Source organism: Arvicola amphibius, chromosome 3, assembly GCF_903992535.2.
Source record: "Arvicola amphibius chromosome 3, mArvAmp1.2, whole genome shotgun sequence".
In the NCBI taxonomy this organism is placed as follows: Eukaryota; Metazoa; Chordata; class Mammalia; order Rodentia; family Cricetidae; genus Arvicola; species Arvicola amphibius.
This window is the reverse complement of record NC_052049.1, coordinates 179294609-179355556: the sequence shown is the minus strand read 5'-3', so window position 1 is coordinate 179355556 and position 60948 is coordinate 179294609. Positions and strand designations below refer to the sequence as shown.

Sequence of the window (60948 nt, the reverse complement as noted above, 5' to 3'; positions counted from 1 at the left end):
TTCATAGTCCACACACACACACACACACACCACACACACACACGATTTTGTAAGATCAGGACACTATTACACACATACCATTTTGTGACTTGCCATTTTCTTAACGACCTCCACATTTGTATGACAAGACAGGTTCATCTTATCACACATTCCATATCTTCATTAATACTCCAACTGTCCCAAAAGACATTTTATAGCCTGTTCGTTCAGAATAGGATCCAGTTCAGGCTGTAATGTCCCTTAGATTTCTTTTCATACAACCATTGGGTTTTCCAGGATGATAACCTATTGAAGCTTATACAACAGTTATCCTCTGAACTATCATGGACTTTGTTAACTTCACCTGGTATATTTCTTATAAAGTGTGTGTTTTGGAGCTGGAGAGATGATCCAGCTCTTACGAGCACCAGCTGCTCTTCCAGAGGACCCAGGACCCAGGTTCAATTCCCAGGTCCAACATACAGCTCATCATTTCTGCAGCTCCGGTTCCAGGAGATCTGATGCCATCTACTGACCTCAGGGGCACGAGACACTAACATGCTACGCAGACATATATATGCGGACAGAACACTCATACACATGAAAAAACCCCAAAAAATAAAAAAAAATTGTGCATTTGATGAGAAGGCTTGATAGATTCAAGTCAGTTTTTCCTGGACTGTTTCATAGATGACATCGTACATTCACATCTGCTCCGTGTCTCAGCAGGTAATGGCACTTGCTGCCAATTGTGATGACCTGAGTTTCATCCCTGAGAGCCACGTGGTAGAATTGACTCCGGAAGTTGTCTTCTGACTTCTGCATGCTCCAAATAAATAAAACACGTAAAAATATACAACATTAAAAATATCAGACTTGTCCTCCTGGAGGCCTTTAAGAAACATTTTATGTGTGTGTGAGAGGCTGGGGGAGGGAGAGGGAGGGAGGGAGGGAGGGAGGGAGGGAGGGAGGGAGGGAGAGAGAGAGAGAGAGAGAGAGAGAGAGAGAGAGCGAGCGAGAGAGAGAGAGAGCCTATGCGCACTCTCGAGCTATTTCCTGAGGAGGCCGGAAGAGGGCGACCTTGAGTTACAGGCTATTGCTAGCTGCTAGAAGTGGGGGCTGGAACCCGACTCTGGTCCTCTTCCTGGCAGAGCAGCAAGCACCACTTTTTAAATGCTAAGCTATTCCTCCAGTTACTGAGGGGAAGTCTTTTTAAAATGTAAAAACAAACTGCTTATGCTGTGCCCACATCGCGGTCCACCAAAACCACCACGTAGTCTGTACTCATGCAAAAGCAAAGAGCCTTTATTCAAGCTTGAGCTTGGACCCTTCATCTATCCGACATAGCAGTGAGGTTGGAGAGCCACGGGCCCAGTTGGTTTTTTGTTTTTTTATCATAGCAGAGGCTGGGGTGAGGGATTTCTAAGGGTCAGAACCCCGGATTGGCTGACATTTGTCTAGGGGTGTCTTGAGGAAAGGGGATGGGTGTGTGCTGGGCTAAGGGACGTCAGGTGATTCTATCTATAATGGTTGGAATGTTAGATATTTCCCCTTGGATGGTCTGTTCCTGGGTGGTCTCTATTGAGCCTGTCATGGCTGGGCCCGACACTTATGTGCCACTGATCATACAAAACGAATTGTATACGTTGACAAGTTCTGTAACGTTTGTGGCTTCACTCTTCAACTTCGCTTCATTCTATTCTCTGCTTGCCTTTTAAGTTCTGGATATGGGCAGGCGCGCTTTACTCCTCACTTTAATGCCAAGATAGCTTCTCAAACTGCGGGTATCCTTTTAAGTTCATCTTCTGTGAGAATGTTTCTTATCTATGGTAACCGGTGTCCTTACCTGGCTGAGTGCCCGAAGGCAGGTACTTTGCTACTTTGGATCGAGGCCCTGCACACACAGTGAACCTTCAGCACTAGTTGAATGAACCATCATACATCACAATACTCCCAGGGCCTGAAGGTCTAACAAAAGAGTATTGCATCAGGGGGCATAATAGTTCTAGATCTATAAAATTAAATTTAGGTAGTTAAAAATACAATTGATTAAAATATTTAAATAGAAAAATGAAACAGAATTCAAAGAGAAATTAAAAAAATCTTTTGATCCGGGCATGGTGGCCCAAGCCTTTAAATTGGAGGCAGAGGCAGGCAGATCTCCGAGTTCGAGGCCAGCCTGGTCTACAGCGCGTGTTCCAGGACAGTCAGGGATACACAGAGAAACCCTGTCCCGTAAACAAAAAATAAAACAAACAAACAAACAAACAAAAAAACTTTCCAAAAGTTTAACCATTGGAGTAGGGGTACGACCAAATGTATCGCGCAGGCGCCGCAGAGGCGAGACCAGGCAAGGGACGCCGGGGTGACACCATCACGTGGTCGCACGGCGCGCCCCTTCAACTGCGCCTGCGCAGGGGCTCCCGGAAGTGGCCGACCTGAAGCTCTGGCGGCTCAGTCCGTCGGCCCGTCGGTCCGCTCGTCCGCTGCCGGTGCCGAGCGCGCCTAGGCCGTAGTCGCTGTCCCTCCGTGTCTCCGGCCCGAAGCGGCGGCCGGGCGCTCACCATGTCGTCGTTCATCTGGGTGCAGCTGAAGAAGACGTCGGAGGTGGACCTGGCCAAGCCGCTGGTGAAGTTCATCCAGCAGACGTACCCGAGCGGCGGCGACGAGCAGGCCCAGTACTGCCGTGCGGCCGAGGAGCTCAGCAAGCTGCGGCGCACGGCGCTCGGCCGCCCGCTCGACAAGCACGAAGGCTCGCTGGAGACGCTGCTGAGGTGGGCGCGGGCCGTGGGCTTCCGGCGCTCCGGCTTCCCACCTTCCCTCTTCCTTCCCTCCTTCCCCCCCGCCCCAGCCGCGCGCCTTCCCCCCTCCCCAGCGCTGGCCTCCCCACCCTGACTCAGGCCAGCGGCGTAGGTGTGGTCAGCATTCTTTCCTGGTGAGAGGACTTGTAACCTGGCTCTCCCTTCCTGGTGGCCTCTGTCACCTAGGAGCCTTGCCTGGGAGGAAGTCCGCCACGTAATGGTCTCTCTGGTCTCAGCTGTTTGACTGGTTTTCACTTTCCTGGGTCTTAACAACTGAAGACTCCCTTTTTACAACCGCCGCTTGTGATTTTATTGGGCCGCATCTAAGTTTCCTAATAATAGTTGCAGAAAGGAAGGGAGAGAATTGAGTCACTGGGCCGAATGTCGGTTACTCATCACTTTGTTCACTTGGAATAAGTCACCTGAAGTTCAAACATAATCGAATGACAGATTGACAGTTGTAGAAGTTAGGAGCTACAGTCCTCTGAAAGAAAACCTGAGTGACATAGGCCGCTCAGAGTGGCTTCCTTAAAATCTGTTGACAGGGGGGTACGCACATGTGGAATACATGGGAACTCTGGTACTTGAAGATGACAACATTTCTGTGGTTCCTTATGATCCAACTTCCTGTAATATGATCTCGTTTCATGCAAGAGACACTGGTGTTTTAGGGTGCAAGTTTCAGAAACCCTGATTTAAGTAGTTTAAGCTAAGATGCTCTGGGGACGGAGTTGTCTAGAGACATCCCTTTTTAAACTTTGACATCAGTAGAGATCATCTTGCCATCATGGTAAGTCCTTCATAGGTGAGCTCGTGTGGTGAGAGCTGGCCACTGGCGGCAGCTCTTACCATAATTATAATGGCTCACAGCTTTGTTTGTTGAAAGTCTGTGGAGGCCACTCTGCTTGGTTGGACACATCCGTTAATGATTGGGGAAGTGGGCTAAGTTAATCACCTCTGTCTGGGTTACCCAGTTGGTTTAGCTTCTCTGCTCTCATTTGGGAAGGGGAAAGGTTGGTTCTCCTAAGGAGGGGATATTGGATAGTTTGCTCAGAGATTATGCTCCTTTGGTGTCAGTTTTAGAGCTAAGACTGTTGGGTTACAAGGATCATTAGTCTGATAGAATAAGCACTTTTTAAGGTAATGAAGAAATACTTGACGATTCTTTAGAATCAATGTAAAAAGTTCAACTTTATGCAGACACCAGCAACATTCAGTGAGGTGTGCTCCCCACCCCTTTGAGACAGGGTTTTGTGTATCACTGGCTGGCCTCAAGCTCCCCTTGTAGCTGAAGATGACTTTGAACTTATAGTCCTCCTGTTTCCACCATGATCTGTTTTAAGGGTGATGGGGTTTTACCCCAGGGCTTCGTGCATGCTAGGCTAACTCTGCCTACTGAGCTATATTCCCATCCCTCAAAGTTGTTGTCGCATTGGGTATTGATTAATGGACTCAGGCATGCTAGCCACCACTGAGGTACACTCCCAGATTAGTAAAATATTTAAAAAGTTGACTTATTTATATATTGTGTGTGTTACATTTGTACTCATGTATATGCAAGTATGTGCACTAAGAGGCCAGAGGTTGACATGGAGGCCTTCTTCCATTGCCCTTTACCGGGAATGTATTATGTAGTCCAGATTGTTCGTGAATTCTCAGTTAGCCCACCTATCTGCCTCTTGAAAGCTGGGATTAGAAGCATGAGCCACCACACCAAGGCTAGTAAGGTATTAATAGTATTAATAAAGCGTACGTGGAGTGTAATGAACCCCATGATAAATAGAGTATGCTTGTTTCCAACACTGAAGCACTTGGACATATGGTTTTAGGATGTTGGATAAAGTGGCAGACGGTTCAGATGGAGGGCTGTGGGGACGCTCGCTACACTGCTCGTTCTCTACTCTATTCCTTTGCTGGGAATAAGTGCGGGAACTTTCCTCCTTAGAGAAGTGGAGAGGAGCTGTTGTGAGCCACCACTGTCATCCTCTTGTAGCAAATAAGTGGTTGTTCGTTTGTTTGTTTTGAGGAGCTGGGTAAAGGACTAAACTTTCTACACCCTGTTTTACAGTGCAAGTGTGTACCAGAATTATTTGGGCTGCGTATGATAAAATTGAATAGTTGGGAATCAAATATTTGTGAACTATTCAAATAAAGCATAATAGCTTTAATAATCATGCTTGATAACTTTGAAAACAACTTTGGCTTATCTTTTCCTTATTTATTATTGGGGGGGGGTAGGTGTCTCACTGTGTATCCCTGGCTGTCCTGGAACTCATTATGTAGACCAGGCTGACCCTACAGAGATTTGCCTTCCTCTGACTCTTGAGTGTTGGGATTAAAACTGTGCACTGACACTAAACGTGGCTTATGATTTTTTTTAAACTTGAACTTTTAAGTTAATAAGCTTTGGAGAAAAAGAGTTTAGACTAATTCCTCAAGAGTAGAAGCTACCTTAGTAAGTCCTGGTGCACAGTTGCACATGTAGTCTTGCCTGTTTATGTGTTTATACCAATTATCTATCTGATTCTGAGTGTGAGTTCTGGGTTTATACAGCCATAACACTTGTGTGTTGAGACCAGCGAATGCCCTTGGGTGTGGTCCTTGCCTTCTACCTTGTTTGAGACAGAATTGCTTGTTCTTGTTGCATCTGCTCCGCTCTCTGGCCTTAGAGCTTTTGAAGTTTCCTGTCTCTGCTTCCCATCTTGCCCCTAGGAGCACTGGAATTACAGATATGTGCTACTTTGACTTTTACATGGATTCTGGGCGTTTGAACTTGGGTTCTCATGCTTGTATAGCAAGCGCTTTACCACTGAGCCCTCTCTCCAGCCCATGACATACCTTTTTGTTTCTGACTTGTAAATGCTCTTTTACAGTTTTCTAGGTTAAACATGTAAGTGGTATAACAGTAATGAGAATGATTATTTAAAATTTCATTTATATGGTACCCCCTACCTTTTAAGTTGTATCTTAGGGTTTTTATTGCTGTGATAAGCACCAAGACCAAGAAAGCAAGTTGGGGAGGAAAGGGTTTATTTGGCGTATGCTTCCACTGTTCATCATCAAAGGAAGTCAGGACAGGAGCTCAAACAGAACAGGCACCTGGAGGCAGGAGCTGATGCAGAGGCCAAGGTTTACTGACTTGCTCCCCATGGCTTGCTCAGTCTGCTTTCTTATGGAACCCAGGACCATCAGCTCAGGGATGGCTCCACCCAATGAGCTGGGCCCATCCCCATCAATCACTAATAAGAAAATGCTCTGCAGGCTTGCCTACAGCTTGATCTTATGGAGGCATTTTTTTAATTGATATTTATTAAGCTTTACATTTTTCTCTGCTCCCCTCCCGGCCTCTCCCCTCCCACTTCAATCCTCCCCCAGGGTCCCCATGCTCCCAATTTACTCAGGAGATCTTGTCTTTTTCTACTTTCTACTTCCCATGTAGATTAGATCTATGTAAGTCTCTCTTAGTGTCTGCATTGTTGTCTAGGTTCTCTGGGATTGTGGTTTGTAGGCTGGCTTTCTTTGCTTTATGTTTAAATACCACCTATGAGTGAGTACATGTGATAATTGCCTTTTTGGGTCTGGGTTACCTTACTCAAAATAATGTTTTCTAGCTCCATCCATTTTCCTGCAAAATTCAAGATGTCATTTTTTTTTCTGCTGTGTAGTACTCCATTGTGTAAATGTACCACATTTTTCTTATCCATTCTTCGGTCAAGGGGCATTTAGGTTGTTTCCAGGTTCTGGCTATGACAAACAAAGCTGTTATAAACATAGTTGAGCACATGTGCTTGTGGCACGATTGAGCATCCTTTGGATATATACCCAAAAGAGGTATTACTGGGTCTTGAGGAAGGTTGTTTCCTAATTTTCTGAGAAATCACCACACTGACATCCAAAGGGGCTGTACCAGCTTGCATTCCCACCAGCAATGCAGAAGTGTTCCCTTTTCCCCACAACCTCTCCAGCATAAGTTGTCATCAGTGCTTTTGATCTTGGCCATTCTTACAGGTATAAGATGGAATCTCAGAGTTGTTTTGATTTGCATTTCTCTGATGACTAAGGATGTTGAACATTTCCTTAAGTGTTTTTCAGCCATTTTAGATTCCTCTGTTGAGAGTTCTCTGTTGAGGTCTGTACTCCATTTTTAAAAAATTGGATTATGTGATCTTTGGTGTCCAATTTCTTGAGTTCTTTGTATATTTTGGAGATCAGACCTCTGTCTGATGTGGGGTTAGTGAAGATCTCATCCTATTCTGTAGGCTGTCGTTTTGTCTTGTTGACCATGTCCTTTGTTTTACAGAAGCTTTTCAGTTTTAGGAGGTCCCATTTATTAATTGTTTCTCTCATGTCTGTGCTGCTGAGGTTGTATTTAGGAAGTGGTTCCCTGTGCGTTCAAGTGTACTTCCCACTTTCTCTTGTATAAGGTTCAGTGTGGTTGGCTTTATGTTGAGGTCTTTGATCCATTTGGACTTGAGTTTTGTGCATGGTGATAGATATGGGTCTATTTTCATTCTTCTACATGTTATGCCACCACCATTTGTATATTTACAAATAAAGCATATTTAACTTTCTTTTTTCCATTTGATATTTTTTGCTTCTTTATCAAATATCAGGTGTTCGAAGCTGTGTGGATTGATACCTGATATTCAGGATATCTGATATGTGGCCCCTGTGATAGAGGTCACAACCCACAAGTTGAGAACCACTGTTCTAGAGAGTAGGATAGCGGAAAGGAGAAAGGTTACATCTTTAAATATGCTTAGAATTTAAAATTTTAAAGAAATGATTAAAAATGCACTGGTTTCTAGGAATGATCTCTCCCCCCCCCGTGTGTTTGTGTGTGTGTGTGTGTGTGTGTGTGTTTTGGCTCTTATGTCTTGGTATGGGTATGGTGGTCAGAGGACACTCTATAGGAGTTGGCTGTCTGGTCAGGCTTGGTGGCAAGTATCTTGCCCTACTGAGCTTTCTGGCCAGCCCTGAAGAGATGTTTATTTCTAAACTAAAATCTTTAGGGATTTTTGTCCTTCACTGTATTGTTTTCTACGTTGGATGTGCTTTGAGGGCCATCTTTTAGACATTGCATATTGGCTTTCTCTCAGGCTGTATTAAACTTGCTCAGGTCTCTTTACATTGTAAGGTACATGTTAGAGTTAAGTTAGAGTCTTGATATAGCCAAGTCCCTGTGAATGATAGAGAGAGAGGGGTGTGGTGCACTATACCATTTTGATAGATTTCCTTCCTGGAGAACTTTAGTACCTGAGACAGATGAGAACCAGAGGGTTGCTAGTTAGTGGTAGTTAGTGGTGTCTGTTCCCTCTGTGGAAGTGTTTGGCTCTCCGGGAATACCTTTTTGTCTGTGGTAACTAGTTAGCCTTGTGGGCTCCCTCTTGTAAAGACATAGCTGGTCTTGTTGGAGTTTGCTCCATGTTGGTCAGACATTTCTGATTTCCATTGACTGTCCTCCCATAAACTTCCCTGTCACCTCCCATAACATATTCTAAGGCAGCCATTTCATAGTTTGTGATTATGTAAATGTGGAATATAGATAGCCTCTTCTCCCAATTCAACTCAAGGTTTTGCTATTTGACCTCAGGTTGTGGAGGTTGAGGCTCAGTATAAAGGTTTCAGTATATTCTATGCAGTCATTCTTTTTCTACCTTTGAAACAAGGAATTTCATGTCGTATTGCCTTCCTTGCTTACTTTCCAGCAGAGATCAGGATTAGAACTAATGGGCTGCCTATTTTGTATGGCTTGGGGACACCTCTTGGGTGAATTAGCACTGTGAGCCTTGGTAGCCTAATGGTATTCTGTGCTTCATTCTGCTCCTTGCCTTCCTTACTATGCTGCTGTAACATGAGGAATGGCTTGTCAGGGTTTCTGTCTTTTTTCAGCGGGGCTGGTCACATCTTGCTTCTTCCCTGATCTGGGGAGGACTGGGAGGAATGGGCTTTCTCCTTCCTAGAATTCTCCTGTTCTTATCACCCCACCTCTACTTCCTGTCTAGTTGACTCACCTATACTTCCTGCCTGGCCAATCCGCGTTTATTTAAAACATGATTGACAGAATACAGACAATTATCCCACATGCTGCCACCCACACATTGGTGACTGTGCTCAGCCATGCTTGACTTCCAGTAGTAAGCCTCTAGTCTGGAAGTTTACAGTGAATTATTTTGTTCTCCAAAGGAGAGGAGAGTACATTGAAATTTTGGTGTGGTTTAGTGCTATGACAAAATACCCGAGAAAAACAAAGTGCTGCGTTTGTTAACTGTGTAAAGATATGTTGAATTTACATTAATTAAATAAAATTAACTTGGGCTTACAGAGGCAAGGTTAACAACTGGTTGGCAGGAAGTAGCTTAGAGGAACTTAGTGTTTTTTGTTCTTTTTTTTTTTTGCTTTTGTTTTTAGTTGGGTGGTTTGGAAGGAGTTTTCGTCAGCTGCTGCCGCTAGACAGGGCCTCTAGTAGTTTAAAGCGTGGCCACTGAGGAAGGTGAACCAGCGCCCTCCCCTAAAGGTATCAGCAAAGCTGCAAACTTTTAAGTGCATTTACTGCTGGGTTCCTAGGTCCTAGAAATACCCTTGGACATGTTAAACTCTTAATATGGGCTTACTGAATGAGTATAAATGAGTGGATGAAGGAAGGGGTAAGGGGGAAAGGTTTTTAGGTATAGAGGAGAAAAAACAAGACTGAGGGTCCTGAGCCAGAGAGAATGTAATTTATTGACCTGAATGTCTAGTGAATATCTTGATTTTGGGCCTGAGAGTTGAGTGGTGGCCAGATATTATACAACATCATTAAAAAATTTGAAAGTAATAATGTGTGTTACTGCTCTGTAACATGAGGAGCAGGCTGCTTGTCGTTCTGGCTGCCCGACTATCTTACACCTGAAAGAATCACACAGAAACTGTATTCATTTAAACTGTATTCTGCCTGGCCCATTAGCTCTAACTTTTTATTGGCTAATTCTTACATCTTAATTTAACCCATTTCTATTAATCTGTGTATTGCCACGTGACTGTGGTTTACTGGCAAGATTCTAACCAGCGTCCATCTCAGGCAGGAGATCCATGGTGTCTCTCTGTCTCTCCTTCTTCCCAGCATTCAGTTCGGTCTTCTCCATGCCTACCTAAGTTCTGCCCTATCAAAAGGCCAAGGCAGTTTCTTTATTCAACCAATGAAAGCAGCACATAAACAGAAGATTCCCTCTTTTGGTGTGCATGGAGACAGCACTCATAAAATACATGAATAAATAAATCTTTAAAAAAATGCTAGGCCAGTGGATTGCATCCTGCCTATGACCTTGGAACACACAGTTACTTTGCAGAATGTCCTTTTATAAGGTGTTCTCTCTCTCTCTCTCTCTCTCTCTCTCTCTCTCTCTCTCTCTCTCTCTCTCCCTCTCTCCCCTCTCCCCCTCCCCCTCTCCCTCTCCCTCCTCCTCCCTCTCTCTCCTCTTTCTCTCAAGACAAGGTCTTTCTATGTAGCCCTGGCTGTCCTGGAACTCACTGTATAGGCCAGGCTTGTTTTGAACTCACAGAGATCCTGAGTGCTGTGGTTAAAGGAGTGTGTCACCATTTCTGGCCCCCCTCGTTAAGGTTTTCTTCAGATTGCCTTGTGGCCTGGTCGTTTATGCCCAGGTAGACTAGTGCTGCTTTTAGGGCATATTAGCCATGTGACAGCTTGGGTTTCTGTTACTTGGTTAAGACACTGTTTACCAGGTTCACTGACTTTACAGTTACTGAGTATGTTGCACTTTAAGTGCTTGTAGAGATAGCACATCAAACTTTATTGATATTGTTTTATTATGGCCTCAGACTCTGATCCTTCCATCTCCCTATTGCTGAGATTATAGCTGTGCACCACTGTCTTTAGCTTATATAATGCCAGGAATTGAACCCAGAGATTTGTATATCTTCTGATTGCTGGCTAGCGGCTCACCCTGAGCAATGTCTTGGGCATGGGTCAGTTTGCTTTGTTATGTAAAATGTTGGCTACTGTGTAGAACACATACTGCAATGTACAAGAAAGAAGGTTGTTAGATTGACATGCTTGATTTGGTTATGCTTTGTGAGTTTTGGGAACTATGCGTGTTAGTGATGGACATACCTAAAATGTCCAGAAGTTGGTAGATCTGTTGTTCATCAGTTGACCAGCTATGTGAATGTGTCCAATGGATATAGACTTAGTCAACCCTTTTTAAATTTTGAGACAGGCTCTTTCTGTGTAACCATGGTTGTTCTAGAATTTGCTGTGTAGACAAGGCTGGCCTCTGCCTCTGCCTCCCCAGTACTGGGATTAAAGCTGTGAGCTGTCACACCAGACCAAACATTGTGGTCTTAACAAAATATTTTAAGAAATACAAAATTGTTGGGTGGTGGTGGCGCACACCTTTAATCCCAGCACTCGGGAGGCAGAGGCAGGCAGATCTCTGTGAGTTTGAAGCCAGCCTGCTCTACAGAGTGAGTTCCAGGTCAGCCAAGGCTACACAGAGAAACAGTGTCTTGAAAAACTGGAAAAAAAATTACAAAGTTTTCAATAGGTGTTTATTTACTTTTACTCTATAATACTAGATGAATATCTGTGGTGATAAATATCTGGTGTAGGAGATCCTTCTGTCTGTGTGTTGCTTTCATTGGTTAATAAAGAAACTGCCTTGGCCTGTTGATAGGGCAGAACTTATGTAGATGGGGAAACTGGACTGAATGTTGGGAGAAAGAAGGGCGGAATCAGGGGATGCCATAGATCCCCCTCCAGAGATAGACATGCTAGAGCTTGGCACAGATTAATGGATATGGGTTAAATTAAGATGTAAGAGTTAGCCAATAAGAAGTTAGAGCTAATAGGCCAAGAAGTGATTTAATTAATACAGTTTCTGTGTGGTTATTTTGGTTCTGGGCAGCTGGGACAAACAAGCTGCCTCCCTCCTACAAGTATCCCTTTTCATGTTTTGGTGTAGTTCTTTATTGTGCAGTTTAGTGTGTGGCTTAATTGTTAAAGGACTGTGTTTAGTAACCTTAAAACAAATGATTAAATTGGATTTGTGGGCCACTGTAGTTGGGGGATAAATAGTGTCTTGGTATTGTATTGCTGTGAAGAGACACTGTGACCATTGCAGCTCTTATTACAGAAAACATTTAACTGAGGATTGCTTAGTTTCAGAGGTTTAGTCCATTATCATCATGGCGGGAAGTGTGGCAGCAAGCAGACAACATGGTGCTGGAGAGGCAGCTGACTGAGAGTTCTCCATCCAGATCCACAGGCAGCAGGAAGAGAGAGAGTGACACTGACTTGAGCTTTTAAAACTCCAGTGACATATTTCCTCCAACAAGGCCACTCCTATTCCAACAAGGCCCCACCTCCTGATTCCTCTCAAGTAGTGCCACTCCTCAATGACAAGACATTCAAATCTGTGAGCCTATGGGGCCATTTCATTCAAACCGCCACAAGTAGTTTTGGTGTATTCTTTAAAAAAATTATTATTTTAGTTTTATGTTTTGCCTGCATGTATGTGCACCATATGCATTCCTGGTTTTCACAGAGGCCAGAAGAGGATGCCAGAGTCCAGAAATCTAGAAATAGAGTTACAGATGGTTGGGAGCCACCATGTGTGTTCTGGGTTGAACCCAGTCCTCTGAAGAGCAGCCAGTACTCTTACTTAACTTCTCCATACATATGTGTGTATGTGTGTGTGTATACATACATATGTACATACAAATATATAAAGCAATTGGACTTATATAAGTTCATATCATTTTACCTTGCTAATAATTAATCTTTCTGGTTTTTTTTTAGATATTATGATCAGATTTGTTCCATTGAACCCAAGTTCCCATTTTCTGAAAATCAGGTAAACTATTAATTTTATTATAAAGTTGTGTGGTGATTACAGGTTACCCATTTCCTCCAACCTAGGATACTGTTTCATTGAAGTCAATGATGTGTCTTTACTATGTTTAGGCTTTTGTGGAGTTTTATATAAATTAGAATTTCTGAGGTCTGTCTAATGTGAATCTTTGTCTTGAAGATTCTCCTGAATTCTCTTCATGTTTTCCTTAGTCCAGAGTGTTAATTTGTATCTTATATCAATGGGATCTGCTTATAGATGGAAATAATGTGCTATTTTCCCCTGGACTTTTTGTTCTTAGTTTTTTGAGGGGGTGGAGGGTTGAGACAGGGTCTCTTTACATATCCCTGACTGTGCAGGAACTCACTTTGTAGGCCAGGCTGACCTTGAACTCACAGAGATCTATTTGCCTCTGCTTGCCTCCTGAGTGCTGGGATTAAAGGCTTTTGCTGTCATGCACAGTTCTCCTTGGGTTTTACAAAATTGACTTTGGTTTTACAAAATTGAGAAGGAAATTATTAATTTAAGAAGTACTCTGTTTTGTGCTTTCAAAATTATTGGAACAAAATATGCTTATATTTTTAAGATATAAGAATGTCGGCCTTACTCTGTCTTAAAGGATAGCTGTTGAAGATGTCGGTATTTCTTAATAGACTCATGTGAGAGATGTGATGAAAGTCTTTAAGGTGTGTAGTGCTTCTGTATCTTAAAATGGTAGAAGAAAAGTTCTTTGTAGGCCTGATGAAATGACTGAGCCATTAAGAGAGTGTTCCACTCTTGCATAGGTTCCCAACCATTTCTAGCTCCACATTTGGGGGTCCAGTACGCTTTCCTGGACTCTATGGTCCCCTCCTACTCTTTTTCTTCTCTCCCCCCCAGAAATAAATTAAAATTATTTTTAGAAAGTACTTTATACATTTTTTTTTTTTTGAGACAGAGTTTCTCTGTGTAACCCTGACTGTCCTGGAACTTGCTCTGTAGACCAGGCTGGCCTCAAACTCAGAGATTTGCATGCCTCTGCCTCCCAAGTGCTGGAATTAAAGGCATGTGCTACCAAGAGGATCTCTTAAGATTAAAGCCAGGCTGGTCTATAGAATGAGTTTCATTGCAGCCAGGGCTATATATACAGGGAAACCTAGTCTATAAAAATAAAACAACAGAAAGAACTAGGGAGAGATGTAGTTTCCTCCTCGCCTTTTTTGGTGCTAGAAATTGAATCTGCAGCTCCTAAGCATTGTACCACCAAGTTATACTCCCAGCCCTCTACCTGCCTCACTAAGTTGTTGAGGCTAGTCTTCAACTTACTCTGTAGCCCAAGCAGGCCTTGAACTTGTGATCTTACTTCCTCAGCCTCCTGAGAAGCTGGAGTTAAAGGTCTGTATATAAATTCATTAAATTACATAGTCTTTGAGTCTGGTTAATTTTTGATGTGTGATATTTTTATTCTAAAGTTTGTTTTTAAAGTAATAAAGCAAAAAAAAAAAAGGTCATATGTGGTGTCACACGCCTTTCATTCAAGCATCCAGGTGACAGAGACAGACAGACAGATTTCTGTGGGTTGAAGAGTATCCTTTTCCAGGGCTAAATAATGAAACCTTGTCTCGGGGGAAAAAAAGAGGCTGTATTTATTATATGTGTGTATATGATGTGTATAAGTGTGTGTGTCATGGTCTGCACGTGGAGGTTCCAGGGACTGAACTCAGCTTGTAATGATTGTGGGACAAGCTCTCTACCTGCTGAGCCATCTCACCAGCCCATTTTTCCTACTTTTGTAACAGTGCTTTTCAGTTTGGTCCACCAGAAAAACTTGCAGCGCTTTTTCTCCTTTGCTTGTCTTTGTTTATAAAGACCACATAGAATGATGTTTTGAAATAGCTTAATGCTAGTGTTTTACATGGAAAATAAATGTCTTTAAGAAGGAAAGGGTTCGTTGTTTAGAGGTGACAGCTGCACAAGGAGCTCTATCCTTCTCCTTCTTGGATTTTCTTCAGTATTTAACAAGGTCCAAGGTGGTAATAGAAGTTTTTGTTTCCTCTCATTCATTCTAGATCTGCTTGACATTTACGTGGAAGGATGCTTTTGATAAAGGTTCCCTGTTTGGAGGATCTGTAAAATTGGGTATGTAATTTTTAATAAAAATTATAGACTTGACTTGAGCATTTTTACTTTTAGATTTTTTAAAGTTGCTCTCCTAATTCCTTGTGATTACTAAAGTTCTGTTTTTTTTTTTTAAAAGAAAATTTCATTTTATTTTTAACTTCAACTTCTAATCCAATGTAATTTCAAACTATTTGCAGAGCCCATGCCTTGCCAGGCACTGTCCTAGTTACAAAGATACATGGGGCAGTTGTATTCAGTTTGGTTGTGAAGACAGTTATCTCACTGAAATGTACTATGTGTACGTGTGTGTAGGTTGCACCATGGGATAATGTTTTGATCCATGAGAGACTACATGTATGATCGTGGCCACATACGATTGTTGTCTGGTGATACTGTACCTGTCTTACTTTGTGTAACTACACGCACAACAACAAAGTGCTTAGCGGCTCATCTCTCAGAACATATTGAAGTCATTGAGGCATGGCTGTACAATCTCATGGGAGCATAAATGAGGAAGAAGTTAGTTCTACCCGCAGAAAGCAAGCAACAAGTTAGGCCTTGAAGGATGAGTTTGTATAAACAAGTGAAGGCATTTTGATCAGTCAGCACAAGCTTTAATTTTCTCATCTGAAAAGTGGAAATAGTATTTACTTCATGGAGTTACTGTGTAGGATAAAAGAGTGAAAACATTTAAAGTCTTTAAACAGTGTTCATTAAGTATTAACTGCAATGAAAAATAATCATGCTGTTACTATTTATAAACTATAGTATATTTGTATACACATTATATGATGCCCATATTTTTATAAAAATATCATATGATGTGTATATTTCTTATATAGTAGATATACCTTATGTAAGATCTAACAGCGGGGGGGGGGGTGACGGACACCTTTAATCTCAGCACTTGGGAGGCAGAGACATATGAATCTCTGAGTTTGAGGCCAGCTTGGTTTACATAGCGAGTTCCAGGACAGCCAGGGCTACGCAGAGTAACCTTGTCTCAAATAAAAAGCAAACAAACAAAAAGATACAGCATACACTATATATCTTAAGATAAGTGTGTATATATAGTATGTACATAGATATACTTAAGTAAATATATGTGTTTACTTTATGTATAGGTGAGAAAATAGGAATATTGTAAAATATTATATATGTTCTATATAAGATGTGATCAATGTAATAATTATTGTTATGGCTTGAAACCATAGATTGAATTGGATTTAGGAAAGCAATTGTAATGGAGCGTAGACTGTAAAGAGGTATGAATGTGCTCTTGAGTTTTGCTTTCCCACTTACATATGAAGAGCCAACCATTACTGTTACTTACTTACCCAGGGTTTCCTGTCTAATATGTTATTGAATTCTCCAGGAATGTGATAAGGAAAGATACTTGCATTGCTAGTTGAGTATACTGGCTTGGAAAGGTTAAGTGACTTGTGTAGGGTGTGCAGCTTGGGCTTAAAGGGGCTGAGATGGGAATGCAGAGAGCCTGCTTCTAGGACTAGATCATTTGAGAGATCTGCGAGAGATGATGAGTCTGGATTAGGTAGTGGGTATGGTCAGAGAAAGTTGGGCTTGGAAGGAATTCTAGGAGGTGAAATTGACTGGCTTTATCTCACTGTCAGAGAGATGAGGAGGAGCTAAGAGTCTGAGATTTGACCTGCTGGATATTTAGTTTTTGATAGATTGAGCTTGGCTTTTTAGTTACCTCTGTAAGATTTCTCTGACATTTGGAAATAGTAGATTTGAAACTCAGATGAGAGCGAGTGAGCAAGGAGATCTAGATTTGCTAACAGTTACTCATAAATAAAAATCCATTCACCTTTGACAGATTATAGGCAAAATCATATAAAATCTAGAGCTAGGGTGAAGTTGAGAAAAAGCGTTTGGACCATGGAGGACTTCCATGGAAGTGAACGTTGAAGTGTTTTCAAGGTGATGCTGTCCAGTGGTCCCGACACTTGGTTTCATACTAGTACAGTTGGGGGGCTTGTTAAAATTACCATTCTGTAGCCCCAGGACTTGGGACGGGGAGGCAGGTTTATCAATTTTATCTTGGCCTTGGCTACATAGAGTTCTTGGCCAGTCTTGGTACCCTAAAATGATAACAGCAATAACTGTGTATACAGTTTTATGCGTGTACAGCCTTAAGGTTTCTTTAAGGATGTTAACTCGGATCTTTGACTTGTTGTAATTGTCCACATTTATTCTGGGCTCAGTTTTTAGTTACCTTTGTTTTTTGAGATAGTGTCTTATGTAGTCTAGGCTGACTTGATCTCCTTATGTAGCTAAGGAGGACTCGGAAGCCCTGATTCTCCTGCCTTCATTTCCCAGAATGCTGGGAGTACAGGTGCACACCACCATTGTACCTTGATCATCTGTTTCTCTCAGGACCTCTGCATACTATTTGCCTTTTTCATGTTACTTTGTTTTCTTGTAGTTATTTAGAATGCAGATTGGAGCAATTGGTGTGTCTGCTGAGTGAGTGAGTGAGGAGATCATGATGGGTTTGGGAACAAGTAGAGAACTGGATGTGTCAGCTACTTCCTGGCCCTACTGTGTGGAGTAAACAGCTGTCTTTTGCTCTGGTTCTTCGAGATGGAATGTGCACTGTTCAGTGTAGAGAGCCTTCTGAGTGTTTGGCTTGGTGATCAGTGTCTCTTCTGACAGCTTCTGGCAGACATGTTAATCCTCTTGTTTTTGAATCTCACTGTCCTAAGTACTGCATGTAAGTAGACTTACATGTCTTCTTTTTAAGAAGTTGTAAGAAGCACAATGCATGGGATTACCTTTTAACCATTTTGAAGTATGTGGTTTTTAGTAGTGCGAGGGTACATCACACTGTAAACACTAAACACCTCTGCAGAAGTGCTTTAATTCATTAAACAACAGCCTTTTGGCCCCATCTTTGGTACCCGCTGTCTTTGTACTTTTGTCCCTAAGACTTTGACTCCCTTAGGTATTTCCTGTAAGTGGAATCCTAGTCTTTCATGATTGCTTATTGCACTTAGTTTAATGCCCTCAAGGTTTGTCTTACATGTAGGTTCCTTTCTTGGAAGTTGACTAGTAAATACTTCATTGACTTTTTATACGTCATTTTGTTTATACATCGTTGGTTGATGCTCCCTCAGGTTGCTGTTTGAGTAATGCTATTTTGAACATAAGTGCAGAAATTCCCCCATGATATTCTGCATTCAGCTCTTTTTGCATATGCCCTGGAGGGGTTTCTAGGTCGTAAGAATAATTTTAAGGTTTTGAGGACCGACACACTATTTCCTATAGACCTGTAGCATTTTGTATTCCTTCAAGTAAAAGTTGCAGTTTATCTCTGTCATTTATTTCTTTTTAAAAGTTAATTAGCTGTGTTGATAGATGTGGGTCGTGTGGATTTTTCATCAGAGAAAGGGGGGTCAAGGAAGCACTGGTATGCTTATGTTGATGTAAGGACTGCTGTGTGTACATGTGTGTGCATGTGTGCATATGCATGCATTGTGGGGGGAAGATAAAAATTTGAGAGGTCATAGAAAATTGGAAATGATTTATTTGAATTTAAGTAATTAAGTGAAAAATAAAGATAAGTTTTACATTTTGAACTTGACTGTAGTAAAAATGTGGGAACAAAGAGAAGGAGAGAAAGAATAATTTATTCTTCTTTTGAGTTTGTGATGAGTATAATGTGGGAATATGGCAGCCGGTCTGCAGTAGGTGAGAGGGCAGGTTTTGGGAGAGCTCCTGGGAGAGAGGCCATGGTATTTCTCATTAAATATTGTTTTCTTTAGAAAAAAATAATCTGATACATTTTTTCCTTCTCAATTTTTTTTTCCAGCTCTTGCAAGCTTAGGATATGAAAAGAGCTGTGTGTTGTTCAATTGTGCTGCCTTAGCTAGCCAGATTGCACAAGAGCAGAACCTGGATAATGATGAAGGATTGAAAACCGCTGCTAAGCAGTACCAGGTATGCAGAAAAGCAGTTCCTACACAGGGTGCACGCTGGATGCAAGGGTGACTGGCATTTAGATGATAGCTGTTGCCTTCTTCATGACGGTTGCTCCAGGAAAGTCATGCTCTTCAGTAACCCGATCCTCGTTGAGTGCTTGGGTAAACACTTCAGCCCTGAAGCCCTTGTTCTAGTGCCCATATCTGTTTTTCTCTCTGTATTCCCACCAGCACCTAGCACAGTGCCTGGCACATAGTAGAGGCTCAGTGAATGTTGATTGGACAGCAAAGATGACATGTGTGGGCGAATGCCATACATTTGTAGAAAACCTCTGAAATGACTTTAGTAAAAAATGGTTAGATATTTGTGTGTGCGTTTTCTCAGGGTGAGGCACACCTGCAATTTCAGTGGTATGGCAAAATTAAGAACTTTTGACAAAAAAATAAGTTACATGTAGACCCTGGAGAAGTTGTGTTTAAATGTGGTCAGGCCTGGACTGTTCCTAGCATAGCTTACTATCTCAGGGACTGGTCATTGGCTACTGTGGCATGCTGTTTCGTGCCACTTTATTATTTACTCACTTTTAGTTTATTTTTGTTTCAAATATAAGAACAATGTCATATCTTTTTTTAAAAAGTTACATTTAAAAACTGTGTGTGTGTGTGTGTGTGTGTGTGTGTGTGTGTGTGTGTGTGTGTGTATTGGTATGGTTGAGCATGTGTGTGGGGGTCAGAGGACAATTTGTGAGAGCTGTTTTCTCCTTTCACCATGTGGGTCCTGTGGCTTGAGCTCAGGATGTCAGAGTTGGTGACAGGCACCTTTCCATACTGAGCCATCTTGCTGACCCCATCCATGATAGTCTTGTTAACACAGTGACTTTGAGGTTGCATTATTTACCAAGTTAAATCACTTTAATATCCCAGATTGACTTGACTTCTTCCATTTTCTCAGCTTATAAAGTAATTTTAGTAGTAACCCCAAAATAAAATTTGGGAAGAAAAATGTAAAGGGGGACATTTCACTAGGAAGTCCTGAAGGCCAGGAAATGTCTGTCAGTCGCATTGCTGGTCCTCAGAGTGTGCCATTTGGGGTGTCCCCTAAGCCTAGTATGCTTATTTGAAAGATGACTTCGTTTGGGATAAAAGCAAGAACAAGTAGAGACTGGAGGGATGTTTTGGTCAATAATGAAAGCAGTTGCTTTGTAAGCTCAAGGCAACTTGAGCTTGACCTGAGTTTGATCCCCCAAATCCATACAATCAATGCTGGGTTTGGAGGTATATGCTTATAATGCATTCCCTAGGCCTTACTGACCAGCCAGTCTAACCTCATGGGTGAGCTCTGGACCAATGAGAGGCTCTGTCTCAAAGAAAGTGGGCAGTGGTCCTGAGGACTACACCTGGGATTGTCCTCTGGCCTACACACACACACACACACACACACACACACACACACACCACACACATACACATGCACGCACGCATGCACACACATGCACATACATTGTGTACTCACACGTAGCCATTTGAATAGTCTTCATCTGTTCTTGGGTGAGTTTTGAAGAAGTGTATCTGCTAAATTAACCTTGATTACCTTTGCCATTCTCTTACTTTACTCTTCCCTGTTGTCACCTGTGAAATCTTTGATAAACTTTTTGTTGCCCTAGAATCATGGCAAGGTCCTTGTCTGTGAATGAGATGCTTTGGATCACAGTATAGAAATGTGCATGTAGTTACTTTATCGTTTTCTCAGTTGGCTTGTAGATGTTTGTGTGTAACAGTAGAAAATTAAATTTCAATGTTAAAGATTTTTTTTCTCTCCTTCTAGTTTGCTAGTGGTGCCTTTTTACATATCAAAGACACAGTTTTATCTGCCTTAAGTCGAGAACCTACTGTGGACATATCTCCAGATACTGTTGGGACCCTCAGTCTTATTATGCTGGCGCAAGCTCAAGAAGTATTTTTCTTAAAAGCCACACGAGGTAACTCCAGTTTCTTCTTTACTGTGTTACACGTGAAAACAAGTGCTAGGCTTTTATGCCTAGATAGTGATTGGATCATTGAGTTAGTCAAGTTCACTTCCAAGGGAGAGTTGCCTGGAGGAAGGTAGAATGCTTCGTTTATGTGGTGGTGACTCGTGGTCTGGTTGTGGGATGGCTATGGGATCAATGATTTCTTTTAAGGTTTGATTTAAGTGTATATGCAGGTGTCTGCCCTGCAAGTGAGAAAAGGGCATGGGTCCCCAGGGCCTGGAGTCACAGGCATCGTGAGCTGCTTGATATAGGTGTTGGGATTTGAACTCTGGTCTTCATGATTGAGCAGCAAGTGCTCTTAATCATTGAGCCATCAAGAAGGATTTTTTTTTTTAAGGTAGTCCTGTTTAAACTGCACTTAAATGACAAAAAGCTGTTCAGGCATTATCCTTGGTGACTAGGGCATAAGGACAATCCTTGTAAAGGTGTGTAAGACAGTGTGAGGGATACAGACTGAATGTCTAAGTACAGAGAAATTGAAAATGTGGAAGCAGCATAAACACAACTTATTTTTTTCTTAAAATGGCAACTTGGGTGTGGTGGCTCATGCCTGTAATCCCTACACTTGGGAGGCTGATACAGGGGGATTGCCAAGATACTGAGGCAATGCTAGGTTACCTAGTGACTGTCAGACTAGCCTGGCAACAGAGAAACCCTGTTACAAACTAAACAAACACACCCCAAAAATTCTGTATGTGATGACTTATACCTATAGTCATAGGAGTTAAATTTAGGCTGAGTTTGAGGCCATCTGGGCTACAAAGAGACTGTACTTCAAAAAATCATGGGGTTGGGGAGGGAAGCAAGAAGCAGCTTATGTAGAGATAGAAGACATATAACTCAGTGTTGTAGGAGGCCACTTATTTGTTCCTGGCTGCTCAACCCCGAAATAACCACACAGAAACTGTATTGATTAAATCACTGCTTGACCTATTAGCTCTAGCTTGTTATTGACTATCTCTTACATCTTAATTTAACCCATTTCTATTAATCTGTGTATTGCCACGTGGCAGTGGCTTACTTGCAAGATTCTGGCTTGTCTGTTCCCAGCAGTGGCTACCTGGTGTCTCACTGACTACACCTTCCTTCTCCCAGCATTCAGTTTAGTTTTTCTGCCTAGCTCTGTTCTGCCCTGCTAAGTCATTGGCCAAAACAGATTCTTTATTCATTAACCAATAAAAGCAACACATAGACAGAAGGATCTCCCACACCAACTCAGAATTCCCCTTTTGACTTTATAATGCAGTGCTTTCTGGAGTATTCACAGAACTTCATAGTCACCACTACCTTATGTTACGATATCATCACACCCAAGAGTAACTCTAATAATGTCAGGACTCACTTCCTTCCTTTTGCTTCAACTGCCAGCAGCCATTACCTATTGCTGTGGCTTTGCCTTGTTTATGGAATTGTTTATTTACTTATTTTAAAATAGGCATATGTAGCCTGGGCTGGCCTGGAACTTGCTATGTAGCTAAGGACAGCTTTGAATATTTGATCCTCTGGGTTTTGGCCCAAAGTACTAGAGTTATATAGGCTTTCATCATCATGTTTTGCTACTGTGAAATATTTTTTGTGCAGAAGACTAAATTTCATCAATATGGATTTCTTTAGACATATATATATAAATTTTTCTTTTTTCTTTTTTCTTTTTTCTTTTAAATGTGTGTGGATATGTGGTTGCGGTATGTATGTGCACCAGTTGTGTGCTTTTTGATACCATTGAAGGCCAAAAGAGGGCATTGGATTCCCCGGAACAGGAGTTAGATAAGTGTTAGCTGCTGTGTGGGTGCTGAGAATTGAAACTGGGTTCTTTGGAGGAACAGCCTGTGCTCTTAACTGCTGAGCCATTGCTCCAGTCCCGGGTGTACACATTTTTTTTTTTAAATTTCAGTGTCTATGCCAAGTCATGTATCAGGTTATCTTATTTACTTTATTATTTTAGTTTGTGTGTGTGTGGCGGGGGAGGTGGGAGCAAATGCTTCTGTGCCATGATGCTTCTGTGGAGGTCAGAGGGCAACTTTGAGGAGTTGGTTTCTTCTTCCACTGTGAGTTCTGGTGATGGAATGCAGGCTATCAGAGTAGTGCAGTGTGTATGTATTTTGCCCTGCTGAGTTTTGTTGCTGGCTCTTGTCTCATGTACTTCAATTACAATGATCATTTAACATTTTATTTCAGATAAAATGAAAGATGCCATCATAGCTAAACTGGCAAACCAGGCTGCAGATTACTTTGGTGATGCCTTCAAACAGTGTCAGTACAAAGACACTCTCCCCAAGGTCAGCTATTGTCTTCATTGACACTTGGTTATTTTGCATGTGGCAATATTTTTATGTGTGAGAAAAAGGTTGAAAAGTATGTTTTAACAAAGAGATCAGGTATTTTAATGGAGCCTTTGAAGAGTAGATTTAGAATGTTTTCTTACGTTGTAAGATGCATGAACTGTTCTTTTATGGGATGACTTTCTACTTAATCTTCACTAAGTTTGTTTCTCTGAGCTAAAACTCTTTCTGTATGTAGCTACTCTTCTGTCCTCAGTCATTTCATCACCCTGATTGTTGACTTTTCGGAAGAAGCACGGTGTGGAGCATGTCGATGACTCACATTTTTAATCGTTGTCCTATTTTCTTAAGGATGAGCCTTAAAGCACAAAAACAGACATAAAGAAAAAAGGAAAAGAAAACCCAAATTCATCCGGTTCTTTGATTAGAATTAAGTTTTACCAACAGGTATAGGACATTTGGCTGCTAGTGGGCAGCTAAGGAAAAGCAGCCATCCTAACCACAAACCACAGGAAGCATTGTTGCAATGTAAGCTTTTCTGAAGGGGTCATGGGAAGACTTTCCAGCCATGTCTCATAAATGGCAGAGCATGTGACCGCTGGGCCAGTAGAACTGGAGTGGTTAAAGTAGAGCATTAAACACCAGCAAGAAGGACTTTTTTTCCTTTTTGGTTTTGCAAGGTAGGGTTTCTCTGTATAGTGCTGGCTGTCCTGGAACTCCCTATGTAGACCAGGCTGGCCTCGAACTCACAGAGATCTGTCTACCTTCCTTTGCCTCCCAAGTTCTGGGATTAAAGGTGTGTGCCACCACCACCTGGCATGAAGGACATTTTAACTGTACTTCCTCACAGTTGGACAAAGAATTGGTTATTTGTGGTAGTAAGTGATATTTATAGGAGAATCTGTGAGTTTATGTTATTCAGGGATCTTTGTACATTATGAAACCTCAGAGAACATAGGCTACAGTTAAAAATAGATGGAAGGTACCCAATAGTACATGAGCAGTGGAGAGCTAATATTGAGATCTGTGGGTTTAAGGTGCACTGGGCTTGAGATCATTGTTGGGTACTTGCCTAGCTAGCACCTAAGACTTTGTGGGTCCCATCCATCCCATCCATAGCACTGCCACTGTCCCCTCCCCCAGCTTTATGAAGTTTGCCCAGGACCCTTGTAGTATTCAGAACCTCTTTCTGTATGTAGCTGCACAGTGCACTGTCATATCCTGCCACATCAGTGAGTCAGTCCTGTCACAGCCCTGTCATCTCAAAGGCTTGAAAGCCACATCTGCAGCATTCCTGGGTCTTCTTGGAACATCTTTACCGAGATGCTCCAGCCTTCCATGAGTACAGACAGTTTCAGACTACAGTGTGTTTGAATTTCTCCTTTCACTGAGTCTCCTGAGGTATTTTCACATCCAGTTCTGACTAGATGTCTGTAAGCAGCAACTCAGTTCTAGTTCTGATCGGATGTTTGTAAGTAGTGGTTCAGTGCTGGCTTTTCCTAGCAGACAGGAAACACTCATGGTAGTCATTCGGTTCTTGATATAACAATTATCTATGATTGATATAACAATTATTGGGTTTTTAAAAATACTTCAGAAAAGAGATTGCAGGATGGGACTTGATGTTTTGGAAGAGTTCCTACCAAATATAGTGACTTTCTTGATTATGTGTTTGGATTTAAGTATATTAGACTATAGTTATTTTAAAAATAAATTAGGGCAAAGTTATAGATGTATAATTAGATGTATGTCTGGGATGTATTTTTGAGTATATAATACTGAAATGTTAATATTTATATGATATTAAATGATTTTTTTTTATTGGCTACCATAATCTTTTTTTACAGTCTCTCAGCATAAGAATTTAAGTGAGGACTTACTTTACTGTCTTTTGTCTTTTAAACATGACGAACAGTCAGCTCTAGAGCAGTTTCATTAGTATATGTGAGTAACGGTGGTGTAGGTACCTGAGGGCTGGGTAAGGGCTAAGGAAGTTCCTAAAGCTGGGCTTGGTATTCCTCCATGAACTTCCCAACTCATGCATGCCTTCCTATCTTCCTTGTAAACAGAATGCTTATTTCCTGACTCCATAGAATGAGCTTTAAAAAAGCTTTACTTAACAGTTTAAAACAACAAACAAACCCTAATTTTAACTGAAAGAAAATTGAATTCATAGACGGCACTTCCTGCAAAACCACAAGGTCTTCTCTGCTCACCCCTAATGACTAACCTATCTAAACCATTACTGGGTGATTGTAATTTCTGTCTCCTCTCCTTTCTCTTCCTGCATCCTGTTGTCTGTGGTGGTTTGTGTGGTTGGACTCTCCCTGGTCAGTATTTTTATTTCCAGGAGGTATTTCCCACCCTGGCTGCCAAGCAGTGTATTATGCAGGCCAATGCTGAGTACCACCAGTCCATCCTGGCCAAGCAGCAGAAGAAGTTTGGGGAAGAGATTGCAAGGTTGCAGGTGAGTCTCTTCGTGATAAATGTTTAGGTGACATCCTTCTCCCGCTTCTCCCTAATGAGACCCAGTTTGCCCATAAACACTTCTGTTCATTGCCTTTATCAGCAGAGGCAAGTGGTGGTTTTCATCCTTATACCTACAAGCATGTTTTGCAAACTATAGGTATCTAAATATTGCATTTAAATTTTTATTACATTCCTTTATTTATTTATGTTTATTTATTGTAAAAATGTTCTAAATTAATTGTATTGTCATGTCCCAGGAAGATATGTACTGCTTAACTTATGGTGTAGGATTATAAACTGGAGATCATAGCCCCACAGTTTTAGAAAGATGTGGTGTCATGTATTCTGGTCTTTTCATTGTGTGGTTCTTTTCCTTCTACACTGTGGGTATGCGTGTGTGTGTGTGTGTGTGTGTGTGTGTCTGTCTGTCTGTCTGTCTGTCTTAGGATTTCTAATGCTGTGAAGAGATACCATGACCATGGCAAAGTTTATAAAGAAAAATGTTTAATTGGGGTGGTTTACAGTTCAGAGGTTCATTATCATCATGGCGGGACATGACTGCATGCTCACAGTCAACAGGAAGTGAACTAGGCATAGCCTGAGCATATAGGAGACCTCAAAGCCCGCCTCCACAGTGACGCACTTTCTCCAACAAGACCACACCTCCCATTAATGCCACACGCTTTGAGGGTCATTTACATTCAAACCACCATACTTTATGACCAGACTGGCTTCACACTCCTGATCTTCCTTCTCCAGTCTCCTGAGTGCTGAGGGTCTGCGTATATTTTACTACTGCCCAATTTTAACTGTTATGAAAAATCTCACAAATTAGAAGTATGAGTTAACAAGTTTCCACTACCTAGCTTCAGTGACTATTTGTATTTGCAGTTTTGTTTGTTTTCAAGACAGAATTTCCCTGTGTAGCCTAGTCTGGCTTCAAACTTGGGATTTCTTGGATCTTGAATGCTAGGGTACAGATATGCTCTCATCATCTTTTATTCCTGGTTTTTTTTTGAACCAGTATCTCACTGTGTAGCTATCACATTGTTTAGCTTTGAATTCCTGATGCTGTTACCTCCACCTCCTCAGTGCTAGAACCACAACACAGCACAGTGCACTTTGTTGTTTGATGCTGGAGATTCAACCTAGGGCCATGTGCATGGTGAATGACCACTCTGTCTTCTGTTCGTGATGCTTCTAGTGTTTTATTCGATTTACTGGATTGTTTTATTTCTAATATTTTTGTTTTTCTGTCATCCATCCATCCATCCATCCATCCATCCATCCGTCCATCCTCTGATCTATCCAGGAACTCACTATGTAGACCAGACTGTCCTGGAATTCACAGAGATCTGCCTGCCTCTTCCTTCTGAGGGCTGGGAATAAAGGCGTGCGCCACCACCCAGCTCCTAACAGTTTTAGGTTACTGAGTTTCTCACTCATGTTCTTGACTTTCTCATTTGTGTTGCTGACTTTTTTTTCTGGGTCGTGAATTAATATCTTAATCTCCTTGTTTGTATCCTTTGAAGTTGTGGATCATGTTTATAGGTGTCTTGTCTGCATGTGTGTCTATATACCATTTGTGTATGTTCCCTTTGAGTTCAGAAGAGGGCATCTGATCTCTGGAATTGGAGTTACAGTTGCAAGCCACCATGTGGGAACTGAACCCACCTCCTCTGGAAGAGCAGGCAGCCATCCCTCTAGCCACCATTTTTAGAAATATTTTAAAAAAGATTCTTTGACCTTCATTTATCCTTTTAGTATTTTTTTTTAGTATTTATGTTATAATCTTTTAAAGATTAAAACATATGTATACGGGTTTGTGTCTTTGTGTGAGTATGTGCATACAAGTGCAGCTCCTGCAGAGGCCTCGAGCAGGTGGTTGTGGGGACAGGTAAAAATCAGAAGTAAGAAGCAAGGTTAGATGCAGTAAAGGCAGATGGAGCGCATGGACTGTTAGGAAGCAGAAGAGATGAACAGAAGAGTGTTTTAACAGTGGACAGTGCGCTCTCTCTCTCTCTCTCTCTCACACACACACACACACACACACACAGAGAGAGAGAGAGAGAGAGAGAGAGAGAGAGAGAGAGAGAGAGAGAGATCTGCCTGTCTCTGTCTGCTGAGTGCTGGGATTAAAGGCGTGTGCCACCACTGTCTAGCTCAGACCATTTTTTTCTAATGGGATTTTGGTGTTTGACTTGCTGTATCTTATCGTGTGTCAGATTTATGCGGTAACATGTTCTGTCTCTAACATGGAGCTCAAAGTTCTGGAAAATTATACCGTGGTGCTGTTCACATTTCATTTATTTATTTAGTCCACGTATTGTTTGATCAGGGGTGTTATAATCTATTTTGATATGGACTGAATTATCTTATATGGCTAGTGTCTTACATACAGAGCTAAGAAGTTTTGTATCCTATAATGGCAGGTGGTAAAACATCTACTCATTTTATATCTGACAATTGAGTTTTGAAAATTTTTTATGTGTAGTGCTTTGTATGTTCACCATGTGCATGCAATGTCAATGGTCAGCAGGGGGCATTGGATTCACCCTGAAACTAGAGTTACTGGTTGTTTTGAGCTGTTATGTGCATGCTGGGAATTGAACCGAGGCCCTCTGCAAGACCTGTTTAGTGTTTTTAACCCCCAGTCATTGCTCAAGACCACCTGGAATTCTTTTTTTTTTTCTTTTCTTTTGCTGCTTTGGTGTCTTGAGACAAGGTTTCTCTACATAGATAGCCCTGGCTGTCCTGGAATTCAATACTCAGACCAGGCTGGCCTTAAACTCACAGAGATATACCTGCTTCTGCTTCTCCAATGCTGGGATTAATGGCCTGCGCCACCACGTCACACTTCTACCTGACAATTCTTTTAACATGCTATCTGTGTCAGAATTTGAGCCTCACTGATGGAGGAGAGTCATCTGTCTATGTGTTACTTTCATTGGTTAATAAAGAAACTGCCTTGGCCCTTTAATAGAACAGAAAATTAGGTAGGCAGAGTAAACAGAACAGAATTCTGGGAAAGAGAAGGCAGACGCTTCAAGGCAGTCACCATAGGCAGTCACCATAGGCAGTCGCCATGCTTCTCCTCTCCAAGACAGACGCTGGTTAAGATCTCTCCTGGTAAGCGACCACCTCGTAGTGCTATACAGATTACTAAATATGGGTTAAAGGAAGATGTGAGAATTAGCCAATAAGAGGCTGAAACTAATGGGCCAGGTAGTGTTTAAATGAATACAGTTTCCGTGTAATTATTTTGGGTAAAGCTAGCCAGGTGGTGGGACACAGTCTGCCATTCCATCTACACCTTACATTTGTACTTTTTTCCTTGCTGACTGATTTCCTGTGTTCCACCGTTTCACTGAGAGGACGGCTTCTTCAGGTTCTGCTCATGGGAGTGGCGTGGAGAGGTGCATCTCTGGTAGCTGATGTCTGTGGTTTCAAGACTCTCATCCGAGAGCCCCATAAAGGCTCCCAGAACTTCTTAATCACTGTTAATAGTTGTGCAGCTTGTGGAAATAACATGCAGTCTTCATTAATGTAAGAGTGTGTTGATTGACCCCCAGCTTTCTTTTATTGCCTTGGCAGCTCATTCGTGTATTTACTGGACTGTCTGCGCCTCCCCTTTTATTTAGATGTTTTGTCATGGAATTTCCAGGTTATCTTGCTAAGCACAGAATTTCGAGAGTTTAAAAATGCTTGGTAGAAAAAGCAGTCCTCTTCAAACAAACAATGTATATATAAATGTTTATTTTTAGCATGCAGCAGAACTGATTAAGAATGTGGCCTCTCGCTATGATGAATATGTCAATGTGAAGGATTTTTCTGACAAAATCAGCCGTGCCCTTACTGCAGCAAAGAAGGATAATGATTTCATTTATCATGACCGCGTTCCAGACCTTAAAGATCTGGATCCTATTGGCAAAGCCACCCTTGTGAAACCCACCCCAGTCAATGTACCCATCAGCCAGAAGTTCACAGGTAGGTCTGTTCTCTGTGTACTTTGGTCAATTTGTGTTTTCTCCAGGCTCTCCCCCTTCTTGTTTTTTCCCCTCAGCAACCCTGAAAACTACTCATTTTCCATTTTCCACGAAGAAAATGGTGCTTTGATGAAGGCTTCTCTTTCCTCCAGACTGATCTGTGTTATAATGTAAAATCTCACATATTTTTCTCTAATACTTTGAATAGAACCTGCATTTAAGTTGTTTAAAAGAAACATGGGAATAGAAATGGTACACACCTGATGTCCCAGCACACTTGAGGCTGAGGCAGGAGGAATCTCAGTTTGAGGTCTGCCTGGTCTACATAGTGAGTTCTAACTTGGCTTTAGATTGAGTGGGATGAGCAAACACAGCCAACTATGGACAAGAAAGTGTGGGAAAGTTAGGTGTTGTGTCTTCTGTGATGTTTCCAAGGGAAAAGTAAGCAACGGAGCACCTGTGAAGTATGAACTGTGGATATTTGAGACAGGATTTTGATAAGATTAGGACTTTAGATGAGCCTAGCCATTTTGCTGATGGAACATTCATTACACCATCACTGAATATAAACATATGGTTATTTATTTTTATTTACTTACTTATATGGGAGGTCTCATATAGCCTAGACTGGCCTTCATCTCACTGTGTAACTTAAGTTGGCTTTGAACTCCTAAATCTCCTGCTTTCGCCTCCTAAGGACTGAGATTATGGGTATGAGCCACCATACATGGATAATTTTTAAACTAGTATATTCTAGTGTGGTATTTGCATTAGATCAATGTTATTATTACAGCCTTTCTTTGATAGTGTAGATATATGTCATATATGCAATATTTGATAGCTTCTAACAGATCTCCTGCATTATAATAATAATAGGAAAGAGTGATTAACTTAGTTTTGTTTAATAAACAGAAAGTGTTGTGTGCCAGTGACTAAGCACAGACAAAAACACCCAGTTTGTCTCTGACAGCATCCTACGACACTGCTACTGATGAGGATGCTGTGGCTCAGAGCAAGTATGTTTCCCAAGGCTACATAGCTAGGAAGTGACGGACTGTGATCACACAGTCTGTCTTATTATCAAAGGAGCAGAACCACTAAGATCCTTCATATATGATGACTTAAAACTTATGGGAATGAAGGTCTGAGAGGAGCTTTCATTGCTCTTGTCTGTCAGTATAGTGATCTGGAATTCTGTTTACCACTGGCTTTCATTATGATGGAGTTTCTGATCTTGTGACATTATAGAGAAAACGAGTAGTCCTGTCTGTAGTTTGAGTCTGTTTCATATGTCTTACTTGGACCTTCTCTTCTGTTTTAGATTTGTTTGAGAAGATGGTCCCTGTGTCTGTGCAGCAGTCCCTGGCTGTGTTTGGTCAGAGGAAAGCTGACTTGGTTAACAGATCAATCGCTCAAATGAGAGAAGCCACTACTTTGGCAAATGGGTAGGTGGAAACTGGTCTTCAGAAGCTGACTTAGAGGTTCTTAAGTTAGCTGCTTACTTGTGCTTTGAGTAATTTATGAACATTTTTTAGTCTTAAGCCTAGAACTGAATACCAAGCAGACCTAGATATACCAATACTTGTTCTTTTCGGTTATTTTCTTAAGAAGCCTTAGAGTTGGAAGGAATGGAATTACAGAAAAAGGTAAGACAATTTGACTACTATTTTGTATTTCAAGAAACATATTTGAGGAACAGTGAGTAGAGATGAGCCCTTTAATATGCATGGTTCCAGGCTGATGAGATAGCTCAGCCTGTGTTAAGTGCTTGCTTTTAAGCCATATAACACCAGTTCTGTTTCTGGGACCCATATGGTGGAAGGAAACACCTGCAGGTTGTCCTCTGACCTCCACATGTGCATTGTGGCATGCGAGTGCCTACACATATACTCAACAAAAATACATGTAATCAAAAGACTCTTTGAATCATTAGGTACCATAAACCAATTTTTATATTAAGAAAATATTCCGTGGGCTAAAAATTAGGTATAATTTACACATAATGAAATGTGCTCATTTAAAGTGAAGTTCATTCAGTTTGGTAAATGCATATATCCACGTAACTCCTACGAAGAATATGACTATGTCAGTCCTCATGCCTCCTCCCCTTCAGTCCCCCTGCCTTTGTTCCTGGCTCCTCTCACGTGTTTCTGTGTCACTGTAGGTCGAGTTCACTCTGTGCAGTTTGCGCTAAATGTAAGCCCTGTAGTGTGAACATTGTGTACATCTTAGTTTGCCACATTACACACCATATACAGTACTAACAGTGCATGCTTCATATGCCTCAGGAAGCAGAGCTAGGTGATCTCTATAGCTTGTCCTCCAGGGATCCACTGCTCCATCTTCTAAAGGTTCCACAACCTCTAAAACAGCTACCAGCTGGGATCAAGTGTAGAGCATGAGCCATGGAGGATGTATTCCATTCTACCCACAATGCTCTGAGCATTTTATCATTGTGACAAAGCACTGTGAAAACTGCCCGGGGGTGTGCCTTAGTTTCTTTTCTGTTACTATAAAGAGCCTTGACAAAACAGGCGATAGAAAGGGTTTTTCAGCTTAGAGTTGCAGAGGGATGGGTAAGGGTATGGAGGCTACTTGGGATCAAAATTAGGCCCTTTTATGTGTTAGGCACATCTTTTACTACTGTGTTATATTTTTAGTCATTTCTTGCCTTTTCAGAATTTAAGTTTTCCTGGGACCAGTGAGATAGCTCCGTGGGTAAAGTCATTTACTTTCAAGCCTGATGACTTGAGTTTGATCCTTAAGACCCACATGGTAGAAGGCAAGAGGTGACTCTTGCAAGTTGTCCTCTGACCTCCACATGTGTGTCTCTCTTTTCATAAATAAATTTAATAAGAAAATTCAAAATAAGGGTTTTTTTCCTTTTTTTTTTTTTGGAGACAGGGTTTCTCTGTGTAGCCCTGGCTGTCCTGGAACTCACTCTGTAAACCAGGCTGTCCTCAAACTCAGAGATCCCCCTGCCTCTGCCTCCTGAGTGCTGGGATTAAAGGTGTGCACCACCACCGCCCAGCAAATTTTGACTTTTTGTTATTGAAACATTTGTACTAGTTCCCTCACTCCCCTCCTTCTTTCTTATATCTTATCTGTCTGTCTGTTCATCTATCCATCATCTTTTGTCTGTCTATCCATCTCTCCATCCAGGGCCTCAGACTTCATCTGTAGCTGAGGATAATTTTGAAGTCCTTATTCTCTGTTTCTCATGTTCTTTGGCTTATTTGCTTTATTTTGGTGTCATGAATGTGTGTGACTTCCTCTGCCTTTTCATGTACATGAAAAGTGACTACACAGCCTGCATGTGGGGACTCTGTAATTGATACTTTGACCTTCTGTGTTCTTTGATCTTTTGCATAGATACAAAATTATAATAGGGCATGCACCACTGTGCCCAGCGTTTTTCTTGCTTTTTGTTTTATAATTCTGAACTCTGAACTTAAACATCTCAGTTCTTTTAAATTTTTATAAATTATTGAAAAATTTATACTGGTATACAATAAATCTTTGTAGTGTCTGTCTCCTACTCCCTTCCTCCATCTCCTTCCACCCAGCCAACATATCTCCCCTGCCCCCAACGTCTGTTCTTTAATTAGTTTAATTGTATTAATCACTGATTTCCCCCTCCCTCTTACTTTTAATAGGAGTCATCCTTGTGGCGTGCTAACTCCATTGTTGGCGTGGGTGGCTGTAAGTGACGGCTGTTTTGAAGATGGTATAGATCTACACATACAATGTCTCCTCCTCTTTTGCAGGGTATTGGCTTCCCTCAATCTTCCAGCAGCAATTGAAGATGTGTCTGGAGACACTGTACCTCAGTCGATACTTACCAAGTCTGCATCTGTAGTTGAACAGGGTGGCATCCAGACTGTCGACCAGCTGATAAAGGAACTACCCGAGCTACTACAAAGAAATAGAGAAATCTTAGAGGAGGTATGTTTGAAAAGATTGGCTTTTCAAGTAGAAACTGACATCTTGGTGTCTCCTGGGTTTTGAAGGGTATTTATTACCCAGTGTCTGGTTGAGGTCACTGTGCCTTCCTTGCCTTTATTCTCAGGAAGAATTCTATTGAGTGAGAATGAGTCTTTTTTTCCTTTTTTGGTTTTTCAAGACAGGCTTTCTCTGTATAGCCCTGGCTGTCCTGGAACTCTGTTTGTAGACCAGGCTGACCTCAAACTCAAAAGAGATCCGCCTGCCTCTGCCTCCTGAGTGCGGGAATTAAAGGAATGTGCCACCTTCGCCTGGCTAAAAATGAGTCATTCTTGGGGAAAATAAATGCATATTAGCTAAATTCATATGACCATTGACTGCTGGCTACTAGTAAACTATGGGACTCAGCCTCTTATAATACTTCATAATTAGTCATTTCTTTTGAGTATAGATCAGGTTCTGTATTAGAAACCAGATTTTTGATTCCAGGTTGGCCTTGAACTCCACGTGTAGCCAAGGATGACCTTGAACTTCTTTCTGATCCTCTTTCTACTTCCCAAGTTCCGTGATTACAAGTGTGCACCTCACACCTAGTTTATGCAGTGCTTGGGGCAAGCACTTTGCCAATTATGCTGCAGCCCCAGGTTTTTTAGTAAACATGAATCACACTAAGGGAGTTAGATGCTTTATAAGGCAGTTATGTTCATTTGCCATATGTGTGACAGTTTATGAATAAAACACCTGTTTAAGGTTTCCCTCCCTCCCTCCCTCCCCCTCCTTCTCTCTCTCTCCTTCTTCCCTTCCTCCCTCCCAATATTTATCTGTGTGGTTCTCCTTTTGTAGTATTAATTACAGTGTTATTTTCTTCAGCCACAGATAGGCTCAGACTGGTCATGTAGGTGCAAGCCAGACCTTCTTACGACAGCTTTAATCTGTAATATTTTGTTTTCTCAGATGACTTTTGGGGAATTTTTGTTTACCTTATTTATTTGAAGTATAGGCAGAAATCTTAAGTGCTTACTATAGTAAGAATCTTGTGTGTGAAACTGTTTACTTGCCTTTGCTGTTTCAAAGAGGAGTTGAAACAGTGACGTGCGAGCCTCTGGGGTACATAGGGCATGCTTACTGCTATGTTACAGTAGGACTATAAGATCACAGTTCTTATAGCTTGATAGTGATAGGAATGTTTATTTTCTTCACCTAACTTTTCTTGAGTTAAGCTCTTAGGGACTGTGGTACATTTCTTAAACTAAGAGGTGAGGACATTGGCGTATCATTACTCAGGTTACACACATACACAAAACTTACACCGTGTCCCTGTATTCCATGACCCAAAATGCTTTTACTTGTGTTTAATGTTGAATGAGTTTTGACTGAGTTCACATTCTGTGTACCTTTACTCCCAAGGATTCTCTGAGTTCTGGGTTTAAAGTGAGTTCTTCTAGGTTTGTACTTTCTTGGCTGCTAGAAAGCATTAAACTCGTGGCAGCTCCTACACTCGGTGTTTTTTTGTGGTTATTATTTTATTTCTTGTTTGAAATAGTCTTGTGTAACTTTGGCTTGCTTGGGAGTAGTTGAAGATGACCTTGAACCTGATCCCCCAATTCCTCCCAAGTGCTAGGAATACAAGTGTGCATTACTACTTCCAGTTTATGAGATTGAACACAGGCCTTTGTAGAAGCTAAGCAAGCATTTTCCAACTGATGTTTGTTTTGTTTTGTTTTATGCCAGGGTTTCTCTGTGTGGCTTTGGTTGTTCTGGAGTGCACTCTATAGACCAAGCTGGCCTTGAACTCAGAGATCCACCTGCCTATGCCTCCTGAGTGCTGGGATTAAAGGCTTGTGTCACTACCACCTATCAACTTCTTTTTATTGTTTTATAATTAAAAAAAATTATTCTTTGACTGTTTCACACATTTATACAATGTATCTTAATGCTATCAAACCCCAACCCCAATTCCCTTCCAATCTCTCAGACCACTCCCATACTTCCCCCTCCTATATGGCTCTTGCTCCCCCTGTTCCCTAATCCACTGAGCCTAACTAGTGCTTTTAGCAGGCACATGAATGTTGGGTCATTCACCTAGACAAACTGCCAGAGGCCATACCACAGATGGAAAATACTGCTCCCCTTCCCTAGCAGCTACCAGTTGGGAGTAGATTCTCAGCTAGGGGTTGAGCCTCATGAGCTCCTGTCTCAGTCACTGTTCTGTTGCTGTGAAGAGACATAATTACTAATGCAGCTCTTAGGAAAGAAAGCATTTAATTGGAGGCTTGTTTGCAGTGGATTCTTAAAAATCTAAGAATTAAGATTTCTAAGAAATAAGAGTTAGTCCATTCTCATGACAGGGAGCATGGTGGCATGCATAACACTAGAGCAGTAGTTGAGAGCTACATCCTGATCCATAGAGAGCAGACAGAGGCCTCAAACCTCAAAACCCACCCCAGTGACACATTTCCTCCATCAAGACCACACCTCCTAATCCTTCTCAAATAGTGCCACTCCCTGATGACTGTAACATTCAATTTATAAGCCTTTGGGGGCCATTCTTGTTCAAACCACCACAACCCTTTGAACTTCTAATCTTCCTGCTTCCGTGTCCTAAGTGCTGGAATTATAGGTGTGTTCTACTATACCTGGTTTTTATGTGGGGCTGAAGACTGAACCCACGGCTGTGTGCATGCTAGTACCCCGTTTTACTGAGAAAAGTAATAAATACCCTTAACTTGGACCTCTCTCTCTCTCTCTCTCTCTCTCTCTCTCTCTCTCTCTCTCTCTCTCTCTCTCTCTCTCTCTCTCTCTCTCGTGTGTGTGTGTGTGTGTGTGTGTGTGTGTGAGAGAGAGAGAGAGAGAGAGAGAGAGAGAGAGAGAGAGAGAGAGAGAGAGAGAATATGACAATGACAATGACTGGTAATAAAATCCAGCCCCCTTTCCCTGTTAGGCAAGTACTCTACTACTGCCCCAGATCAATTTTCTGTCATGTTAAAACTCAAGATTTCTGCAACAAAAATATCACTTTTTGTACTAATAATGTTAGCACCTAGAAGGCAGGAGGGTCACAAATCTGAGGCTAGTCTGGGTTGTATATTGAGACCATTTCAAACAAAACAAAATTTACATAGAAATCAATTAGTGGTATTGAAATATTTCTACCTCATTGATTATCTCTATTGGGTTTGGTCAAAACAGGTATGGTGTCTTACACCTATAATTCCAACACTCAGTAAATGGGTGCAAAAGGATTTAAGGCCAGCCTTCTCTTCATAGCAAGTACTGGGCTAACTAGGGCTATGTAACAAGACACTGTCTCAAAAAACCAAACAACCAACCCTCTCAGACCACATAAACAACAATTAAATTATTGAGGTTTCTTTTTTTAAATGCTAGAAATGATAAATGGTATCTGAAGGATTTTTGCATCCTTTTTAAGTCTCTAAGATTGCTGGATGAAGAAGAAGCAACTGATAATGACTTAAGAGCAAAATTCAAGGAACGCTGGCAAAGGACTGCATCCAATGACCTCTACAAGCCTTTACGAGCAGGTAACATGGCACAGATGAGCTGCGTGCAAGTAAATTCCCACTTTATCCATGCATATTTTTAAATTAGACTCAGTTGTAAACTCATTTTCCCCTTGATAGACAAAGACAAAACAGTAATGAAACTCATCTAGGTTCTCTGTGACGGGTGGAATGCAGCTGATTTGTGAGTCTCAAGCTTTTCCAAGCCCCACATATATTTTAAAAACACATATGAAGTGGTAGGTATGGTCTTGTCATTCCTTTTTGACCTAGTAGTGAATCTAGTGAGTCCCAGGTAGATGAGAGAATGAACCTTAACAGCTACTTTGACAGCTTTTTAAGAATTCAGTTATTAAGGTTTGTGTTTACAATACACAGTGTCTTCATTTTAGCTAGAAACAACTTTATCTTTGTTAGATTTTTCAAATGGATCTACTTTTCTTAGAAGTGAGATTATCTTCTAAGAGAGAAGTACCTTTTCATGAGTTGTACCTTGTTTTAGTATGAATGATTTCTTCCTGTATTCTGAGTTGTAAGAAGAAACTAGACAACTGTCAGGTTTCTTTCACTTGGCAAATATTAGCCAAGTGAGAACAGATGACTGTGCCCCAGCTCCATGGACAATTTTGTCTTTTTTCCAAAACCAGACTGCGTCAATCTGTAGAAGATGAGGTCTCTTATCTAGTGAACTGGGGCCTAGTGAAGAGGAAAGTGTGTGTGAGGGGATCAAGCTGAGGACCAGGGCTTTAAAGTGTCAACCCCATGAGCCTGAGTTCTGGAAACTCTTTTTCCCCAGAGGGATCCAAATTCAGAGCGGTTTTAGATAAAGCTGTGCAAGCTGACGGGAACGTAAAAGAGCGTTACCAGTCCCATCGCGACACCATCGCCCTTCTGTGTAAGCCGGAACCTGAGCTGAATGCTGCCATCCCTTCTGCTAATCCAGCAAAGACCATGCAGGGCAGCGAGGTGAGAAGGTGGAACTTGCTCTGGGTAGTCCTGTGTTTGTGGAACTTTGTTCAAGTTGCTGTGTACAGTGACCTCCCAGTGTCTTCCTGTTACCTTCTAAACAGTGAAGAATGGGGTATGAGGTATAGCTTCCTGGTGGAGCACTTGCTTAGCCTGCTTCAGGTTTTGGGTTTGATTCCAAGTACCACACAATCATGTATATTCACACACAGACACATATACACATGTAGACATAAATTAGGGTTGTTATGTCTAAACTAGTATTTTATTTATTTATATATATATTATGATACAGAATTATTGATTAATATCCTGATGTTATTTTCATTTCTTGAGTTCTTTTTGTGAGCTGGGTACTAAGTTCTAGGCACTCATGTGGTAACAGTGTTATTTTTTTATTTTATATACATTGGTGTTTTCCCTGCATGTACGTTGTGCCAGATCCCCTGGAATTGGAACTGCCATGTGGGTGCTGAGATTTGTTTTGAACCTGGTCTTCTGGGAGATCAGCCAGTGCTCTTAAACACTGAGCCATCTCTAACAGCCCCCATGATAATATTTCTTTCTTTATTTTTTTTTTTTCTTTTTTTGAGACAGGGTTTCTCTATAGTTTTGTTTGGAGCCTGTCCTGGAACTCACTCTGTAGACCAGGCTGACCTCGAACTCACAGAGAGATTCGCCTGTGTTTGCCTTCCAAGTGCTGGGATTAAAGATGTGCATGTACCACCACCGCCTGGCCCATGATGATATTTCTAATGATGAAACCCACAGAGCCTCTGATTAGGGAAGTCCTAAAGAAGAGAGAAAGTGCAGGTGTAATCTAAAGTGCCCACTGTAAGGTAGAGTGATGCAACGGGATAGGACAGCTGCTTCCTGGTGCACAGAAAATAAGCTTGGGCAAGAGACAAACGCTGTATTGAAAAAGATACATTTCCTGGGATAGTAAATTCCTAAAGTGGTTCATATTCTTTATTTTATTTCTCTTTGTATAGAATAATTTTATATATTCTAGCAACACTTACTATGTGAGATAGTTTGTTAAGTACTTTGAAAAATTAGCAGTGAATCATAGACACCCATTATGTATCTCAATTTGTGGTCCAGTGTGGACAATAGTGTTAGGATTACTGACATGTCCGGCACAGTTGGTTCAATGAAACTCCAGTCCGTGGTACTGAGCTACTTCTCCAACACGGGGATCTAAACCACACTCAGGCACTTTAAAGACTATAGGCACACCCTTTCCTCATTTTTTTTTTTTTAAAAAAGAAAAAGATTTATTTTATATTTTATTTATATGTAGGTGTATCTGTCTGTGTGTGGGTGTCTTAGTTAGGATTTCTATTGCTGTAACAAAACACTGTAACCAGAAAGCAAGTTGGGAAGGAAAGGGTTTTATTTGGCTTACCCTTCCACATTGCTGTTCACCACAGAAGGATATCAGGATAGGAACTCAAACAAGGCAGGATCTTGGAGGCAGGAGCTGATACAGAAGCCATGAAAGGGTGTTGCTTACTGGCTTGCTCAGCCTACTTTCTTATAGAATCCAGGATCACCAGCCCATGGATGGCCCCACCCACAATGAACTGGGCCCTCCCTCATTAATCATTGATTACTAATTGACAAAATGCCTTACAGCTGGATCTCATGGAGGCAGTTCCTCAACCGAGGCTCCTTCCTCTCTGATGACTCTAGCTTGTGTCAAGTTGACACACAAAACCAGCCAGTACATTGGGTATTCTCACATAAGGCATTGAATACTCTGAAGCTGGAGTTATAGTTGTGAGCTGCCCTATGTGGGTGCCGCAGACTGAACTCAAGACCTATGGAAGAGTACCAAGTGCTCTTAATTTCTAAGTCATCTTTCTAGCTCTCTTTAGATTTTTAATTTGAGAATGTTTATCTACAAATACTGAGAAGGCTCATCACCATGTACTAGAGGTGTGTTGTGGGCATCCAAACTCAGGCCCTAATGCTTACCCACGAGCCATCTCCCCAGCCCTCTCAATATATATATATTTAACATTTTAAACTTATATGCCCTTCTGCACCTGACTCAATAAAAAAATATGGCACATATTTAAGAGGTACCTTAAATTTACTAAATAAATGAGACTTCTGATCTGTTTCACATTTTTTTAAAAAAACTGTCTGAATGCTTAGATTTCTAAGCCTCTATGGAGTTCAAAATGTGCCCAAGGTTTGTAGTTGTTCCATAAAGTTCAGGTGCCAGGTAGCTATGGCTGCATGGTGGGCTCTGCCCTGTGCTGGGAATTAGAGATCTCAAGTACCAGGTAGCAATGGCTTTGTGGTGAGCTCTGCGTCTGCAGAGGGAGAGAATTATGTTGAACACTTCATATGGATCACCTTGATCTTTACAGTGGTCCTGAAATAGGTACGATTTGCAATTTGCAAATGAGAAGATTTCACTTTCCAGGAACTTACCTGCCCTGGTTATACAGTAACTAAGTCTGTCATGCTGATTACTGGTATTTCAGTGGTGAGATACTATTTTCTTTCCTTCTTTTGAAACAGTGGTTCTGGAGATTGAATCCAGGGTTTCATGCATATTAGGCAAGCTGAACACCATGAACTGTATTCCCAGCCCTGAAAGCTAATCTTCCCTCCCTCCCTCCCTCCCTCCCTCCCTCCCTCCCTCCCTCCCTCCCTCCCTCCCTCCCCTCCCCTCCCCTCCGCTCCCTTCCCTTCCCTTCCCTTCCCTTCCCTTCCCTTCCCTTCCTTCCTCTTTCTCTTCTTCTCCCTTCTTCCTTCCCTCCTTCCTTTCTTTCTCTCCCCCACCCTCTCTGTAGTCTTGGCTGTCCTGAAACTTATTATGTAGTTCAAGCTGCCCTTACTTTTAAACTCAATTATCCACCTGTGTCCACCTCCCACTGCTGGGATTAAGGCTTGCAATATCAAACCTAGTTTGAAATATTTTCTTTGCTGTAACTGTTTTACTTTGATAGGTCCATTTGTTTCCAATACCAAAATTTTGAATTTTGAATATAAAAAAAAAGCTCATTTCCCAAGAGGTAGTGCAGAGGGATTGTGTTCCTCAGCCTTGAACTTTGTGTTCAGGGATGCCCTACCAATGACCATGCATGTGTTTGTTGTTTAGGTTGTAAATGTGTTAAAATCCTTATTGTCAAATCTTGATGAACTAAAGAAGGAAAGAGAGGGTCTTGAGAATGACCTGAAGTCAGTGAATTTTGACATGACAAGCAAGTTTTTGACAGCTCTGGCTCAGGATGGCGTGATAAATGAGGAGGCTCTTTCTGTCACTGAGCTGGATCGGATCTATGGTGGTCTAACAGCTAAAGTCCAAGAGTCTCTGAAGAAACAGGAGGGACTTCTAAAAAATATCCAGGTACATTTATATATTTAATAGGATGTGTGTGCCAGATCTATTACCATTGAAGAGTGTGAAAATGAAGAATTCATAGTATGCAAAAATAAAGGGTCTTTATAGCCAGGTTGGCATGGAACTCACTGTCACTGTGAGACACAAGTGAATCTCAAACTTGCCATCCTTGTGTGTCACCTTGAAGAGCAGCATGCACTCTTAATGGTTGAGAATGCCCATTGGTCTCATTCACCTGGTATGTGTGAGGTCCCAGGTTCAATCCTAGTACTAGAAACAAAGTTTCTTCTGGCTACATGCAGCTTAGAGAACTTTCAGGCACATGTTTTCCAAATCATTTCTATTTGTTTCCTTTTTATTGTTGTCTGTAGGGAGCAAAGAATCAAAATTAGTGGTAATCATTAATGTCTGCAGAATGATCAGGCTAATACATGACTTTAGCTGTGTATCAAACTTGAGATGTTGCTATTTTATCAGTGAATGTGCAGAATTCTATAGTGGTAAAAGTATTCTAAAATAATCAGTTCTATCTGGGTGCTTTTTGTGTTATAGACTGATAGAAATTGGTAACCATTGTGAATTATGTTTTGCTATTATTGAATTTGTGATATTTTAAGAAAAAAGTCAAAACAGTTTATGTGACACAAAGAAATTCCAGGTATTTCTTGTAATTTTGCACACCAGCAATCATGATTTCATAATTGGAAGAAGAGATCAATGGATTTTTTTTGTTGTTGTTTTAGTTTTGTTCTTTGAGATGGTCTTACTATGCAGCCCTGACAGGCTTGGTGTTTTTAGAGATCTGCTTGTCTCTGCCTCCCCAATGTTGGAATTAAAGGTGTATATCACCACACCCGGCCCCAGTACAAATATTTTGATTGGCTATCAAGATGGCTCGGGGTATAAAGGTGTGTGCCACCAGTCCTGATGACCTGAGTTCGATCCCTGGAAGAAAATAACCAATTCCTGAAATTTATCCTCTGTGGCACATGCATACCTACACACATACATGTGTATGCACAAAGTAATAAATAAAAGAAAATTTAAAAGTATTTTAAGCTAAATTAAATTTATAAGTAAATATACACTTTGTTTCTTTTACAAAGGTCTCACACCAAGAATTTTCTAAAATGAAGCAGTCTAACAATGAAGCTAACTTGAGAGAAGAAGTTCTGAAGAACTTGGCAACTGCATATGACAATTTTGTTGAACTTGTAGCTAACTTGAAGGAGGGCACAAAGGTATGTGTGCACACGAGAGACTAGAGATAATAGGTACAGATGGGATACTATTGATAGTTGCAGTTGGATCAAGTATCTGCATTTGATTTGCTGGTTTTACTGCCTTTTGCTTCTGTCAGGCTTGCAGAGAGAATGCTCAGCGGAGGCAGCAACATTTGGTGGAGCTTTGAAGAATAAATTGTGTAGAGAAGGGACTTACACATTGCAGGTAGCAGGAATTAGAGCTATCAAAAACCAATGACGTCTTCTTTAGGGCTAGTTGGGACTGATCTGTGGTGGGAGGGGACACATGGCTTTGATCTCCTGTGATGGTGGTGTGATGAAGACAGACTTCCTGAGTATCAAAGTCGTCTTCAGATACATTCTAAGTGCATTCCTTGATTTGTTCTTTAAAGGGTTTAGAGGAATGCTTAGCTATATATTTTTCCCTGATTGTTTTGCTTTTGAGAGAAGTGATTTTTAAGTTTTTCAGATACAAAGTTTCTTCTGGTTCTTAATTTCATAATGGTTACTGAATAAAGTTACCTTGATGAGACACAGTATTTATTCTCAACAATCTGTGAATAGCTAGCACTGTAAAGCCATGGTGTGGCAGGGTAAGACATTAGGACTCAATGCTTTGTTCAAGGAGATGAGCTGAAGAATTCTCCAGAGAGCCTTGGGTGTTATCTGCAGTGACGCCCATATTTCATAGATACTGTACAGGTTTCTCAGCATGACGATAGAGCTAGAGTCGTCTCTTATAACTCAGCATGACGATAGAGTTAGAGTCGTCTCTTATAACTCAGCATGACGATAGAGTTAGAGTCGTCTCTTATAACTCAGCATGACGACAGAGTTAGAGTCGTCTCTTAGAGGTTGGTTTTTATGTAGGGATTGGGAGCATATTCACAGTTATAAAACTTGTAACTTACAGCTATTTAATATTTAGTGTCAATATTCTGTGAACATGATCTCCTTAGTTTTATTTTCTTTATCAATCTTGGGTCATATTTAGTACTGAGTTATTCAGTTGATAGTATGAATGTATCTCATGTGAACAAATTTACCTTCTAGTCCCAGCATCATTGATAAATTAAATTATTGTTAGAATTTATTTTTCCTTAGATTAAAATTGCTTTTTACTTATTACTTGTATTTGCTCTTTGCTTATAGTTTTACAACGAGCTGACTGAAATCTTGGTCAGGTTCCAGAATAAATGCAGTGACATAGTGTTTGCACGGAAGACAGAGAGAGACGAGCTCTTGAAGTGAGTTTGTTTTGTGCGTCAGATTGTACTTAAGCTGCTTCCTTGTGTTTAAAATGAACTGGGTAGTGCTAATACAGCACTTCCCCTTCTGTCTTCTGAGCATTTCACAGAGTCATGGGCATCTTGATCTGGGATGAAAGAATGAAGGAAAAGAAATCCAAGGTGTGGAAGCACAGTGGGGCACGGAGGTGAAACAGCTCAGCAGTAGTAACTTGGGGAAGACAGGTTCAGGAAATAGCACAGTCCCTTCTGCAGGAGCTGCTGAGAAAGCTGGGCCTATAGTAGAAGACTGACATAGTGAGTGAGCAGGAGGAAGTTAACCCATGCTCACACAAAGGTACTGTGTTTATGATGTGAGCAAGGGAACAGAATTTAGCAGCCTTTGACTAACACCTTAAGGGGAGATAGCCCACACCTGGCAGTAGATTTTTTATTTGGTAACCTGTGACTTCTGTGAGGAACACTATCCCCTGTGTAGGGTAACCCCAATTCAACCATCGCATATGTATATATATGTAATATATGCATATCATGTACATGTATGCACCCATATATGAATATACATCTACATATATCTCTATATATTTAGGAAGTTTATAAAATTGTATGTTTCTGGATGACTCTTTCAAATATCCCCAGTATTTAGTTATCCCCCCCCCCTGCTGCTCACCCTCCCGCTGTCCTCCTCCTCCCATCTCCCCCTCACTCCTCTTTCCCCCTGCATGTCTCCTGTGCTCAGTATCTCAGCCTCCCTGAAGATCTTTCCTCCCTCTCCTCTCGGGGCCCCTTTCTAGTTTCCTGGCTTCTACAGGTCCTCCAAGTAAACACACAAATCTAGAGTGACGGATTATTACATTAGCTTTTAACACAAAATAGCTCAGTGCCATGTATCTTTAAGCAACAGGTCAAAAAATTGTTCTAGAAATTGATATATTTGCATAATTAATTCATCTTTATTTTATCTCTTTTTTGTTTATTTGAGACAGGCTTTTGCTACACTGCTAGGGCTGGCCCTGAACTTGTGATCTGTCTCTACCACTCTGGGGCTGGGATGATTTGTGTGGACACTGATGTCATACTCAGATTGAAATGTTAGCCCAGTGTTCAAATGGGTTACAGTTCTCTGACAATTGTGTTACTAGTTTTTTGTTTTGTAATTAACTATTAGATAAGAAACAATCTTCTAAGACTGCTTGCCTAGTTAAGACGTTCCTTATTCTAGTTACAATGAAGACGTCTGAAAGAACTATCCTTTGCTGGTCTTAGAAGTAGAGTCATTCATAGTACAGCTTTGTTTTGCTGCAGGATTAAAGATGCACTTTTTAGGCAAGAATAGGAGTGCGTTCTAGAATATTGTCCTTATTTGGAGGCATGTTTGCTTAATATGTGAAGAAAAACAAAGGAGGTAACGACTTACAGGTGTTGTTCATGGTGTTAACCTTAACACTCTGCCTCTCACAAGGGATCTGCAGCAGAGCATTGCCAGAGAGCCCAGCGCTCCTTCCATCCCTCCTCCGGCTTATCAGTCCCCCCCTGCTGGGGGACACGCCACAGCGCCTCCAACTCCAGCTCCAAGAACCATGCCGGTGAGTAGGCCAGGACCCCTGCTGCATCCCTGTCCTGCAGCTGGCCAGCTCAAGGCTGCAGTGAAGGGAACTGGTGGTCCCCACCTGTGGTTGGGGGTCCAACCTTGTGATGGCTTCTAATGTATAAACACAGCAGCATTCATGAATTCTCACTGACAAAAATGTTCAGCCTGAGTGAAACAATATCCTTAGAGTGGACTTTTCTCCCGAATGAAGACAGTGATGGAAAACGATGCTCAGTCCTGTCCCAGAAATGGCTGATTAACCTAGAGCATGAGATGCACATTTTGAGATTCCCCTGTTTTCTAAACCACATGCGAAGACGGGAGGGAGTTTTAGATGAGAATGAATAGTTCATTACAGTCTGTGGCACATGAACCTTGATTTGAATTTGGTTCACAAAGGCAACCACAGAGACCTTTCTTTCAGGTGGGTAAGAATCTTGGATCTGGAGTGGATATTCGCCAACCTATGGAGCAGCATGATTGTTTTGGTGACTCGCTGAGTGTTGATGTCTGTCTAGAGGGCTGGCCCTGTGAAACTGGCAGCTTTGAATGGTTCTACAGACACGGGAGACAATAGTGTTAACAGTTGCTCAATTTTATCACTGCTCATGCAATTGTGTGTTTTAAAAAAGTTTTCACAGGTTTAAAGGTTTAGTAAAGAGAATTTGGGGCCTGACAGTAGGCCCAGTAGTGTGTGTGGTGTTGGTGGAGACAGCATGACTAGACGTCAGACTTCTTCAGAAGTCGGAGAGTGACTTTCAGCCACGTTCTAGACTCGAAGGCTGATGTCTGAGAGTGGGAGTTGAACGTCCGGATGCCTGTGCTCTCCCTCGTTAGCGCCGAGAGCACTGCACACTCTGTCATCGCTTGTGTTCTCTTTCAGCCTGCGAAGCCTCAGCCTCCAGCCCGGCCTCCACCTCCTGTGCTTCCAGCAAACCGAGTCTCCTCTGCTGCTGCTGCTCCCACAGGGGCAGGGGCTGCTTCACCAGCACCGCCACAGACCCCTGGGTCTGCTCCCCCTCCACAGGCTCAGGGACCACCATATCCTACCTATCCAGGATATCCTGGGTAAGACCTAGGAATTAACGAATTTCTAGCTGTGACTACTCTTTAAAAGACAGGCTCATCCCTCTCTGAGCACAGTTCTCATGACCCAGCTGTGTTGTCGGCTTGCTCAGAAATTAAAATCATGTTACAGTTGCATATTTGAGGAACTGAACAGCTATTTCCTAGATGTCTAGGATATATGTTGTTATTTTTTGCATCTTTCATTTGTATAAACACATCTCTTCTGTGTGAAATTCAGTACCTGTGCCCCAGCTGCCTTTATGTGAAGCCAGGATCATAAGCCTTGTTGATGTGCGTATACTTGGGAATCTCAGTGTCTAGTAAACTGATGTATGGAAACTTAGACAGTTATGTGATGTGTTTGAAGGTTAGCCTTCTACGTGGGAATGTCTATTTATTTGTTTACTTATTTTCGTGGCGGTGGGAACTAAACCCAGATCCTCTGGAAGAGCAGCCAGTGCTCTTAACCAGTGAGCCATCTCTCCAGCCCTGGGCAGGAGCATAGCCAGAGAACTAGAGAACTTCATTCAAATAGACAGTTTCTGTTTTCATTCTCCCTTTAGTAGTGGGAGTCAGCATTATTATTTTCTGGGCAGTATTAGCAGCATGATAATCTTTGATTTAATTAATGGTAGAGATGCCTTTTCTTTTGAAACAAGTCCTTTGTCTCACTTCTCTTTCCTAGAAGAATGAAAAGCTGTTATTGAAAATTGTTGTTAGAGTAATGGCCTCACTCTGCAGGGTTTGATTTACCAACCCAGGGTTTTGTTTTCTTCTCCCCCTCAGGTATTGCCAAATGCCCCTGCCCCTGGGCTACAACCCCTACGCATATGGCCAGTACAACATGCCGTATACACCGGTATACCACCAGAGCCCCGGACAGGCTCCATACCCAGGACCCCAGCAGCCTACCTACCCCTTCCCTCAGCCCCCGCAACAGTCTTACTATCCACAGCAGTAATGCTGCCACATGCCGGCGGGTTCAGATCAGAGGGACAGGACAGCAGCTGCCGTCAGTGTTCTAAGCCATGTTCTGGTCACTCAAGAGTACTTTGCTCTACCAGTTGCCGTGGATAATTTCTGTCTGTGGCTAAAAGCTGAAGTCTGGGCCCCACTTCCACATTTGATCGCACTTGTGAGATTTTGCTGCTGTTGCAGTATAAACACTAGGTATAATAGCATTTGAAAAAAATTACAGTTCATAAAACATTGCAAATGAGAAATTAAACCTGCAAGTGAAACATTTGAAATTAGCGTACTTTATAAGATGTGGTTGGAACAAAGATGGCTTAAGTACTGATATTCAAGAAAAAGTTTTCTCTTTTGGTTTATTGATTTAGTTTAATTTCTATTATGATATTTTGCATAATCAAGGCATTGTAAATCTTATAATTTAAAAATAAATTACTTAAGAACAGTTGTCATTGTTATGTTTTGTCATTGCTGTCTGTTCTTTTCTGGTATTAGCCTCTCATTGTGTATGTTCGCAGGTTAAATGTACTGTGTTGAAATGCATGACCAGTGCCAGTTAGCGGTCAGGTTTAAGGTTGCAATATGAAAGCGCAGCGCTTAGCTCTACAGCTCATCTTTCAAATGCTGAATAGTAAGTTCATTTTCAAAAGTCCTATAATGTGGGAGACACACAGTTGTTACCAAAGATTCTTCAAATAAATACAAAATTATAAAGTGTGTATATATATATATATATATATATATATATATATATATATAAAATGTTTCATTGTTAGATTTTTTTCCAAGAAGGTGGTGCAAATTCTGCTAATAATTCATTTCCCCCACCCATAATCTGGTTAAAATAAGTAGCTGCCATTGACAGTGTTGTCTGATGTGTAGAAAGTTCCCTGTGCCTTTCTTGTCCTTGGTGTCACCCGTTCTTAACTGTAATGTGTGATACGCAGTGTCTTTGAACGGATCTTAACCCTTCCTTTTAAAATTTCTTTTTCTTCTTTTTTATTGTTTTAAAGTTTGTGGCTTCCGAAAGCTGAGGTTATTTTGTAATTCAGGGAGCAATTCAACAGCACGGTCTTTGGGGACATATGCTGAATCTGGAATAGGCTGGGACCTCATGAGTCTGCTCTGACGATGCTTAGCTGCTGTGCAGGCCTCATTGGCAGTGAGGAGTTCATCCTGGACAGGAAGGCATGCAGGCGGGATCTCGGGGGCTCATGGGCTCTGTCTGTGTGAGGCTTCCGGCACATTAGGCGCATGAGCAGACTTCTGGACAGGAAGCCGTGCAGGCGGGATCTCGGGGCTCATGGGCTCTGATGAGCAGACTTCTAATCTGTGCTTGGTTTCTGAGTTTAACCTGACTTTTTCTTGCATTATCATCTCATCTGAATGATACTGTCACAGTCCACTGTTGGTTTCATTGACTATTTGGGTGGATATTTAAATGTAAGACTGAAGATACAATTGTAAAAGGGAGTAAATTGGTTTCAACAAATGTGTATTTTAAATCACCTACTTTGTTGTATGCAGAAAACACAAAGATGTGTAACTTCACTACAAATGACTGACTCTGGAGTATGGACATTGGCTTAAAGTCCAACAGCTTAGCCTTGGCAGAACTAACAGTTAAACATACCATTGCTCAGCTTCAATGTTTTGGATTACTCAGCGTGTGAGATGGGTTTGAGTCCTCTGTAAATGGCATTTAAGGTTTATATTCTCCCCACTTGAGTATCTTATACTGATATAAGACATCCCCTGAGTTAGGGAGTTTCCAGATTGCTAGCCTATACTCCTTACCAATGCGAAACAGCCTCCAACCAACCAACCAACCAACCAACCAACCAACCAACCAACCAAACAAACAAACAAACAAAATGGCCTGAATATTCTCTTGGGGAATGGGGGTGGAGGTCTAAAGGAAAGGGTGAATGTATCAGCGAGCCAAAGGGGAAGGGGTCAGGCCAGCAGCCATTCCTCACTGCACTGGGCCTGCAGGGTCACAGAGGAAGGTCAGCATAGAGGGGGAGCCCCCGACTCCAGGGCAGCCCCTCTCAGTGACCTAGCTCAGCTCCTTAGGAAAGCCTCTTGTGTGGCAGTCACCTCTTGCCAGGTCTCTCATCCTTGATTTGCTTAGGATGTTTCTCTGATCTCTGGGGTTAGGCACTATTGATCTTTAGTGCTAGGTTTGCCTCACTAAGCCTGCCCAGTTCAACAAGGACTGATAGTCTCTTTCTGTGCCTACTGTCCTTCCTAGAAGACAAGATGGCGGCCCTCATTGAGGTGGATTGCCAGTGCACTCTAACCCAGTGCTCTTCAGAGTGTACTGTAAAGTTACTGTGCAGGTGCTGTTTACATGGAGGTGGAGGGTTCCACTCTGGCTTGAGTGTATTACCGGTGTTTATAATTAGACTTTCTATTACCTTTTAAAATTAAGGTACCCACCCTCAGGCCATTTATGTTGCCTTCCTAAGCCTATTATGAAATGAATTACCTGCCAACTACCGAGGCTTTGCCAAGAAACCAGTAAGAAGCAGGGAAAAGCCATCCTATTGGATTTCCCATCAGATGGCTGGAATGGCTTGACCACTTGATGTGGTGTTGATCTCTGAGCTAGAGAGCCATTGCTCTGCTCCTTGGTCTTTTTCTTAGTTGAGAAAAACAGTCCTGTGACGCTCACTGCGCAGCAACCAGTCTCTGAGACACCCCTGAGTCCACACTTCAACACCGTTGCAGTCATGCTCCCCAGTAAGTGTGGGGATCACAGCTGTATCCCCACCTCTGTCCCAGCCAGCAACCTTTCTAGTCAAAACAGACTGGTGCTTTCTTTTCCATTGAGCTTACGTTTTGCAAAACATTCCTTTGTATACATTTCCTAATTTCATAGATAGGATAAAATGGTAAATGGGCCTCAGTTTGCTAATGGGAATTTTTAATCAGTGACTAGGATATTTTGCAGCCTTGCTACAGCCCCATGGCATGCTACTTCTAAGACTTGTGCAGTTGTTAGTTGACTCATACTATAGAACAGGGCACAAGCTGGACCAATCCTTTGCAAGAAGAGTTAACATAGTTGGTTTCAATACAGACTTAGAATAAAGTGGAAGAGCAAAGAAGGAAAATTATATTTTTAACAAAAGAGAATATTCAGGCTTTATTTCTGGTATGAAGTTTATATTTTTTAAAAAATATATCCTATATTATCACACCAGAGATTTTAGATTCCTTTCTGGTTACAAACATTGCTGGTAGTTGGATTATATTTTTATTGTATTCATTTCTCTTAGGGGGAAAATTGTAAAGAAACAAAGATTCCGGATGAATGTATCCTAGAAATAAAAGTTGAAAGATTCTTACTTCTGTGGAGTATGAATTCTTATTTAAAGTGTTTCTCCTTCAGCTTCATAGTTCTCACAACTGCCCTGACAATGGTGGGTTGGCAAGTAATACACCCTCTAAGACTTGAGACTGCAAAAGGAAGCCTGATAGCTTTTAGTAGCTGTCCATCTCATATTTAATTGTTATGGGTGGACTGTGGTTTTCATTAATTAGCAATTTGGCCGCAGTTCTTTCAGACATGCATTTTCTTCTAGAGACAATTTTTGGTCTGATTTTTGGAACAAGTCAACAAGATTACTACAATATTGGAGAAGAGGTAGTGAAGTGTGTTCATCTTCCCTCCCCTTTTTATTAATGCATGTTAATTATATAAAATAATGCATTTAATTATGGCATTTCATAACCCACCCATCACTTCTTTTGTTCCTGTTATAGGAACAAGGCTCAGGAGTCAAATAGTCCATTTTTTCCCTTATACTTTTGTGCCTTTTTTTTTAAAATTAGATTTTGCTTATGAGAGAAAATGTGAATATTTCTCTTTGCTTAACACAATGACCTCCAGGTTCATTTTCCTGTAAGTGAGACAATTTTGTTCTTCCTGTTTTTTTTTTTTGTTTTTTGTTTTTTTTTTTCTGAGACAGGGTCTCTGTAGCTTTGCAGCCTGTCCTGGAACTCACTGTATAGACTAGGATGGCCTCAAGCTCACAGAGATCCACCTGCCTCTGCCTCCTGAGTGCTGGGATTAAAGGCATGTGCCACCACTGCCCAGCTCACAAATTTGTTCTTTATGACAGAATAAAACTTAATCTGTTGATAAGCAGCAATGCTGACTCCAAGATTTGGTGATTGTGAATAATGCCTTAATAAGCCTGGGTTCAGGCATCTTCTTTGTGTGCTTAGATTTCTTGAGCATATACCCAGAAGTGGTATGAAAGGGTCATAGGGTAGTCCTATTTTTAATTTCTTGAGGAGTTTCATTTTCACAGCAATTGGACATTTGTAGAAAATTTGGCAGAAGGCACGGATTTTTCCATGCTCCTCCACCCAGCTTCTGTCAACAGTTTGCATTAGTGTGCTCGTTGGCCATGTGAATGAACCAATAATTTCACACATTAAAGTTCATAGTTCACATTGGGGTCCACTTTGTCCTAAATGATAGTTTTGCCAAAAGCACATTTCTCCATCATTATAGCTTCATGCAGAATAGATTTACAGTCCCCCAAATCCCTGTGTGTCAGCTACTCACCCCTCCCTCTCCAACTTTTGGTGAGCATTGGTCTTCACGTTGTTTTCCAGTGTTGCCTTTTCCAGAGCATGAAGAGTTGGAAACACAGTATGTAATGCATTTTGAGACTGATTCCTTTGTGTCTGTTTCTCTCATGCACAGTGTCTGGATTTACCTGGGCATATGGCAGTCCAGCTACCCATTCGTCTCTTGATGGATCCTGGGTGCTTTCAACTCTCGAAGTGTGGGAGGATACATTCTTGTACATTCGTGTGTGTGGCCATACAGTTTTAGTGTTATCTGGGTGAAAAGTCTTAGTGCAACTTACGGATTGACCATAGATACCATAGATTGCTTCGAAAGAAGCTGTCGTTTTCCAAAGTCTCGTTACCAGTTCGTATCCCACCAGCGGTATGTAATAGGTCCTGTTTTTCCCATCATTGTCAGCAGTTAGTATTGTCTGCCTTCTGAACGTTAGTCATTGAAATGTGTGTGTGACATCACTGCTTTGAATTCATAATTCACTGAAGATGCTGCTTGTCCTCTCATTTGCTAACGTGAGGATTTATTTTGGGGAAATTTTATCCATTTTTAAAATGATTATGTGTGTAAGTGTTTTGCCTGCATGCATGTATGTGCAGCCCATATGTGCCTATTGTCCATGGAGGCCAGAAGAGGGCACGGGAGTTAAAGATGCTGGCGAGACTTTGTGTGGGCCTAGGACTCAAACTCAGGTCCTCTGCAAGAGCACTGGTGTGCTTTTAACTGCAGGGCCATCTCTCTGTCCCTGATTTTTATTTATTTTTAAAACCAAGTTATTTTCTTACTGAGTCTCAAGGATTTCATGTGTATATTTTGGATATAATTCCATTATCAGATGTGTTTTGTATATTTTTTCCTTTTAGTGGCTTGCCTTATTCTCTTGTTATCCTTCTTTCTTCAGATTTCAAGTTTATTTTAAAATGAGTATATTATAGGAATACACAGTAGAGATGGCAAATTAAAAATTAAACTTTTTTTACTTTATTATAAAAAATCTTGGAAATAACATTTACAGAGCTTTTTCATGTTTTTGTTGTAACAAAAAACTCAAAGCCAGAGCCACCTAGATTCCCTCTTGTCAAAGCCAGAGCCACCTAGATTCCCTCTTGTCAAAGCCAGAGCCACCTAGATTCCCTCTTGTCAAAGCCAGAGCCACCTAGATTCCCTCCTGTCCCCTAAGTTTGTGTTTTACATTTAAATCAACATTGGCAGCTGAAATATAGTTTTTGCCAAATGCAGAGTTCTAGGCTAAGGTGGTTTCTTTTAAACATGAAACACCTCATTTCATTCTCTCCTTGCCTGGACAGTGTGCAGGGCTCCTATGAATTCTCATCAAAGTGCAGATAATACAAGCTCACCTCAGACTTTCAAGATCTCATGTTTTCTGCAGTCTGCATACAATTTTCTGAGGTGTAGGGCTTTCACAGCTGAGCGTCCTGATCTGTGTTCTTGTCATAGTTAGGGTCTCTTTCTTTTTTATTTGTTTTTCAAGATAGGTGTGTGTGTGTGTGTGTGTGTGTGTGTGTGTGTGTGTGTGTAGCCCTAACTGTCCTGAATTAGCTCTGTAGTCCGGGCTGGCTTCGAACTCACAGCAATCTGCCTGCTTTTGTCTGAGTACTGCCTTCAAGGCATGTACCATCACCGTCTGACGAGGGCAACCCTTATAAAGGAAAGCATTTAACTGGAGCTTTCTTAAAGTTTCAGAGGTTTCTTTAGTTCATTGTCATCATGGTGGGACGTGGTGGCATTCAGGCAGACACAGTGCTGGAGAGGAAAGTGAGAGTTTACATCTGGATCTGCAGACAGCAGGAAGTGACAGTGACACGCTGGCCAGGCCTGAGCATTCGTGATCTCAGAGTCCACCGTTAGTGACACACTTCCTCCAGCAAAGCCATGCCTGCTCAGAGCCACACCTCCTAATATCACGCCGTTTTTTATTCAAACCACCACGGCTCCTGTCATTTAGACAGGGTTTTGTGTAGCCCTGTCTTATCAAATTCACCATTTAGCCCAGGCTGGCCTTGAGCTCCTGATCCTCTTGCTCAGTGATGGCCCCCTCTTCAGTGTTAGAAATTATAATCATGTGCCTGCGTGTGATAATTCTTCGGCTCTTTCCTGTCTTTCTTGACCTGGCATTCCTACTGTGCCGTGGGCTCAGCGCCCTCACAGCCCTTAGATATTCTGTTCCAGTTTTTCATTCTCTCCTTCTCTTTGCATTCCATGCTGGTGCATTTTTTTGAGGTTTGTTTAGTTCCCCCATCTGTGTTCAATAGACTGCATTTTCTTGGAGTGGTGCTAGGAATTGAACCCTGGGCCTCAGATGTGCTAGGTAAGTGCTCTACCACTATGCTGTGTTTCCCAGCCCAGGTTTCAGTCCACTAGTGAGCCCACCTAAAGTGTCTCCATTTTTTCTACACGGCTTTTGGTTTCCAGCATTTCCTTTTGTCTCCCTAGGCTTCCAGTCTGTGTACTTGACTCAGCCTTGTATGATCTCCATTTTTTCTACAGAACTCTCAGCATAGTAATTAGTTATTTAAAATTTGTAGTGTAAACTTTCCCAAATCCTTGCCATACATGGGTCTGGTTCTGTTGCTGCTTTTGTCTCTGCAGATGCTTTGCTGTTTAGCATGTGTCATTGAAGGAGAGACGCGGTATGTTGGATAAAGGAACTGAGATAGAGAACTATAGGATCAGGGCTGATTCCCGTCTGGTTTGGCCGTGGTGCTTTTAGCTTATTGTGACTGTTAAGTCTTGAAATTTCATTTAAGAAATTATTATTAATGTGTATGTACACGTGTCTGTACCCAAGGAGTTCAGAGTGCTGTCAGCCCCCTGAAGCTGGAGTTCCAGGCAGTTGTAAGCTGCCTGATGTGGTTGCTGGGAATTGAACTCTGGTCCTCTGTAAGAACAAAATGTGCTCTTAACCACTGAGCCATTTTCCCAGTCACTTTATTTTTTAAAGTACCTTTGCTTTCCCAAGGAGTTCCTTGAATTAGACCAGCTTTATGGTCGTAGAGGAGTGCTGTTGGTGTCACAGGTGTCTGTGTGGGTAAACTGTCCTGAGAAGACCCTGGGTCTTAAGAAGCATGTGGCCCTGAGCTATGGCATTCAATAAGTGCTTGTCATTCGGTCCCCCTGTAGTAGGAGGGAGGGCCTGCTTTTTGTCCTGCCCGGCCAGCTTACTTCCGAAATAACCACACAGAAATTGTATTAATTAAATTACTGTCTTGCCCATTAGCTCTAGCTTCTTATTGGCTAACTCTCACATGTTGATTAACCCATTTCTATTAAATCTGTGTATCACCACGTGACTGTGGCTTACTGGCAAGATTCTAACCTATGTCCACCTCATGGCATCTGCCACACTTCCCTTCTTCCCAGCATTCTGTTCCGTCTACTCTGCCCACCTAAAGGCTGCCCTATCAAAAGGCCAAGGCAGTTTCTTTATTCAACCAATGAAAGCAATACAAATACAGAAGGACCTCCTACACCATTTCCCCTTTTTCTGTTTAAACAAAAAAAGGCTTTCACTTTAACATAGTAAAATTATATATAATAAAACAGTTATCAAGCAAGAATTACAGTTACAATATTTATATCTATTTTATCTTTTATCATAACAAAGGAAAACTCTATTTTTTAACTCCATCAAAGACTCCAGAAGTTTACTTGTTTACCTAAGTAAACAAGAAGTAAGCAACTTCCAAAACTAGAAATGACAGAGACATCTTGCTGCCTGGACAGTCACCCAAAGTTCTTTTGTACCATTGGGCATCCATCTTTAGCCTATGGGTTCATAAGTATCCAGCAGACATTTTCATGAAGCAGGAAATTTTAAAGACAGTTTAGTCATTTTTTTCTGTGTTCTGCAGAACGTCTCACAGACTCTTTCATCAAACAGGAACCCCGAAGGATCTTTTCACTTTTAGGCAAGTTCAGCAGTCCTCTCTCTGCGGGTTCTCTGTGTCCAGTTTATGCAACAGTCCAAGCAAGAGCAGTTTCTTGCCCAAATGGCTATCAAACTCCATTAGGAGCCTCTTTGATGCCCATCTTTCTCAGGAAGTAGCTTGGTGCTGCCAGGAGCAGACATGTCTCATTGTCGTGAAAAGCCCTAAGTTACTAAAACATCTTAAATGCCATATTCTGTAGTCTTTGAAAGAGATGAAGAATGCCTATCTAACTGAAATATATATCCATTAATAACCAATATTTTCTAATTATACATTTGTAAATTAACTACACAATCAGTACCTTAAGAGCAGAAATATACATATAACAAGATTAACCTTAAATTTATATCAATAAAGCCAAATCCATACCAATGCAAATTATTCATATCTATATCATATCTCCCTTTAAATGTAAAAGAACATTTATAAACATTATTTGGGAATATGGGCCCCCCTTATTTAAAGTGCTAGGGTAGCAGGGGCTAGAACAGGATGTGTTCCCTATAAGGTCAACTCTGATAGGACAGAGTGTTGAGGCAGGTGCTGTCCGCTCCCTCCTGCTGCACACACGAAGAGACTTTTCTCAAATGGATCCTGGAAGTAGATGTCATGAAAGTGTGTGTGTGTGCATGTGTGAGTGTGTGCATGTGTGTGCGTGTGTGTGGGTGAGTGCGTGCGAGTAGAGGGCTAGGGCTGAGCAGCGGGAAGCTTTTCTTCTCAGGTCAGCCCACATCAGGCTTCCAGCAGTTTGTTCATTTGTTTCCTTTCTTGATCCCCGTGGCACACAGTTACAGTAACCAATGTCTGCATTCACCTGGGGTGGGGGCGGAGGTGTTGACCAGTGAGTTCAGTTCTCTGATGGATCTACAAAGAGGTGTTGGTTTTCAGTTTGCTTGTTCCCTGTGAGAATGAAGTGACCCGGGGTGGAGGATGGCTCAGTGGTTAAGAACACTCACTGCTCTTGCAGAGGGCCTGGGTTCAGTTCTCAGCATCCACATGGCAGCTGTAACAACTGGTGGTATCTCCAGCTCCAGGGTAGCCGATGCCCTCTTCTGGCCTTTCCTTCTGGGCACCGCACACATGTGGTGTGCTTACACCTGTGCAGGCAACATGCTCATTCTCACAAAAACAAACCTTAGCAAAATGAGTGGCAGCATCTAAGCTCTTCACGTTTCAGAGAGGAGTCTAAAAGTCTAGATACACCTCTTTCAGTTTCCTAGAATGTGATTTTTATATAGTTTTGGTGTGTCTCTGTGTGGCATGTGTAGGTGAATGTGTGTCTTAGGTGGGGTTCCTATTGCTGTGATGAACATCAGGACTAAGGCAACTTGGGGAGGAAAGAAAGGATTGATTCGGCTTATGCTTCCACATCCCTGTTCTTCATCAAACAAGTCAGGACGGGAACTCGAGCAGGGCAGGAACCTTGAGGCAGGAGCTGATGCAGAGGCCATGGAAGGGTGCTGTTACTGGCTTGCACCTCATGGTTGCTCAGTCTGCTTTCTTACGGAACCCAGGACCATCAGCTCAGGGATGGCAACACCCAATGAGCTGGGCCCTCCCCCATCAATCACTAACAAGAAAATGCTGTGCAGGCTTGCCTACAGCTTGATCTTATGGAGGCATTTGCTTAATTGAGGTTTCTTCCTCTCAGCTGACTATAGCTTGTGCCAAAACTAGCAGTATAGTGTGGCCAAGTCTACTTGCTTGTGTGTTTCTGTGCAGGTCAGAGGTCAATGTTGGGCATTTTCCTCTCTTGTTCTCCATCTTATTGGTTTATTATTTTTTAAGTTTTGTTTTTGTTTTATATGCATGGGTGTTTTGCCTGCATGTATGTCTGTGAACCATGTGTATGCAGTGCCGGAGGAGGCCAGAAAACTCTATCAGATTGGAACTGGAGTTACAGATGGCTGTGAGTCCCTATGTGCTGGCTGGGAATTGAACCTGGGTCCTCTGGAAGAGAAGCCAGTGCTCTTAACAGGTGAGACATCTCTCCAGTACGTTTTCAGGTATGGCTATGGTGTCATGTGATCTGAGACAATCCATTGAGTTCACATTTTCTCCATAGCCTGTGGCTGCTTTGTTTACTTAATACCACAATAGCCACTGTGATTCACATAATGGTGACTTGTTTAATGACTGGTGAGTCTTTGTTTCATGGAACCCACCTCAGAACCACACTCTAAACAGAGGACATAGCTCAGCTGAGTCGAGCAGCTTGTCCAAGGTTGCAAGGCTTCTGAGGAGCTGAGCTGGGCCTCAGTTGCTTCCAGCCTTCTGAGATGCTGCTCCTGCTCCACTTTGTGGGATTTGAGCATGCTTGGAGCATGCTATTTCAGGTCCTTCAAGCATTTAGCTCAACGGCCACTTGTGAGGTTTCTGCTAACTTTGTCTCACATTGTAGGAATGGATGAAACGTGGTCCAGATATGACAGTGTCTGGGGTTGGGATATGGTGAGGCTAGGCTTTCAATAGGATTACATGTTAAAGTTTCTAAAATTTATCTTTCCTTTTGTATCTTACTGGGCATAGTGGCATATACCTTTAATTCCAGCACTTGGGAGGCAGAGGCAGGTGAATATCTGTGAGTTAGAAACCAGCCTGGTCTACACAGTGAATGTCAGGATAGCCAGGGCTAAATAATGAGACCCTGGCTTAGAGAGAGAGAAAGAGAAAGAGAGAGAGAGAGAGAGAGAGAGACAGAGAGAGACAGAGAGACAGAGAGACAGAGAGGAGAGACAGACAGACAGAGAGAGAAAGAGAGAGAGAGAGACAGAGAGACAGAGAATATCTCAAAACTTACCAAACTAAATTGCAAGGTGGCAGACTACTTATATTCTAGATTCTAGAAATTTGCATTTTGAGTGAGAATGGGGTTGAACAGGGAAGCTTGAAGGTGAATACTGCATTGAGCTGCAGGAGGCAAAGGCGATAACCACTACACTCTGGAAACTCCCTGTGTGAGGGGCGGGCATAGGTGCAAGCAGGAGCTGTCTCTGTGGCCAAGAACCAAAGTCAAGATCTCAGAGGAGGTGGCTTTTGGCATAATGATATTGGAGCATTCCTAGAGGTGTCATGCTTCTTGTGAGGTGAAAGACTCACAGCTGAAGGGACAGGTTTATGTAGTCCATGGCGACACCCTTGACTGACTGCATGAAGACCCAGCCACATTGACACAGTTTCTCACCACTCCGCTGTGCTTCAGAGCCAGAAGTCAAGGGTTTTAAGAAATGAAGTAGGTATTTCCTGTTTCTCAGTCGATGGCTTCAGTTCATAGTCATTTCCTTTATCAGGCCATCTCCGATGGCACACGTGTTTACTACTGCTCCTCCTCCTCCTATCAGTGTGTGAGCATATGCTCTTGGTGTGTGTGAGCACATGTGCAATGGCTCACATCTGGAGGCCAGAGGAAACCATGTGCAGTTGTTTCTCTCCTTCCTCCTCTACATAGACCCCAGGGACTGAACTCAGGTCATCAGGCTTGTAAAGCAAGCACCTAGAGTCCCCAAGCCATCTCACCATCTCAGTGTTAGTACTTCTGAGGTGCAAACCTGCCTTTCATGCCTGCTGCTTCTGCACCACTGGTTCTGATGGATTGTTGAGGCTCCAGGAAAGGGGGAGATGGTGGCCACAATTCAATAGTCTATGGGTGTGGACTAAGAATGGCAATTCCACAGGTAACCACAAGATGGAGACATTTCACAATTTATGTCTTAAGACATTGCGGCAGGGATTTTATTCTTCTGGTGTCTTAGCCTTTGTTCTAAAACTGGTTCAAGTTTTCCTTAGAGTTAGCAGTGTGATTGGAGCCCTGTGATGAGGCTCTGTGGTGGCTCCCCACCAGGAGCTGAAGAATCCTTGTCTTGTGAATCCAGGAAGCAGAAATGAAAGAATGAGTCCCCCAGGACTAGGTGAGAACGTGAGGGCTATTGTTCATAGCACCCCTTATGCTCCCCAACCCCCCCACTCCACCACCCCATCCCAAACCTTGCAGAGCGGAGAAGATATTTATTTTGTTATTTTGCTATAAATAGGACAGATCAAGACAGGCACATAGTTGTCGGTTTTTTGTTAACTGTCAATATAGCGTTTGTGAGGAGTGTGTGTGTGTGTGTGTGTGTGTGTGTGTGTTGTGGGGGGCAGAGCTGGTGTGAAGGAAGGGTAGGAGAACATTCCGAGTGGACAGAGGCTGTGATCCTGGTCTAAGAACCTGAGAACCCAGTCAGGCTTCCTGCTTTGTTTTATGGTTTGCCCCCAGGGCTGATTTTAATGGGAACAGTTTTGCATATTCCTTGTCCTTTGGCCACATCAGCACTTAGGTCGCTGTCTTTATTGCGGGGTACAGAGGGGACGTCTCAAAGCATCTAATTGCAAAGGGCAGCAGCCACTTCTTCAAGTCAGCAGCATTTGTTCAGGGGAAGAGTTCTGCAGACCCGGCTTGGTGAGAAATAGGTCAGGCTGGAGGAAGCAGCCTGGCATCTGTGAGAGGAGGGATCAGAGGACTCTGAAAGGAACGATCCTTCAGCTGCCTGCTTCTCTGACCCTTAGGGGCCTTTGGGTGTCCTCTCACCGGCGTCTATTATGAGCCATGTTTCAGTCCCCACCCACCCACCCACTCGCTCCTCACTCACTGAAAGCTAGTGAAAGCTAGTGAAAGACTCCATCTTAGAGGCTGGAACCCTGGCGGAGGTCCTCTCGGGATGCTTGCTACACGCTGGGGACATGTGGACCCTTTGAGACAAGTCTACTGGGTGGCCACTTACTCTCTTCTCTGAACTTTGGTTCTCTTAGAAATATAACAGGAATAATTTTGTACCTAATGATATCACCAACTGCACGAGATTTCAGTGAGGGTAAAGAAAGCAGATTGTGCGCAAGTCAGCATGGGACCTGGCTACAGGGAAGCTTTGTCCTTTGAGCAGGTGGCGAAGGCGAACTGTGGTAGCCAAGGGTGTGAACCGCTGCTGTCCCCTGCTTTCCTTGATGGTGCTGGAGTCTGAAACCCAGTGAACCTAAGATGCCTTCTTCTCTAAGGTGTCCAAGACCAAGT

At 42.0% G+C, this 60948-nt stretch overlaps 1 protein-coding gene across 1 annotated transcript; it reads left to right on the top strand.

The window, feature by feature from the left end:
* The first annotated feature begins 2404 nt into the window (after positions 1-2404).
* On the top strand, positions 2405-47793 carry LOC119809114 (programmed cell death 6 interacting protein). Its single transcript, XM_038321891.2, has 18 exons — positions 2405-2753; positions 12577-12631; positions 14677-14746; positions 18561-18688; positions 20495-20648; positions 22878-22978; positions 25332-25448; positions 29215-29437; positions 30758-30881; positions 33204-33381; positions 36809-36920; positions 37696-37865; positions 40984-41232; positions 42333-42467; positions 43623-43717; positions 45180-45303; positions 46192-46376; positions 47163-47793. The coding sequence occupies exons 1-18, from the start codon at positions 2545-2547 to the stop codon at positions 47335-47337; spliced, it is 2604 nt and encodes an 867-aa protein (XP_038177819.1). The 5' UTR covers positions 2405-2544; the 3' UTR covers positions 47338-47793.
* The last annotated feature ends 13155 nt before the right edge of the window (positions 47794-60948 follow it).

Bases quoted from the DNA above. Each gene is read 5' to 3' on its own strand.
- LOC119809114 (XM_038321891.2), top strand. From the start codon at position 2,545: ATGTCGTCGTTCATCTGGGTGCAGCTGAAGAAGACGTCGGAGGTGGAC. The intron at 12,632-14,676 runs GTAAACTATTAA...CATTCATTCTAG, and splicing joins TCCCATTTTCTGAAAATCAG to ATCTGCTTGACATTTACGTG. The intron at 45,304-46,191 runs GTGAGTAGGCCA...GTTCTCTTTCAG, and splicing joins CAGCTCCAAGAACCATGCCG to CCTGCGAAGCCTCAGCCTCC.